The 72,089-nt window shown below is 37.7% G+C and overlaps 1 long non-coding RNA gene across 1 annotated transcript; it reads right to left on the bottom strand.

Moving 5' to 3' along the window:
- Positions 1-28,266: 28,266 nt before the first annotated feature.
- Positions 28,267-53,307, bottom strand: LOC114047478. Its single transcript, XR_003569615.1, has 4 exons — positions 53,044-53,307; positions 52,457-52,605; positions 31,895-32,012; positions 28,267-28,380 (listed from the first exon to the last, which is right to left on the bottom strand). It is a non-coding gene; the product is annotated as an uncharacterized LOC114047478 (long non-coding RNA).
- Between the last annotated feature and the right edge of the window lie 18,782 nt (positions 53,308-72,089).

The raw sequence follows: 72,089 nt of genomic DNA on the forward strand, positions 1-72,089 counted from the left end.
TTTGCCATCTCCCACCACATGGGATGTGATAGCATTATGGATTCTGAACGCAAGTTGTTGGTGGTCACTTGCTTCAGTTGTATCTGACTCTCCATGACCCCGTTTGGGGTTTTCTTGGCAAAGACTCTGGAGTGGTTTGCCATTTCCTTCTCCAGATCCTTTTACAGATGAAGAAGCTGGGTTAAGTGATTTGTCCAGGATCACGAAGCTATTAAGCATCTGAGGCTAGACTTGAACTCAGAAAGGTGAGTCTTCCTGACTGTAGGCCTGGCACTTTATCCATTGTACCACCTAGCTGCCCTGGAGCTCAGGAGCAACTAGCATTCCTTCTCTAAACTAAGAGAAGGGGTTATAGGAGTCCAGATTTAAAGCTGATTAAAGCCATCTAGTCTGACTCCCTCTAATTTTGCAGAGAATGAAATTGAAGCTCAGTGAGGTTGTGATTTGTTCTAGGACAGGTAGTTGTAAGTAACAGGGCTGGGATTCAAACCCATGTCCCCTGACTCTAACTCCAATGGTCTTTTTACTCTACCAAGCTGCAGTCAGGAGAATGATTGCTTTGTGACTATTGAAGAACTTGAGCTATTTTCCAAAATGGCTACAATCTGCCCACAAGTTCACTCTCTGCAGGAATGCCCTAAGGTGGACACAGAATAGGATGAATCAGCAGTTTTCAAGGGGGTGGGAACTGAGGACTCCTGTAGATGTCCAACTGCCCAAGATGGCTATTACAATCAGGCACTGCTGTGTCTGAAATGCCATCAATAGTTAACTCAGTTTAAGTCAACAAACTTGTATTGAACACTTTCTATGTTCTAGTTACTATTGTTAAGGATACAAACAGAAACAAAAACAAGGATAACCCCTGTCCTCAAGGAGTTTACATTCTAATGAGGGAAGATACTCCATAAAAGAAAGCTGAAAAGCAAGGGAGGAGGGAAGTACTTATAAAAATGAGGGGAGGAAAGAAGTCTAGAGTCAGGAGTATGACCCACAGAAGAACGAAAGACTAGCTATCTGTGCAAGGCTGGCCTGGGGGCCCTTCCTCAAAATGGAGGTTCCAGGAGGAAATAGTGTTGATTTCATCATTGACTTGATATGGAACCAGAAGAAATCAATCCCCTTATTCTGCAGAGTGCTTTTTTCTATTATATCAAGCTGATGTGGCTAAATTTCTAGAGGATAATGATTCAGAATTTAGGAGACAGATTTTCCATAGAATGTAGCTGTGACTTGGAGGTCTTATATAGAAAAAAAATTAAGAAGGACATTGTTGTCCTTAAGTATTGGGGGATGAGGAAGAACATCTGTCACTAATTCATTGTGGAGATGACCCTCCAAGCAGATGCTTGGGCAGTTAATGGCTGGTGTACATTGATGGAAGCCATACTCCTTAGGCAATGGTATGTCCAGAAGGGAGCTGTCCAAATATAACCAGTGAGAGAAATCATGAATGGCAAAAAGGAAGATGTGGGCAAAGAAGTAGCAGGAGTCACATATGCTTTGTATTTACTCATCTGTGTACATGTTACATGGCTACAGTGTTTGACCAGGAGTTGGGAAGACCTACTTCAAATCTTACCTCTGACATTACTTATGTAACCAGAGTCAAGTTGCACAATTTCTAAGCCTCAGTTTTCTCATCTGTAAAATGAGAAAATTGGATCCACCAGTCTCTGAGGTCCCTTCTTGTTCTAAGATATTAGGATCTCTAACAGATGGTTCTCTAGCAATGGGTTCTATTTTGTCCTTGTTTTTCTCTCCCAAGAGTACAGTGTTTTACACACAATAGGCATTTAATAAATATTTGTTGGATTAATTGTAGTTGAAAAAGGTTATTATTCATTATCTCCCCTTCTAATCAGGACCTTTTCTCATGCCATATAAGTTGTCTTTGAGAAACAATGGACTGGATAACATGAGTAGTTGCAGGATCATATAAACCGAGCTCCTCCTCTTCCTCACCTTGGGGATTTGTAGTGCTTTCTCTGTCAATAGATCATCAGAGTTTAGTGAGTTAGAATCTGAATGTCTGGATCTGGGTAACAGTATGCCAATTTTGTTCTCCAGGAGAGCAAGGATACTGTTTCTCTTGGGTCCATAGTAAAAGAGATCTTTAACTTGAGGCAGACCTCAGACAGTCAAATTAGGAGGGGAAGTTTTAGCTAATGAAAATCTTACCTAAATAAGAGTGGTTTGCTTCTCCTCAAAGAATGAATGGGGGAAGGGGAGAGAAGTAATTTCTCATTCTATAAGTACAACACCTGGGGATGAAGTAAGCATTTTTGTGTATCAGCATTGGCCTGAGGGTAAAGCAGGTTAGAAATGAGAACTTAAGGGGAAGCTAGGTGGTGCAGTGGATAGAGCACCGGCCCTGGAATCAGGAAGACCTGAGTTCAAATCCAGCCTCAGACACATAACACTGACCCTGGGCAAGTCACTTAACCCCATTGCCTAGCCAAAAAAAAAAAAAAAGAAATGAGAATTTAGACAAAGTTGGAATCTTCAATCATACTGTATTTTAAATTTTCTTTGTTTATTTTGTAGAATCACAGACTATCAAAGTTGAAAGCAACTTCAGGCCATTGAATCCAGTCAATATCTAGACAAAGGATCATCTTGATAACACAAATCTTTGCTTGAAGATCTTCAAGAAAAGGATTGAATCCACAACTTCTCAAAACAGCCCATTCCACTTTGGTATAGTTCTTGCTTAAAATAAAAAGTTTTCCCTTATATAAAGCCTAAATTCACAACTTTACAGTTCCCATTTATTGTTTCTAGTCCTGAAGTCCATTTCCAATTAGACTAAGCTGGGCAAATGGAATTCTCCCCACTATGGCAACCCTTCAAATACTTGAAGACAAACGTCATGTTCCCTCTTAAGCCTTCTTTTTTCCAAATTAAACATCTTCAGTTATTTCAACTAGTGTTAAGAAGGCCTAAACTGAAGACCCTTCACTATGTTTTCCAGCTTTTCAGTGATCCTTCTCAAAAGTGATATCCAGAATTAAACAAAGTAATGGGGTTTGGCACATGCTCAGACAATCTAAAATGAAGTCACCCACATGGCAAATGATTTGGAGCTGCTCCAGGGAAAGAAGAGAACTAGTGCATAAATGGACATTCTATGTCAGCCTACCAGGGTTGGGAGCAGCCATTTTCCATTGCCTGCATAGGCAGAACTGTCTGCATCTTTAAAACTTTCTGACTGAACAAAGGATCTCTCTCGTGCATTCACATCTAGAGGTCAAAGACCTATTCACTCACAACAGGTGATATGATATGATAAGGGGACAAGGGACAGATGAGGACTGGCAAGGACAGAATGCAGAGGAACCATCACCTCTCTATTCCTGGGAACTCTGCCTCTCACATTGCAGCTTAAGCTCTAATTAGTTTTCTTGGCTGTTATAGCACACTGTTGACTCTCATTCAAATTGCAAAATTCTAAAACCCTTGGGTCTTAATGACCTTGATTCATCAAGAAAATGTTGAAGTACACTCAGTATACTCTTTTTTAAGGCAGCAGGATTACCAGGCTTCAAATTGTGTTATAAAACAATAGTCATCAAAAATATTTAATATTTTTTAAAATCACAAATGTAACAGATTAAATCAGGGGTTCTTAATCTTTTTTTTTTCTTAACTATGAACCTCTTTGGTAGTCTGGTGAAGTTAATGAACTCCTCAGAATAATGTTTTAAAATACTTAAAGGAAATACTAAATTTCAGTTAGAGGTTAGTGAAAATAAAGACGCAATTTTTTCCTTCTCATTCAAGTTCACAGACCTCTTGAAATCTGTCCAAAGACCTCAAGATAAAGAATTGGTGAACTAGATAAACAAACTGACTAAACTAATGGGATAACTAGTTTTTGTTAAACACAAAACATCATTTATGACAAAAGGTCTCCCTTATAGACAAGAACTATTTGGAAAACTGAAAAGCAATTTAACAGAAATTAGATTTAGACAATCATGTTATACCATCATCTATGTTACTAAAACACCATAATAATACTTTATATTGATTATATATATTTATATGTATATATATATAAAGACTATTTCATTTAAAAGAATTGAAGAGATCAAGATCAAGAGAATTATTGGGAAATAATTCCTTCTTACCCAAATATGTAATAAAGGAGATCACAACTGAAAAAATAGGCAGTTTCAAATATACAAAATATAAAAGATATTTTTGGGCAAGTGAAATCACTAAAAATAGAAGAAGAACTATAAAATGAAAAAAATTTGCATCAGATATCTCTGATAAAAGACTAATCTCTAAATATATAAGGAATTGACACAAAGACGTAAGAGAAAGTGGCAATCATCAATAGATAAAAGATCAAAAGATAGAATGAACAATTTTCCAAACAATTGCAAACTACAAATGACCATTTGAAAGCATGCATGCTCCAAATCATTAATAAAAAGGGAAATGCAAGTAAAAACAACTCTGAGGTTTTGCCTCATATCATGAAAAACAGCAAAAATTAGCAAGAACAAGAACAATGAATATCGAATTGGGCTATTAGAAGACAGGCATTCTAATAGATTGTTGTTGGAGCTGTGAATTGGTCTGGATATCAGCTTGCAAAAAAAGTAATTAAATCATCCATAGTTTTTGACCCAGAAATTCCACCATAAGGAATATTCCCCAAAGAAATCAAAGATAGAAACAAAGGTTTCTACACACACCAAAATATGTGTAGCAACATTCAAAGGCAACCAAGACCTAGGAATGAAGTGAGTACTTCACAATTGGGGAATGGCTGACAAAACTATGTTGTAAAAGTGTAATAAAGCACAATTGAGTACAAAATAATAAATATAAGGCTTAAAGAGAAACATGGGAAGATTTGTAAAACTAAAGTAGAGGGTAATAAGAACAAAAAGGATATACAAAATCAATCAACATAAATGAAAGGACCACACAAAGGAAGCTAAAATGAGTTAACACCTCCCTCCACACATGTACATAATGACAGTCTTGGGGAAGATTAAACAAGTAGGGTCTACATGGGCAGAATGCTGTATATATTGTTAGATCAGGCCACTATGTTTGGGTATTTATGCTTATTTATTTTGCTTTGTTACAAAGAGTCTGGGGTGGGGGTGGGGAAGGTGTCCAGAAATGACTGTGGCATAAATTAAAAAGGCAGATAAATAAAATTTATTTAAAAATTAAAAACAAAGTATGTAAGTAGTATGTAAAAACATTTTGAAAGATTTTCATGCAAAATAGTTGTAATTTTTAAAAAGTTGTTGTTGACCAAAGGCAGCATACTTTGGTTATCTGGACAATTCAGCTACGTAAAACTACGTAAAACTTTTTATATTCCCCAGGAATATCTTAGATCCAGAACTGAAAGGGACTTTATAGATTAGTTAGTCCAGTCAGTCAATGAGTCAGTCAATCATGAGTCGATGCATTTATTAAGTGCTTACTATCTCCTCATTTGACAGATGAGAAAACAGGCTTAAAGAGATGAAATGATTAGTACAAGGTCACAGGTCTTAAGTGACATAGCCAAGATTTGTAACAGAACTAAAAATCCAGAGGTTCCACAAGTCCTTCATCGTAGCTCAGAATCATGACAAATATCCAGGAGACTAAATGATGCTCTCCCTAAATATCAGCTACCTTAGTGTGCCACCATCTGAACACTAATTGGACATTTCACATTTTGTCTACTATTTTGATAGGATGTAACTGACCAGCCATCATGACTTCTCTTCAGAAGTAGGTCTAGACATAGAGTCATGGGGTTATCAATGACATCATTAAAGAGCACTGGATTTAGAAATCAGAAGACCATACATTTAGAGCTGGAAGGCACCTTAGGGTTCATCTAATTCTACCACCTAATTTTACAGATGTGGAAACTGAGGCCTAAAAAGGTTTGATGAGTTTCCCCAAATCACACAATGCAAGTGGCAGTCACATTTCAAACCTAGCACTCTGGCTCCAAATCAATCAATTGATTATCTAATCAAACAATCAATAAGCACTATAAGTTAGATAGTTTACTCACAGGTCTTCCCTTCAAGGATCTTGTATTCTATCCCAGGACACAACATGTACATTATATATACTGCTTCTCCTACATTTGAACTCATAGGTTGGGCCCCGAGGGAGGCAATTTCTACCCTTGGATTCTATAGATAAATCTGTGGGTGACTTCTTTCACAATTGTAGCTCACAAACCCCCTCTAGTATGTTTCCCTAAAATAATCAGCCACTAAGATGGTATAGTAAGAAAAGTTGGCAGAAAACACTCCCCCAAAAGCCTGGAGGACACTCTTTCACAAATACACACAATGTCCATGAAAAGAGTAGTCTCAATTTTAGAATACAATGGTAGTGATGGGAGATGAAAGAGGAATTGTTAAATTTTCAGTGTGAGTATTTACACCTCAGAAATCATCAAATTCTACAAATCAGGTTTAATTTTTTTTGTTTTGTTGATTTTTAGATCTAAGAAAGTAATGGATACAATGTTAATAGTGCAGATTAAATTTAAAAGTTGTTCAGTGAACATTATTTTCTGGAGAGCCGGTTGTTAAACATTTATCAGCACACCCCTGGCCCTGATCATGAATGTCCCTTCTAGATTTATATTCTGTGATCCAATAAGACAGAGAGAAAGAAAGGGAAAGAGGGCAAAAGGGAGAGATACTATTAGGGAGCTAGAGAGAGAAGGGACAAAGCAAAGAACAAAAAGGAAAAAAAAACTATTCTGTCTCATGCAGTGTGGTCTTGGTGGTTCCTCAGCAGCTTCTGGCTCTAGACTGCCTGAAGACTCTGGTTTCCGTGAAAGGAGATAGGAAGCTTAAGATATGACTCAGAAGTGTGTGTGGTCAAAAATAGCTGGCCTAGAAACTGAATCACAATCTAGACCCCGTAAATATTGCATTGTAAGCAGAAGCAGAAATTTTTGGAAAAGATGAAAAGTTTTGAAAGCTATCACTTAATTTTCTCAATTTTGTCCTTCTTCACTGGTGTTAGGATCAGGGTTCTACCTTGCCTCAATGGAATAAGAAAGCCCATACTTCTTATTGAATCAATAAATCAATCAAATGTGTAAACTAGGTGTGAACAATTTCTTTACACCTCTACTGATTCAAAGCACTGCATAGATTAGTTCATCAATTTGGGAAGCAGTTCTAGCCAAGAATTTGATGGAGAATTGTTTGAGAAGTTTCTGTCTTCTCTGAAGTGGATAGAGTGGTGGGCCTGAGATCAGAAAGACCTGAGTTGAAATTCTGTCTCAGACATTTAAAAACTATATGACCCTAGGCAAGTCACTTAACCTCTGTCTGCTTCAGTTTCCTCAACTGGTAGGTGCTAATCATAGCACCTAACTGCCAGGGTTGTGAGGATCAAATAACACAATATTTGTATAGAGCTTAGTACCCGTCTTGGCATACAGTATACTTGGCACATAAATACTCGTTCCCTTTCAAGCTTCCTGCTTCCTTACATTATTACTATTTTTGATAAGCATCATTAAAGGGCTAACATCTCTTCTCTACTACATTATTGTTATTTTTCAGTCACTCACAGTTGTGTCCAACTCTTCATGACCCCATTTGGGGTTTTTTTTGGCAAAGATACTGCAGTGGTTTGCCATTTCCTTCTTCACCTCATTTTACAGAAGAGGAAGCTGAGATAAAAAGATTTAAGTGACTTGCCCAGGGTCACACAGCTAGTAAATATCCAAGGCCAGATTTGAACCCAGGTCTTCCTGACTCCAGACCCAGTGCTCTATCCATTGTGGCGCTTGGCTGCCCTCTCTACTACTTTACCCTCAGTCAGATCAAAAGGTCTTGTTGAAGGGTCCCTACCCAGTGGCAGAGATAGGATCTGAATCTAGATTCTCTAACTAGACTTAGTGCTCATTCCAAGATAATGTATTATTACTTGAAATGTTCAATTTCTGGTGATGAAGATGACTAAACAGGACATGGTGGTAGGCTAGCCACTGACTGAAGTAAATGGAAAAGTCAGTCAGTTCTGAGTAATCTCATCCCTCAAACTATTACAACCTTAGCCAGATAGTTTGGGTCAAAGTACATGATTTCCCTAGAGTTTCCAGAAAATCAGGTTTTTTTTTTCCCTCCACAATCATGGATTTAGGCTAAACCCCAGATCCACCCTCCAGCCCAGACTGCCAAATTCTACAAGAATTAAAAGATAGCTTACTCTTTTACCCTCCTCCTCTCCCACTGGTTCCCAGCCAATCCCTCATATATTTCAGTTTTGCTAACTGTAAAATGAAGCTGATGAGCTTTAAATACTGCACCTGAATGTCATGTGAATTAGCTCATTAGTGATCAAGAAGGGCTCTGTAAATGTTAAGCATTTGCAAGACATGATTTTCCATTTTCAAAATTGCAAGTAAAACATGGGAAAATGGTAAATTATGCAAATAATTGACCTGTTTGCATGCAATCCCACCATTTTCTGGCAAGCAGAATCCAATCTGTGGGAGGAAACAGAATGGTGCTCTTTACGAATAAGTTTTTCTGATCACCCAATGTGAAAAAGGAAATAACATTTCATTCCTGGAGAAATTGAGCCATGTGGTCTTCCTTAGGGACCATTGCATGTCTAGAAAAAAACACCTATATATTTTTTTCAGGTTTGGAGAAACAAATTGAATAGCAACAGTAGAATAAATTTAAAATTGGAAGCCTCAAAGGGAAAAATATCTGTGAGGTCTTACCGCTCTTTTTACTTAATGCAAAATAAATAGATCTTTAGTGGTTATTCTTCCTGGCCCTAGACAGCAATGGACAGAAATTTTAGAAGAACATATGGAGGATTAGCTCAAGGAAGAACTTCTAAACAATGAGTGTTCCAAAGTGGAATGATTTGATGGTGGAGATAGTAAGTTTCCCATTATTAGAGATATTCAAGGGAAGACAGAATGATTACATGTCAGGGACCTCATAGAGGTGACTCCCACACAGTTATGTGTTGGATTAGATTGTATCTTCTGTTTCTGAAGTTCTATGATTTTATGAATGTTGGAACCTTGCCATGGCCAACCAATCCAAGGAAAACTAGGGCAATATTTATATTGAAGAATGGAAGATTTTCTCTTCTTTGAATGATGAAGTTCCAAGTATATTATAGTAGTGTTTTGGTCTGGCCCTGCCTGGAGAATATATGGTATCACAGAAAAACCAATGGTTCTAGAGTCGAAACATCTATTGCTTACTACTTATGTGACCTCGAGTAAGTTGCTTAATCTATCTAGACCTCAGTTTCCTCATTTATAAAATAAAGAGGTTGAACTAGATGGGCTTAAAAGTCCCTTCCAGCTCAGATCTATGATCATATGATGTTTTGAATGTGGACGCCCAAAAGAAATAGCTCACCAGAAGTATTTTCATAACATTGTGTTCAACCCATTCCTGGGTTGATCCAGGACCAAGCTAGCAATTCTAAGTATGGCAAGGAAATATAAAGGCATGTCCTTTCCATGTCTAATATTTTACAATACTTGAATTGAGAATTTATGAAACTGCAAATTAATGAATTTATTCAGGAAAGGAGGTAGAAGGTAAGCCAAATAAACAGCTTAACTTGGCTTTGTCAGGCAACCCTATCCTTCCAAGGCAACAAAGTATGTCTGAGAGCATCCTCCTGGATCTGTGATCTGTAGAATAAGTAAATTATTTGCCTTTCAATGCCAATATTGTGCAGCAAGAAATCTGACAACTGTTATTCTGGAATCTAACACTGAGATTTGTTCTTATGCTATCTATAGCATGGAATAGTTTTTCATCCTGTAGGCATTAAGGATGCACGTCACCTATCCCAGTATAGTCATGGATTGGAAACCAGAAAAAAAAAAGAAATGGTCTGGAATTGGCTACAAGAAGACACATCTCAACATGTCTTCAAATGCTTCTTACATTCAAAACATGCATGGTTCTAACCTGCCACCTGATTTCTGAAGCCCTGTTTGCTACTGACATCTCAATTATTCCAATTGTCAAACCTCAGGGTCTTTGAGTTTCTTCAAGAGTTGCATGAGAGACAGAACAAAGTAGTGGACAGGACACTGGGTGTGGAGTCAGGAAGACTTGACTTCAGAGCTGTATAGCTCTGAGCAAATTATTTAACTTCTCTGTGCCTTGAATCCCTCTTCTGTAAAATGAAATGGTTGGATTTAATGGTCTCTAAGATCTCTTCTTGCTATAAATCTATGACCCAATGATATGGGTTGTCTCCACTCCCTCCATAACTTTGATGAGATTATAGAATAGTGAGTCTTTGTTTGAAATGTTGACTGCATCTCCTTATGGAGACTATAGATATGACATTGGCGTCAGTGGACAGAACGATACCTCATGGAGAATTAGTGGTTGAGCCTCAGTGATTGGGGATGAATTGAACTTTTGGGTCCGAGTCACTTCTTTTTGTAGGGGGAGTGGGGCTTTCAAGGGAGATGAAAGACCAACTAAACCCTTTTTATTTATTTGCTTTCCCCCATTTTTGGAAGACAGGCAAGAAAGCAGCAGATATAAGAGCAGATATGAGGCTCCTGGTTCCTCCACTGCCCAGGAATCATGGCTACATTGGAGCAGAAGCACATGGGAATTATAGAAATTCTTTCCTGCAAGATCCAAGAGAAGAGGTGCTGGATCCCAAGCTTATGAAATCAGATTGCTAAGAAGGATGAGGATTTTCATGGGCAGCTTTAATCTCAGGATTGCTGTTCCAGCAGCCTCAAGAGTTCTAAAATCCAGCTTCCTGTCAATAAAAGGGGAGATTATCTGTACATTGACAGTTTCAGAAATGATTCCCTAGCAACTGCAAGTTTAACGGTTCTGGAACTGATCTTTCCTCCTATAAGAAGTAGAGGATTAAATATACAACATTGAAGCTAGAAAAGCAACAAGGGTATAAAGCCATGACATGGAGGAACAAAAGGTCTGGATTTTGCCTTCCACTATCACTATGAGTATTTCAGATGGTATAGTCCAATGGAAAGCAATGTGCCCTTCTACTCTCACGTTCATTTTCCTTCTAGGATAGGAGACTGGACCCTCAGAGGAATATATTAGTCTGGATAAAAGAAAGACTCACCATAATATTGAGGGTTTCTTTCCTCACTATCCCCACTATAACATTCCTTGCAAGGGAGTACAAAACCCAAGATGAGTGGCAAAAGGTCAGAAGATTGAATTGTCCCCAGAGGTAGAGGGAGGGGAGAAGTTAGGTAAGTAGGTAGAGAAAGGGAACCATTTTGACCATTTGTGAGCTGCTGAGATTCCTTTGTGGTGGTGGTGTGTTTTTTCCCCTTCATTTTCTATTCTGTGAAGTAAATGTTGTTCAATACCTAATATACATTATTACCTCAAGTGCTTATTTTGGTATCTGGGGAACCTTTTACTCATGTATGTGGACACCTAGAAATGAGCTATATTTTAGTTATATTATGAGATTTCTTGGAGGGAGCTCTGAAGAAAGAGGATGGAGGGGGTAGGGATGGGACAAAACACAAAACCAAAGAGATTGGACCTGGTCTGTTTATAAACAGTGTTAGGGATATTGGGCTACAAGTTACAATTGGATTAATATCAATGAATTAATTAAGCATGTGGCTGTTTTGTAACGAACCAGAACCAGGTCATATCCAAAAGACTTGGGCTACACTTATGTGATCTTTTAAAAAATGTCACTTAAGTGCAAAGATTAGGCTCAGACTTGGTGTAACCTAACTGTCTAGACAAAGAACTCCTGAATCCTACAAAGCAGGTGACATTAAGACTCTAATCCACTTTATATTAGTAAGGTTTTATGGAAAGCCTACTATATACTGACCATTGAACTAAGCACTGTAGTATAGTAGCAGCAAACTCAAATAGAATCAGGGACCACTGATCTGTACATAAACATCCCTGCAGACTGAATATTGACTTAGTTTTAAAAGATAATATTATCCATGTTGTACTATATTTTATTTTGTTATATTTGTTATTTAATTTTAATATAATAAAATTTGTTTCATTTTGTTAAGTATTTTCCAATTACATTTTAATCTGGTTTGTCCCACACAGAATACTGTGCGCTGCATGCATCCCATGGGCCAGGTTTGATACCTCTACTACAAAAGAAGCAACCAACTCCTGCCATGGAAAAGGCTCACAGGGCAAATGTTTATGAAGTGTGAGGTTCATTGTCTAAAACACTCTGTTCCTTTCCCTTCTTCTTGCTGGCTAATTATTAGCTCTCTCTGCCTCTGTCACATTCTTGCTGATACTCCTCCATTACATACACATTCACTCCATTAAAGGCACTGATATAGTGGAAAGAGCATTGGATTTGAAGCCAGAAGATTCAAGATTCAATCCTTGTCATTCCATAGTCTAACTGTGTCATTTCTAGGTCTCAATTTCATCCATAAAATAAAAGGATGGGGCTAGGTGATCTCTAAGACTCTTTGCCGCTCACAAATTATAGAAACCCACTTCTGTATGAGCAGAAGAGTCTAGGTGGCCTGATCAATTTGCCTTTTGCATGATCAGGCTCCTGAGAAAAAGAGTGAGACAGTCTTGGAAGGTGAACGGCACCTGAAGGAGAAACCTTCCTGACTCTATCTAGTTTCCAACTCCTGACTGTCCCATATGGGGCAATTTTCTTAGCTAGGTCTAATGATCGCTTCACAGCATTTCTTACATCTCCACAATATAAAGCCTTGAACACATGTAAGATGTCAGCGTCTAGTTTTGTACAAGGTGGAATGGAAAGTGAAGTGTTCCCATCTACAGAACAGATGGCATGTTCACCCTTCATTGAAAGGGCTATAAATCCTGGTTATTGGTTATTTGCAGCCTTGAGAACTTTGAACAAAAACAGAGAAACAGAGAACAGTGTGGTCAAGGAAAAGAATACTGGATTTGGAGGTAGAGGACCTGGGTTTAAATCCTTCCTCTGATGCTCATTAAACTTGTGATCCTGACCAAGACACTTCACTTCTAGGAGCCTCAATTCCCTTATTCATAAAATGAGGTGTTGGGGCTAAAGAGCTTCTAAGGTTCCTCCCAACTCTAGAGTTATAATCCTACAGGTGACTTGGGTCCTGTTATTCTTTGGGGGACTATGAAGTGTCCAGATGGGCATTAAAGAAAACCAAGCAAATATTACCTCAATTGATGTACTCGGTTAACAAACAGTGAACTAACCAGAAATGGAAATGAGTGCATCATCACCTTTTTGAAGGGTTAGGGGGAAAGAAAAGAGGAAGAAGGATCCCTATCCTCCCATGCCTTTGCCCAGACAATCCTTCTCAGCCTGAAATGAAACTCCCACACACATACCCCTTTCCCTCTTAGAATTTCAAAACCTTCGAAACTCAGCACATGCCAACTCTCACATATACAAGCCTTTTGTGATCCCATAATTACATAAGTTGTGACACCTAAAAATTGCTTTGAATTTTTGTGATCCCATAATTACATAAATTGTGATCCCCACAGATTACTTGGAATTTACTTCATTCTTGTTAGTCTATCTGTTTATCTATAGATTGATCTGTCTATCTACCTCTCTATTTTATCTATTTATCTGTATACTTATCCATCCATCCATCCATCCATCTATCCATCCATCATCTATCTCTCTATCTCTATTCTATCAATCTATCTTATCGATTTATTATATATATACATACTATCTCTTATCCTCCAAAAGAATATAAATTCTTTGAGGGCAAAGATTGTTTCATTTTTCATTCTGAATCTTTGGCTTACACATGGAAAGTATTTACTGAATGACTGTAGAATAGATGGATGGATGGATGGATGGATGGATGGATGGATGGATGGATGAATGAATTGATTAATAAATTGATTGAAGAGAAGAACAGAGATGGCTCTCACTGTTTCCAATCTCCCAGTTTTCCCAACAGGAGAAAGGCAGCTAAGCAGAAACCAAGCAGATTTCTATTTTCCCAGGATCACTGCTGGCTCTTTTGGCTTCCACCTTACACAAAATAGTTTGCCTGCAATGGACAAATCTTTGAAGAGAGACAAGATGAAAGTTTAGCCCCTCTACCATAAATAGTTGGTATACAGAGACTGCTTTTTTTTCCCGGTCTGTTTAGCAGTAAACACCAATCCATCCTTTCATTACTTGCAACAACAGTGCAGCAGGTCAAACTACTTCATGACAATTTTAAAAGAAGAAAAATCCTGCTTCATTTAAATGGAGCACATCCACAATTTAAAAAAAAATTTCTGGTGTTAATTCCATCCACCTGTTTCCTATATGTCACTTTCAACCTACAGGTTCTATTTGTAAAAGGCTCAGAGTCTTCTTTGCGGGATGAGCAACCCCTTGGGCTGGGACTTTATTAGCATGGTTCCCCACAGAGATCTAGTCTCTCATTTCTGCTTGTAGAGGAGTGATTCTCCTAGATATCTAAATAGAAGACATTTAACCAGACATCACCTTAGTGATATCTCCTTAAAGACAGCATTATAAGAGGCATTGTCATCTATCTAGTGCACAGTTTGAGTCGAGACCTACATTCAAATGCCAGGTTGAAAGGAGAGGGTGGGGTATTTTTGGTGGGTGGAAGAACATGAAATAGGTGGCTTAGTGGAGAGAATCCTGGACTGGGAGAGAATATGGACTGGAATCTAATCTTGGGCACTTGGCATCTAGATGAAACCATGTGTGTTAGTCAAGCCCCGGGTTTTATGTGTAATCTGATTCCTCTTCAAAGCTGTAGCATCAATTCTCCCTTTCATGCAATCACACAGGGTCAATGTTGTCAATAGTACTCTAGGCTGATTTTCTAGGACTCCAGGAGTCCAGGACTCCATCCTTGCTATTTTAAAGTTCTGATAATTGTGTTTGTGGGCAGGTAGGTGGCACAGTGGATAGAGCACTGGATCTGAGTTCAAATCCAGCTCCAGACACTTACTATGGGACCCTGGGCAAGTTACTTAACCAAGTTTGCCTCAGTTTCCTCATTTGTTTGTTTGTTTTTTTAGGCAGTTGGGGTTAAATGACTTGCCCAGGGTCACACAGCTAGTAAGTGTCAAGTGTTTGGTCTGAGGCCGGATTTGAACTCAGGTCCTCCTGACTTCAGAGCTGGTGCTCTATCCACTGTGCCACCTAGCTGCCCCAGTTTCCTCATTTGTGAAATGAGAAGGAAATGGCAAACCATTTCAGTACTTTTGTCAAGGAAAACCCCAAATGGCATCACGGATCATTGGACGTGACTGAAATGACTCAACAATAAAAAATTGTGTTTATGCTGTCTGGTTATAGGTATCAGGCTTGCCCCAAGTGATTTTGCAAAGGACTGCAAAATATTTCAGCCCAGGTGAAGAATGTTACCAGATTCCCAACCAAGCTGGGTAGGAGAGAGGCAGCCTCTTGCTACACGCTACCTACAGAATTTGGTTTCAGATTGGCAGAAAGAATGCTGTTACGACCCTGCATGACTGTATGAAAGGTAGAGTTTGTTCAAGAGCTTTGGAGAAGAGTTGGGTTACATGAAGAACACAGCCACACATTATGCTGCCTTAAGTCTACCGGGACATCATTACTTAAACAACGGGGGGACAAGGGGACGTGTGTTCTGCCTTACTACTACTAGATCTACGTTTCACCTTGTTCAGGTGAGTGGAGTCACATAACTTCACTGCTTCCAGAAAGTCAATGCTGTCCAGACATGGCCCCACCTCCAATTTGCAGGTGTTAAGGCTGTGCAGTTTCTATGCAAATGTACCAGTCTTGAGTAGGTCAGATCAAGGCTAAGGGTTTAGTAGAACTCCTTCACAGTCAAGGGTTGCGTTTATAGACAACATGTGTATGACTGGGCAGCTTTCCCTTCTTCCCTGCTGATAGATGGAACAAATGTTAATGATAGGTCCAGGAGGAGGCAAAATACCAATACTGAAGCAGTTAGCAAACCAAAGGTACTCTGAGTACAGGCATGTTTAAACTTTCTCTGTTGGCACTTAGTTATGCTGTATCAACAGCCAATCCAATGACACCCTCTCTTCTGGTACCCAATGCTTTCATGACATTCCCTAGTTTAGTTAAAAATCTTCTACCTGAGAGCCAGCCTCTACTTGAGGCCTTACCTTCCCTATCCCAGAAAAGGCACTGAACAATATCTGGCACACATTATTTATTTAATCAATATTTGTTGAGTTGAATTCCCTCACAACTCTACTATTTATTAAGTTGACTTCAGCTGAATTGGAGGGAATAAGCATTTTGCAAGTATTCTATTTGATCCTCACAACAATCCTATGAGGTAGGTGCTTTATCACCATTTTGCAGTTGAGGAAACTAAGGCAAGCAGTGGTTAAGTGACTTGCCCAAGGTCACGATGCGCTACCCACTCAGCCACCTAGCTGCCTTGTATTGACTGCATTTTGGCTTCTGAATAACTAGCAGAACTCTTTGATTTTTGAGCTTAATACACTCACTTATTTTAGCTCCTTGGATCTTGGCACCTCACAAAAGCTCGGGTATCTGACCCTGCCAGGCTTTTGGATTATGACTACTCTTCTATAAATGTCACTCTCCTGCCCTAGGTGAGGATTATTTGGCCTCACTAAGCATTCCTAATGATTGGTATTAACTGGTCTTTTTGAGTGTCATAAGTTACTGACACCATTTCCCTCAGTTTCCCCAACTATAAAATGTAAATAATAGCACCTACCTCACTAGGTTGTTCTGAGGATCAAATGAGATAATATTTGTAAAGCACTGTTCCCTCTCCCTCCCCCACCCTCATACATACCATAGGCAGATACACCTCATAGCTATGATGACAGATCTGCTTAGCCATTATGATAAAGGGTTAGGGAGGCTACTACTCAGTTTCCATTGCTGGACTGCCTTGGCCTCATCACCCATGCCAGCATCCACATTTGTTTAACCCTCAAGGGTGAATGAACTGTGGCATGAATGGACTCAGCGTTGGACTACAGAACGTAAACACTCCAGAGATCTTGTGCAGCCTCAGTTGGGGTAAAAAAACATGCTAAGACTCCCACTTTAGTCTGGTCCAGTCACTGGTGCCAAGCCCTTGTAGGTCCCAAGGAGGAAATTTTGCACATTACATAGCCTAAATCTAACCAGCTTCTCCCTCTTCCTTATAATATTAAGGATTGTTTGGCTGACAAAGCAAAATCTAGGTATTATATGGAATTTTCTCAGGTGCATAGCTTAGCACAGCTGTATGCCACTTCCAGGCACAGTCTCCAGTCAGCTCCTACCCCAGAGATCCCACTCCAGTACCAAGAATATCTGAATATATTTAGATGAGTAGAGGCTGAGAATTTGGAACAAATGCCTTCTGAGATTCCTTCCTCTGTGATCCAAAGTTGCTTTCAGAAAGACCTTTCTTTTGTAAAATTAATCTTGATCCTTAAGACCTCATCCTAGATGGCTAGACATATTTGTTGATCAGAAAGAAGACAGATGACAGCCTTGTGAAAGTTCTTGGTGAAAACAAAGAAGACGGGGCAAAGGGAGTATAAAAGATAAAAATTGAAGGACTTCATCAATTAATAGATATTTATCAAATGTCAACTAAGCCAATCAGTGCACTAAGTGCTTGGAACACAAACACAAATCTTTGCCTTTAAAGAATTCCCATAACCCCAGAGGAGAGACACATCTTTACAGAGAAGTAAATATAGGACATATATAAAATTAACACAAGTGATTTCAAGATGACTCACTAACAACTGGGGAAATTAGTAAGAAGCTTCTTGAAGGTAATGGTCAAGTGGAACCAGGGGCTCTAAAAGGTAAAGGTGAAGAGGGAGATCATGAGAGTTTGTGCAAAGGCAAAAATTTGAGAGATGGAATGTTGCATGGGGTGGGGGGAGGTAAGTGGGAATGAAGTGTCATAGGTTCATAGACCTGGAGCCAAAGGGAATCTCACACCAGGTTTCAGATTTAGAACTGGAAAGAACCTTATACACCCTTTCTTTTACAAATGGGGAACAAGAGACCCATGGAGTTTGAGATGCCCATGGGACATCCAGGTGGCCATAATTTGCAACCAGTTCCTTTGGTCCTCTACCTCTCTGGCTAGATCTGGTGGTATATATTTAACAAAATGATCAACCATGATTCCAGAGGACTAATAAAAAATGTTGCCCACTCATGACAGAGAGATGATACATAAATATGCAATATGAGCAAATATTTGGATGTAACTAATGTGGAAATTGGTTTTGCTTGACTATGTTTATAAGAGGGAAGAAGGAAGGAAACAAACTTTATTAAGTACCTACTATGTTCCAGGAAATTTATAAATATTACATGTGATCCTCACAACAGTCCCAGGAAGTAGATGTTATTATTCCTTCTTTACTTCTCTCCTTCCCTCCTTCTTTCTTTCCTTCCATTTTTCTTTCCTTCCTTCATCACAGCTTCATCTCCAACTTGTCTGCCTTGGTATCCTTCCCTCATTGAACTACTGAAACACACCAAGGTTTTACAGAAGATGCCATGTGTGGAAGCCTTTAGTGACCTGAAAATCCACTCCACTTCCAGCCCCAATCCTCATATTACTTTATTTGCTGGAACTTGTCATAAGGACAATGCATTTAATGTATCATTCTCTTACGACCCCTTCTCTATACTTCTACACGGTGGCCTAGCACTGCATTTTTGTTTTTATTTCTTTGCCTGTTTTGCTGATGCCTTTTGCTTTTATCTGATAGTAATTTCCTAATACACTCCCTCCCCTCCATTGAATTTTCCAGCAGAACAGAAAAAAAAAACAATTAAGTTTAAGCATAATCAATCAACATAATGCCATGCACAATATTCTGTAATCCACAAATATCTGTAATCAATCCCTCCTTCCCTTCCTTCTTTCATTCCTTGATTGCTTCCTTACTTCGATCTTTCCTTGTTTCCTTCCTCTTTCCCTTCTTTTTTCTTTCCTTCCTTCATTCCTTCCTTTTTTCCTTCCTTTCTTCTTTCTTTCCATGTTTCCTCCCTCACTCCCTACTTCCTTTCTTTTCTTCCCTCCTTCTTTCCTTCCTCCCTCCCTCCCTCCCTTCCTTCCTTCCTTCCTATATTCCCCAGTCCATTGGGTAGAAAGAACATATGAACAAAACAGTGGAATAATATTTCCATGAGTATATCTCTTATACCTTCCACTGCCATGATAACTAGGCCATCCTATTGCTCTCTAGGATTATATTACAATAACTCAATCCATTTCTCCATTAGGAATTCTCCTTTCTATAACATTTTTAATCCTACTAACGACTTGTCCATGCACTCACCACATTCACAAAAATCTGTATAGTTGAAAATCATTTGGGAGATTTGCATCCTCTGAGGTTGACTTGTAGTGTACTCTTTGAGCAGACAAGTGGCATGGAAGCAAGGCACTGACCACCACTGCATTTCCAGGGAGCCCCTAAGCAGAGAATAGTACGTGTGAATCTCCACTCACAAAATTCATCAACAGACTTTCCCCTTCACTCAGTGAGTGCTATGCCTAAATTCCAAGGACTGCCTGCCTCACTCTGAATCGTTTGTGTTCCATCCACCATGATGTTTTCTAGAAAGGGCTCAACTCAACCCTGAAATACATGCTCCAAGTTCCCCCTCATCATTAGTAATAATATTAGAACTTCCATAAGTAGTGAGAAGATATGGTGATCAGCATAGTATTATCTCTGAAATTTCAAATTTCGTGTGCGTGTGTGTATGTGTGTGTGTGTGTTTGTGTGTGTGTGTATGATGGAGAGGTTTCCGATGTCAAAGAAATCACAAATCTTTTGAAATATTGGGGCATACTTATTTACTATGTTACTCATTAGAGAACTCATATTTACATTTTAACAGAGGCTTATCATGCCTTAACCAAAAAGAGAAACAATATTTAGAATTTCATGTACTTCAACCAACATTGGGAGGATGCTATTTGGGGGTAATTTACAGGCCTTTTCCCTACAAGTTGCTCCCTGTTTTGTTTCCCTGTGTCTTACATAAAAGGCTACTGATTACATTCAGTTCTTCTTAGTCTCGCCCTTACAGAGAGAATGATCTGGAAGCATGCTGACCCTACCTAACCCACCCTATTCCCATGTAATCTGCTCTATCTGACTGGATGGGATCATTGTAAACAGCCCCAAACATACAGGAAAACCTTAAGAGGAACAAGGGCCTCATACATATCATGAAATGGTGGGATAAATCAAGGTAAGACAGCCTTCAGAGCCACCAAGGAAAGCTTCGATATCTTTGCTTTTTACCATCAGTTCAGATATGGCTCAAATAGGTTTAAAAGCTGCTCTCCTGTTCCTCCTTAAATTTTTGGGACACTTTGGGCTCTGAGTAGAAATCACTCTCCTGGAGATTCGCCCAGCCATGCTCTTGGGTTTCTTCCCCTGGATTCTAGCCATGGTACAGACATCAGCTACTGCCAGCATGTATTCATATGAAGAACATGGAAAATGCGACTCATGTCAGAATGCAGCCACATTTTCTCTGGTGGTTCAGCCAGAAAGGGTCCTTGCATTGAACAGTTTTTCAGTAAAGACAATTTGTTGATGATGTTGTTGTCTGTTGTATTTGTTAGACCTAATCCTGTTGGCAGAACTGGAGGAATTTTCAAGGCTATGATGAAGAATGGCTAACTGGAATGAGAGAATTTGGAGCATTATTAAGAGCCCAGCCCCCTCCTTTCTGTCGCGGCAGTTCCCAATCTGGGGAGAAGGGGGCAGGGGTAGGAGTTTTCAAGCTTTTGGTGAGTTACTGTTCCCAATTAAAGGTGAAGTCTTTTACCCTTCTGGAGCCTTCCAGTTCCCTTGAGACCAAGAGGCAGCTTTTTGCCACATAGGCCCTGAAATGAGCTCAGGGAGCAACAAGGTATGGTACTACTACTGGAGAATGCCCCTTTTGGTCCTAATAAGGGAACTCAAATAGCAAGTGCTTTTCACCCCATCAGACAGATGCAAATAGTAGGCCCAAGTGTGACAGAAGCAACAGGATAATGAGAAGGTTGTTGACATTGATAAGGAAGCTGGCACACTGATAACATTCAAGTATAGTACTTCAGTATAGATTGACAGGACTCAAGACATCAGCACAACTGACGCTGGCTTAGCACTGCTGACATATGTCACAGAACTGCTGAGGGAATCCCTGGTAGTTCTCCCGAACTTGAAGCCAGAAGCAAATTTTCAGATCAAATCAGAGTCCTCTGAAAAGGCTGGGTAGACTCTTCTGACCAACTTTACAACAAGATGTGAATGAGTAAATGAATGGGAAAGCATTTACTAAGCACCTACTCTGTGCCAGGCGTTGTGATAGGCACTGAAGATAACAATACAGAAATTAGATAATCCCTGCCCTCAAGGAGCTTATGTTGGCAACGCAGGAAGGGGAATGGTCGCTAGGGAAGGGAATTTGGGTCTGGGGAGTCATAGGGATGGTAAGTGTAGTCATTAGGTAGTTAATTATTATACCTTCTACAATACAGTCGGCAGCGTTGATTTGATTTCTGTTCCCAGAGCAAGAAGTGGAAAGTATGTTGGACTGGGGCTTGGGGTATGTGGCCTGTGGCAGGGCAGATGGTGCAGAAGAATGCCTATGCCTACGTTGGCTCAGGTTTCCTGGTACATGGCTGGATAGTGATGAAGCACAGTCTGGGACCAGCTAGATATAGTGGGTTAGGTAAACTTTTACCTACTCACCTACAGGTCAATGACTTTGTAATTTAATTAAGATAATTTTTGTTTTGAAATTGTCCAGCCATTCTTCTTTGAATTCTTTTTGATTTCATTACATTCAACAAATAACTATTAAGGACCCATTATGTGTTGGGCACTGTGTTAGGTAGTAGGGATACAAAGACGGACATGGCCTCAAGGAGTTTACATGCTAATTTCTGTGTGTCAGTTTCCTCATCTGTAAAATGAAAGAAAAAGATGACACCTACCATTGCTGTTGTGAGGGTCAAATTAGTTAATATGTGTAAAGTGCTTTGCAAACTTTAAGATAATTTATAACTATTACTATGATTAGTATTATCTATGTAGCATTATATATCATTATATACTTATTATGTTATATCAAGTCATGCCATGTATTATTTATATTGTTACATTGTATTGTATCTTATCATATCGCATTGTATTATATTGTATTGTATTATAGTGTATTATGTTGTGTTGTATTATATATTATATTATATTGTCATGTTGTTTTGTTACTTTATGTTATGTTACATTATATATCATATATCATGTGGTGTGGTGTGGTGTCATGTCATGCTGTTACATTTGTTATATCAAGTAACATTGTATCATATGTCATACCATGCCATGTCACATCATATGTCATATTATATCATATCATATCATGTTATATTATTGTTGTTGTTGACAATAGGGGCTACTGTATGTACACAGATGAATGAATGCAACCACATACAATTTTGTAAAACTAGTAAAGGTAACTGGTATGACAAAGAAAGTTATTCCATTTTTTTTTTAAATGAGGGACTTTTGCGTTTGAATTTGCGTTCCCATGTTGTAATTCTAAGAAAGCCACATGAATAAGAAGGAACTAGGCTTGAACCTCAGGGACTTTCATAAACTCTTTCCCACTGGGGAAACACAAGTGATGTCCTAGAAAGGTAGTTTTGAAAAAGAATAAATGGTGAGTGTTTTAAAAAGTTGTTAAACTCCCTATTTCTCAGTGCTCTGGGCTTCTTGAAATTTCTCCATATTTTTGTATACCCTTTCTATTTATTTGTGTGAGTGCTTGCTATATTAAATCTTCCTTCCCTCTCTCCTAAGATATTGTGAACTCCTTAAGTGGAAGGTCTAGGAGTTTTAGCCTGTTTGTTTTTAATTCCCTACTCCCAGAGCATTGCCTTGCTTAGGAAATATTTATTGAATGAAATGTAAGGATCTGTGAGAAAAGCAGAAAAACAGAATGAGCTGTGTTCTCAGAATATTTTGGTTTAAAAACAAGATATCATTTAGCACTCATGTACAGTTGAAACTGCACTTGTCACTCAGTTGTTTCCAAAAATCTTCAGCTGCTCCACAACATCCTTGGAGTCTGCAGCGAAGAGGTGGGGCTACATTACAGGCTGCCAGCAAGGCTTGAAACAATAAAAACTTCAAAACTTTTAGAGCAATTCTTATTAGAGTGCAAACCTTCATTTCAAAGACATATAAGACATTCAGTGCCAAGGCTGGGGCTGCTATGCCACCTGGCCGACGTAGGTCTTAAATGAACAATAACCCCACCAAAAAAGATAAACAAAATATAAGTGAACAGCTCAGGGCGTTTGTGGTTTTCACTGTTATTTTATAGGTTTGGATTTTGTAAGGCCGGTGAATAAGAGGCTGTTTATTTCCTCTGAGATCAATAAAATGTTTTTGTTTTTGTTTTTTTCACAGCATGGAATATAAAGCCTGGCCTATGAAATCTGGAAGAAGTCAGAGTTAGAATCAGGCCCTTGGGGAAGTTCTTTATTGTGTAGCATGTGGCAGATTCTATCTACTTGTTAGAAAGAGCAGAGTGCTTTAGCCTAGAGCAAGGATGGGGAACCTGCAGCTTTGAGGTCACATGTGGCCCTCTAGGTCCTCAAATGCAACCCTTTAACTGAGTCCAAACCCAGTCAAAGGGCTGCACTTGAGGACCTAGTGGGCCACATGTGGCCTTGAGGCCACAGGCTCCCCATCCCTGGCCTAGAGTTTCTGCTATGATAATCATCAACCTGTGATCTCTGATTTCTTACTCCCCAAGTCTCACCTACACAAGATTATTTAGAGCTCTGGGCTGCAGGGAAATGGTTTGATTTGTTGTTTGATTGAGTTGATTGAGTTGATTGAGACTTGATTTGTTGTTTGGTTGAGTTCTCAACTTAAGAAAGTGGTGGAAAAAATGTTAATAATGGGGATTGAATTTTAAAATATGACATTCATTCCATTTTCCCCAGAGAACTGCTTATTAAACATTTACCAGCCTATCCCTACCTATATTCTATGTGTATGTATTATTTCTTTCCGCAATAGAATATAAGTTCTTGGAGGGCAGAAACTGTCACTTTTTTTGAATTCATATTTTCAGTGTCTAGTACAGTGTCTGGTACATAGTAGGTATTTAGTAAAAAAAAATTTTCTTTCACTTATTTATTCCTTTTGTGTTGTATTACTGGTTGAGAAATATTCTATGCAGTTTCCCCCCCGCCCAGAGGAATAGAATTTGATTGAAATTTTATTTCTTATTTCAAATTCATGAGGGCTCTCAGGGATTCCCCTCAGTAGTGATATGACATCTGTCAACATTAAAAAATTTATCTGTCTCCATCTCCATTCCCATCCCCATTCCCATCCCCCATCCACATCTGTCTATACCTATATCTATGTTATTATTGTTGTTATTCAGTTGTGCCTGACTCTCCATGACCCCAAAGCCCATGGGTTTTCTTGGCAAAGAAGCTTGAGTGGTTTGCCATTTCCTTCTCCAGTGTGTCCCCATTTTACAGATGAAGAACTAAGGCAAATAGGGGTTAAGTGACTTGCTCAGAGTCACATAGCTACTAAGTATCTAAAGCCAAATTTGAACTCAGATTTCCTGACTCCAGGCCCACTGCTCTATCTACTGAGCCACCTAAGTCACTTTATATCTATATCTGTATCTGTATCTAAATCCATACCTGTATCTGTACGTGCTCATATGGTCCTTCTGGGGTTACTTTCCTAAGTCCCATTTCCATTCATAGGTGGGGATTCCCTAGATTGCAGCTAGTAGTGTCAGGTTTCTAGGGATAACCCTAAGGGCCTGGAGTTTCTAACATTGTTATTCAAGGGCCCCACCTGGTGTGCTTACCATTGATTATCAGTCAAATTTAATTATCTTTTTTCATAGAGTATTTACTAAGCAAGGATTACAAAGACGATTGTTACAAAAATGGCTCCCACAAACCAGATATGTGTTGTCCTCTTACATGGCCCCATGTAAAGGGCCTGTTGACGTCCTCATAAACATGGCTTCTGAAGAGAGTGGACTCAAACTTAAAAGATAAAAGTAATGAGGTACATGGGTAGAGAACACATACAGCAAGGGGGGAACATGGCTCCTAACTACTAGGAATCCTTTTCTCCCTTCAGAGAGTCTTTGTGAGGTCGCCCTTAGGAGCGGTTTTCTGCTGAGCTCTGAGGATAAATACCTTTCTAGATCCCTACACTTCTTTCCACCCTGACCAACCATGCTCCCTGAATCTGTCTGTCTTCATCTTTGTTCATCTAATTCATCCTCTAGTTCTTCATCTAGTTCATCTTTGATGTGTTCCTCAGCTCCCAATTCAAACCCTCCTATGACCCATTGCTCTACTGACCATCCTCCCACTAACATTGAAGGGAACGCTGGAGCTTCTGAACTTCTGAAATTCACAAGGTCATCACCTGGTGGTTGTGGTGGTGGAGATATTTTCTGTGTGATGCCACTTACCTCTAATCATGTATCTTTCTATCTCCATTATTACATGTAGAACCAAAAATGGCAAAGCTAATCATTTTGGGGAAGTGATCATGTCCTTTCTTTGCACTGCTCACCTGTCCCTATGGAGCAGGTAGGGCAAAACAATTGGGGAAACAGATATTACTCCTAAAGCAAAATGTCCCTGACAGAGGAAGCCATTAGGGCAGCATCTAGTTAGGCAGAGTATATGAGATCAGGTATGAAAAACACAAAGAGAAAGGAGAATGGGAAACAAAAATCTTTGTATAGGGAAAGAAGAACAAGAATGGAAAAGGGGTACAACCAATAAATCAATAAACATTTACTAAACATCTACTATGTGCAATACACTGGGCAAAATGCTGGGTCACTAAAGCATTTTTAAAAATGCAAAGTAAATATCAGAAGGGAATTCAGAAAGAAACATAGATAAGAAGGCCAGCCATGAAGGCACAATGTTAAGTTTATTATATGCTTTAAAAACATTAAGTTATACCTAATAGAATTTGCATTATTTGAAGTTATTATTGCGCAAAATATGGTGATTGATTCTAGTCCACTGGAAATACATGCCATGTGAATTTGAATAATGTGATCACTTCAAAAGATTCGTTATTTGAACTAATTGGAACCTAGCTATAATTCTTTTTCTAGTCTGTGTACATAGAAGTTGTTTCTCTCTCTTTCTTTCTCTCTCACTCTCTCTTTCATTCTTTCTTCCTTCCTTCCTCCTCCATCCTTTTTTCTTTCTTTTGCATTTGTGTGTTTGTTATATTCAAAATTAATTTTCAATTAAAAGAAAAAAAGAAAATAGCCCCTGAGCTCAAGAAGGTTACAATTTATTAGGGAGACAAGATACAACACAGTACAATATATACAAAATATATACAGAGTAGATGGGAGACTAGTTCAGAGAGGAAAGCACCAGTAACTGGAGGGACTAGGAAAGACCCCCCTGAAGAAGATGGTATCAGAAGTAAACTCAAAGGACATCAGTGAAATTAAGAGATGGCTGTAAGGAGCATTCCGGGCATGAGGGTCAGCCAGGGCAAAGGAATGGTGGAGGATGGATTATTGTGTAGAAGAATAGCAAATAGACCAAAAGAACTGGATTGTAAAGTACACAAAAGAAAGGAAAATACAAGAAAATCAAAAAGGTATGGAGGGCCCAGGTAGTGAAAAGTTTAAAATGCCAAACAGAAGATTTTTTATTTGACTAACACACAAATGGAACCATCACCTCTTTACTCCTATAAATTGGGCCTCTTCTAAAGCAGTACAAAATTATGTTACTTTTACTGGTTACCATGACACACTGATGACTCCTAATTGAGCTCCACTAAGACCCTGAGATCTTTTTCAGATAAAGTGCTATCTAGCCACGCCTCCTGAATATAATGCTTCTGAAGTTGAATTTTTGAACCAAAGCACAAAATAATTCCTTAATCCCTACTAAATTTCATTTTTATTAACTTCAATCTAATTCTTTTAGCTTGCCATGGTCTTTTGAGGTCTTGCTTCTGTCAATCAATGTGTGGGTTTTATTTCATCGCAAAATGTGATATACACGCTGTCTATGCCTTTATCCAACTCCGTGATAAAAGGTGAAATGTTACAGGGCCAAGGGCGGATTCATTCCCAAGGGCACGTCACTGGATACTTCTTGTTAAGCAGTCACTGAGCCCTTAGTGACTACTTTTTAAGTTTAGCCATTTAACCCACTCTGACTCCATCTTTTTGGACTATCACATAACTTGCTTCTTTCCATCTTTTCCATAAGAGAAGCACTACTTTATCTGTGAAGGCAAGTATGGTACCAACAAAATCATAGGTCTGAAAAAAATAACCACTACTCCATATAATCCCACAGCACTTTACACAGTGTTTTACATGCATTATCAACAACAACCCCATGAGATGCTTAGTGCAAGTAGAATCATCTCCATTTTACAGGTGAGAGAATGAAGAACCTGAGACTTGGAGAAAGGAAATGACTTGCCCAACAAAATGCAGGCAGTAAGTGGTAACAACTGTGCATCATGCAGCTGGGTAGCCCAATGGATAGAGCACTGTGTCTGGAGTCAGATCTAGCCTCTGACAATTATCTATATGACTCTGGGCAAGTCACTCAACCTCTGTTTGCCTCAGTTTCTTTATGTGTAAAACGGGGATTGATAATACCAGTTTACTCCCTGGGATATTGTGAGGATTAAATGAGGTAATATTTGTACTTTGCAAACCTTAAAGAATTACATAAATTTTAGCTTCTTGTCCTCCCCTGCCCCCTCCTCCTATTATTATTATTATTATAACCTGGAACCACATAACTTAAAATTCAGCAAACTTTCCACTACCCCACAACCTTCCTAAGTCTACAAATATTTCAAGTTAAAATTTGTGTCATTGGTTAAACATTCCTGACTAGACTTTTCTGTATCTTTGTGTTATCATTGACCCAGATCACTCATCCTAGAAGTATAAAAGATAATGTGTAGAGAGTTTTTCACAGGCAAAAAGAATTAAGAATGATATAGAGGGCCCCCAGAAACTTATACTGAGCCACAGATGGCCACAGGGTCACAGTTTGAAGAATTCTGGTATAACATATAATAGGTAGGGAGCTATAGAGGATCTCTACACTAAAGGAATCCCAAATCTGGACCAGATGATGCTAATGACATTCATTTTCCACAATGCTTTAATATTTCAAAATACTTTATTGATATTCTTACATATCAAACAAAAGCAAGTATAATCAACCCAATTTTATAGATGAGGAAATGGCCTCAGAAAGGTTTAGAGTCTACTGATTCATGCTTGGGCATCACTGTACACCCGGTGGTACCTCCCACAATCATAGGCATCCTATAGAGAGAGAGAGAGAGAGAGGAAAATATGAAGCATTTGCTGTAATGTTGGCCTAGAATATCTCACTGATGAAGTGGCAAAAAAGTCACAAGTAATTTGGTAGTGGAAGGTAAAGCTAAAATCTAAGGAAGACCGTAAAGATGAACTAATAATAAATAAATCATCCATTTCTGTTCTAAACCACTAAATTCTCATATAAGGGAGGAAGGGTAGAAGACCAAATGATGAAGACAATGTGTAAATTCTTTGATGTCAGGGTCTGTTTCATTTTGTCTTCGTTTTCAGCACCTTGCCAAGAGTAAGTGTTTATTGAATTTAATTGAATTGTACATTTGTTGACTACAATTAGGAAAATATCCACTTTTCTTTTCTTTACTTTTTTTGTTACAGGTATCTTCTGGGTTAGGGCTTGCCTTCTTAAGTCTCTCTTAGCCTCTCCCTAAGTAAAAATGAATATAATCCACATATTTGCAAATACCTAATTAAGCTCTTGAAAAGCAAAAAGTTGAAAGTTTAAGACTTTCCAAATAAGGAAATTGGCTACTGGGAGTCCCGGACTCTTTTGCTTTGTCAAAATGTTGGGAAGGGGACAACAGTAACATGTTGGGAGCTACCCCCTCTAGCTGTAGCAAGTATATTTGTCCAGTGTGTTTAGTGGAAGCCAACGATCCCTGGGATATATGCCTTAACAAGTGGTGACAGTCATTTCCCCAAGAGGGAGATTCCAGATATGGTACATATAGCTTTTAAGGGGCATTAACCTCATCAGAACTGCCAGGGGGCTAGTCCCATGAGTCAGTCTTTCCCTTCTCCTGCTCTCTACCATGAGAACAAATGTTACAACACTCATTCTGAGTCAAGTATTTGGACAAGATAAAAAATAACACTGAATTGCTTTGCACCTGCTTGCAGTTAATAACAGGGTTGCTGGTTGCTCGTAGGATATCTCCGTGAACAGTCTATTTATCTGATCTTTCTTTGGTACTGTTTTGTTGGTCCCAACCTGCTCATTCTGCTCATCTGAAGCTATGCTCTTAGGGGAAAAAGATCCTGTCAGTTGATGCGTTCTGAGAATATCTTTAGCATCTGATGCTACAGGATGCAAGGAGGTGGGAGAAGTTCTAGGAAATATTGGTAAATGCCAGCAGTTGGAATCTTCAGATCACAAATTAGCAAATATCAAAAACATTAAAATTACCTCACATTAGCCATATGTTAGGACTGTTGTTTTCATTATAAGATTCTCAACTCCCAGAATTTGGAAGCACTAAGTGGATTAAAGAATATCGCTCCATTTTCTTCAGAACTTTACTCACCTATTATAAGAGCCCTGTTGCCTCCTGTGATGGCTAATTTATAAGCTACAGAATTTCATGGTTAAATATCAGAGTCTCTGTAATTTGTTTGTTGCTCTCTCTCACTCCTACAATTACATTTCTTTAGCTTGCATTGCTAATTGTCAGAAAAAAAGGAAAAAAGCTTTCACCTTTGTCATAGTCATCTTTTAGTCAAGAGCTTGACTCTGTAATGTTGGGCCATGCTTGCCCCTAGACAAAAATAAATGGGATCCTGGTACTTATAAACACCTTAATAGGCATTTGAAAATTAATTTATAATTATAGTTTGGGAAGCCCCTAAGCAGCTAGGTGTTATCATGGATAGAGTACTGGACCTGGAGTCAAAGAGATCTGAGTTCATATTCAACGACAAACACTAGCTGTGTGTCCCTGGGCAAGTCACTTAACCTCTGTTTGCCTCAGGTTTCTCATCTATAAAATGGAAATAATAATAGCACCTTCTTCCTGGGAACCTTGTGAGGACAAAATGAAGTAATGTTTGTAAAGTGTTTTACAAATCTTAATATGCTACAGAAATGCTAGCTATTATTATTATTAAAATTATAGTACTCAAATAGACTATATTATATAATAAATATAATTTATAATTATAAATTGTTATTATAGTGTTAGGGGAGACAATAAATCTAAACTTCTCTTAATATTTCTTCCATTCAGCAAAAACTATCCATAAAGTGAAAATCTACTGACAAAACCCTACATTCTTCCATGTATGTTTCCTTTAAAGGGAAATTTGTCTTTAATAGAGAAAAATAGTTTACATAGTGAAGATTAGATACAAATTACTATTATTTGTTAACATTAAAATTCACAAAGTAAGTGTGTATATAGTGAAAGAAAGAAATTAAAAAAACTATCTTGACAAAGTTGATCAATCAATCTGATAAAGAAGATAACAGGACTAACTACTCTTAAATCTGATTATTTTGGTCTACAATTCAATGAGATTAATGTTGTGGCGATTTGACCCTGTGTTTATTGATGCAACAGACACTGTTGTTAGTCAGTCACAAAGACCTTGACTATATGAGTGAGTGTGAAAGAATCAGGATTTAAATACAATCTTATTGCCTCTTGTTTTCCATTGTTACATGACTGAAGGCAATATCCACTATATTTCATCCCACCAAGGCACTGGTAATTTAGTGGGAGAGCTAGATGACCTGCATATCATTGTAAGACTACTTTAAAATGACTAGGGGCTAGACACATGGGATCTGCTAGACTTAATCGAGAAAACTAAATGTAAATAAATCACCAGGACCAGATGGCATCTACCCAAGAGTTTTGAGGAATTCAAGGGTGAAATGGTAAAGCTTCTGGCCAAAACATTTAACCTCTTATTATAAACACAGGAGAAATGGCTAATGGCCAAAGTGACTCCCATCCTTTATGAAAGGCTTGAGAGAGAAAGCTATGAAGTGGTGAAGTCTTACTTCTCTTCTGGGTGAGGTAGAGCCAACTATAAAAAGAGAGGAAGATCATTGAACACTTGTACAAACATAACTAGCATTTGTAGAGAACTGTAGTTTTCGAATTGTTATGCATCTTGTTTCACTTGATGCTCACATTAGTGTGAGGTAGGTTTTCTTATTTTCTCCATTTTACAGATGAGGAACCTGAGGCAGAAAGAGATGAAGTGACTTGCTTAGGGTCTCATAACTAGTAAGTGCTTGAGGTGATGTTTTAATTCAAATCTTGACTCCAGGCATCACGCTTCCATCCACTGTGTCACCTAACTGCCTCTGTAAGATTTATTTCATATGTACTGATTTATATCTCTTGTTCCTCCTCACCCCCAATTAAATTGGGAACTCCTTCAGAGAAGAAACTATTTTTGCTCTTTCTTTGTAGCATAACACCTGCAAAGTAGTAAGCACTTAATAAATGCTTGTTAACTGATAATTAATTGATGATACACTGTTCCCTTCAACTAAAAGGTGCTCCCTCCCAGGGATGTCCTAGTAAAATTTTAACAACCAACTCTGGAGGAAAAAAAGTAAATACAATAAACTTTTAAATTTAATGAGCTTCATCAGCACCTCCCGCTTTTCTCCCATCCCGGTTATATTCCTTCAAGACTGTTCATGTGCCTTACTTCTTCTAAGAAACCTTCCCTGATTACCTCAGCCCAAGATACATTCCATACTTACGTCCTACAAAAACGCACTTCAATGCAAATATTGTACCAGGAAGAGTAAGCGGGAACACTTCATAAGCAGAATTCTTGAATGTTTCAGCATTTTTCTAAATCATAGAGTGACTCTTCTACTGGAATAATAAGGAGAGTTATTTGTAGGTCTAATTGGAAATACTAACAAAGGCTCAGTAAAAATGGAATATCTAAGAGTCAAAAACGGAAATATAAATGAATGGTTTCTCAAATTCTCTGTTTCTAAAAGTGTACTCTTTGTCTCTCGTAACTTGTGCATCATATATGTCACCAGGAGCAATTGAGGAGGAAGAAGAGATAGCTACTGACAACACTGTATTGGGGGGGGGGATGCATTTACATATGGAGCCTTAATGAGCAGGGTTTTCCTAGATCTGTAGATCACTAAGAGGGAAAAAGGAGACCTGATTTGGAGCATCAGAGTATTTCACTGCTGTGGTCCTGATCTAATTAAAGAGCCAGCCACAGGACCTACAGCTCTCTTTATTTCATATCACTGAGTTGAATCTTCCTAAAACATAGTTTTCATTATGTCACCTCTCTGCTTATGAATCTTCATTGGTTCTCCATTAACTACTGGATCCAATGCATCCTTTTCATCCTGCTTGTTATTCCAAGCCTTCTATGCTTTTACTCTATTATATCTAATCCAACTTACTTTCTATGATTCCTCTACACATATCCTCAATTCAATTCATTTCAAACCAATGTGATTCAGCATATATTATGCATCAGTGTTCAAGTGCTATATTTCAAACAACCTTTTAAAAAATAGTCACTGTTCTCAAGGAAGAACAAACAAAATATATTCAAAAAAGTATAATACAAGATAGGATGAGCAATATGGTATACATGGATAGTGAGGTTACTTTGGTGCCAGGAATACCTGAATTCAAGTCCCTGAGCAAGGCATTGACTTCTCAGAACCCTAGGCAACTTTTGAAGATGAAAAACTGTAGAGAAGGAGCCAGCCTTCATTGGTAGAAGGGGGTATCTTCATTTGGGAATTCCCTACTAGTGAAATCATAGGTCCAGTGCCTTATCCCTGTGATAAAAGATAGAATGTGGGGACAGTGTTCTAATAAAATTTTAGGAGGGAAAGTTTAATGTTGTGTAGAGTAAAGAGTACTCAGTTTCCCATTTCTTTCAAGGAAAGGAAGGAGGTCGATATCCTCAACTCTTCTCTGGCCCCAAGATTGCTCTTTATCATGTCGTAGCACTTAACTTTGTTTTGTTGTTCTTTTTTTGTTTTCACTATTGCAGTTACTATGAATGTTGTTTTCCTTTTTCTATGTATTTTACTCTGAGTCAGTTTATACACATCTTCCTATATTTCCCTATTCCTTGGGGTTGTTGTTTCTTAAGACACAATAGAGTTCCATTACATATTTATGCCACAGTTTCTTTAGCTATGTTCCAATCAATAGCAAAATACTTTCATTTTTGTTTGGTTCTATTTTACTTCGGTTTTGACAACTACAAAAAATGAGGATATGAGTGTTTTGCTACACGTGGTAATAGCACCTTTTTCTCTGTGATTGAGATATATGTCCAACAGTACGATCTATGGATCAAAAGGTATAAATAGGTTAGTTTTTCTCAAATGATTACAAATTATTTTCCAGTATGGTTGGACCAGTACACAACTCTACTAACTCTCTTGGTATGATTGTCTTCTCATTGCCCCTACAACATCAACTATTTCCATCTTGCATTATTTTCCCAATATGTTAGATGTTTGATGAAACCTCAGAATTGCTTGAATGTACATTTCACTTATTAGTGATTTAGAGCAATCTTGCATATGTTTGTTGATAATTTAGAGGTCATCTTCGAAAATTACCAACTCTTATGTCTTGACTATATATCTATTGAGGAACTGCTCTTGGTCTTATAAATTTCTGTCAATTCCTCACATATCTTAGGCATCAGGTTTTTGTCAGAGATATTTGATGCAAAGATTTTTTTAACCAATTGAACACTTTGTTTCTAATCCTTAATCTTACATTAATTTTATTTGTGCAAAAAAATGTTTAGCTTTACGCAGACAAAATTATCTGTTTTATCAACTTCTTCCAAAGAAGAGTTTGAGATCCAGATCCAGACTTCTAAAGAGATCTGATCCAGATAAGAGTCAGGAAGAATTAGGTTTAAATTTTATGTGTCATCTATAATATGGATGTGACCCAACCACAAGTGATGAATCATCTCATTATTTAAAACTTCCTTTATTACTATAAAACTATTTTGTCATCATATTTATGTGTATTCTGTATCTTGACAGATTACCATCTTAACAGTTTTATAGTTATATTGAATGGGACTTCTTTTTCTATTATTTTTTCTTGGCTTTTCCCATTTTGTTTTTAGAGATGATGATGTTGGAAATTTATTTTCTATCTTGCTCCTTGAATGAAGCTATTACTTGCTTCAATTAAAGATTTTTTTTCTCATTACACATGGGGTTTTCTAAGAATTCATCATGCACTTAAGGATAATATTGTCTCTTCTTTGATAATGTTTATTCCTTTCATTTCTTTCTCTTCTCTTATTGCTATCACTAGTATTTCAAATAATAATGGGGAGTGGGTGCATTCTTGCTTTACCTTTGTACTTATTGGGAAAGTTTTAGAGGTGCTAGCAGTTGGACTGTTCTTTCCTGGAATAAATTTCTATTCTTTCTATTCTTAGTATTGATCTATGTTCTTTTTGTCTTCATTATCCCTCCTTGTTTCAGGTATTAGAGTTATATTTATATTATAGTAGGAGCATTGTAGGGTGCTTTGATTCTCTATTGAGAATAATTTGAGTAGGATAATTATTAGTTATTCTTTTTTGAAATATATTTCATTTAATGATTTCTATATTTATAGCTAGAATTCTGGGACTTCAAAATTGCATCTTTGCATGTTAGATTCTTATAAATGATAGAAAATGTTTCTTTTTTGTAGTCTATATTATTCTATATTACTCTCCTTTGCTTTATTCAAATGTACCCTAACAAGTCTGCTGTCATTTAGTTTCATGTGGATTCTCTTGCCAACAATTTCACTTGAAAAAACAAAGACTTCAAAGATTGAATCATGTATAATGGTGTGAGTATAGTTTCTGAGATTTTTTTTTGCATATATTTATATAGTTTTTGCTTGTTGACTTAAGATGAATTCTCTGAGAAACATGCTTGCCACATGCTTGCCACTGGATCTTCCGCACTCCAATTCATGAACTAGTTATTCTTAGATCTGAATAGATTTCAGTTAAGAAGTTGAAAGCTGTTGGTAGCTCTTCTGCCACCATCAACTTCAATTTCTTAAGCTACTGTGATACATAGTGCTTTTAATTGAGCCTTTAAATAAGAGTATATCTCCAACTCCAGGAGAGCCTGCAAAATACCAGGCTTGAATTCATCTGGCTTCCTGCCACTGGGCTTTACAATCTTGATTATGAAATAGAACTTGGCACTGCCTTCACTGGGTGCCAGCATAGGAAGAGCTTAATTACTCTTTAAATGTCTGATTCTTCATTTCAGAAGATACCATAAGCCTTTAAAATGTAATTTTTCAAATAATCTATTCAAATCTTTATTTTGTTTTCTGTTTATCTTTCTGTTAGATTTCTACTACCCTGAGAGAAGATTAAAACCACCTACAATTCTGGTGTTTCCATTTATGTCTTTTTTTTCAATTCAGTTAATTTTTCCTTTAAGAATTTTAATACTATGCCATTCTTAACATATATTTTGTAACTCTACCTACAGGTTTCCAGGATTCAATTCAATAACTCCCTGAGGGAAGAGATTGTTTTTCTCTTGGTGCAAAGTTTATGTTGAGAAGGTGTGTGATCTGGCAACTGAACAAAGTTTGGAGCACCAGAAAAGCAGTAGTAGGGTGCATAAGGGAGGCAGTGTGACTGATCACAAACACTGAGACTATGAAGAAAGTCAGAGACTTTATAAAGGAAGAGAAACTAACTGGATTCCTCCTAAGGACAGCTAAGCTCATATTTCACAGAAGGAAGATGGGACTACAGTAGCCTTATTGGAGCTTTCCCAACACCCACACTTCATCTCTCCCTCAGGTGGTGGCTAAGGGGCATCTTCTTTTTCCTTTCCTCTTCCCTCCCTCTATCCATTTAGGTAGAATTGGTGGGGGAGGAAACAAAACTATGTCCTACTTTGTTATCTCACACAGCCAATGATATTTTTGAAACTTTGAATCACTTGTATAAATTAGTTCATTCCCATTGTCAGTAGTCATGTCATTGGTTGATCCAAGGGTACATATATGGATGGCCTGGAGGGTTTTATATTTCCCTAATTATGTACACTAGAACCCTAAAATTCTGGTTTGAAAGGTTAAGACCACTTAGGGATCTATATAGCAATAGTTTAGTTTTATAAATAATCTTATAATTTTCCTAAGAAGAGCTTCAAAACTTGAACGCAGGGCTCACTTAGACTTCCCAGAAGAATGAACCATTGGAGTCTGGCATCACTGAAGGTGTGGACACTGAACTTGGGGACTAAACTAGTTCCACAGGAAAAAGGAGGAAAAATAAAGACATCACAGACACTTGGGCTCTAACACAACCACAAGTGTTAGATTTTTTTAAAATCACATTGTTTCATTGTGGTTCCTTTTAGAATAATGTAGTTTCACTGTCTCTCCTGACACATATGTGTACTTTTCCTTTGTCTTATAGCATAATAACAAACTCTTACTTCCTGAAGGAATGATCTGAGACATTTTAAATTTTGTTCTAGCCTCTAGCCAGTTTCAATCTATGTGTGCCTTATTGCTCAGATTTTTTTTTCTTTTATGTGACAGAATGTTGTGGTTTTGGTCCTTTTCCTTTCTGCCTCTTCTTTTCTTTTATTTCCTTTTATTTATTTTATTTTATTTTATTTCCTTCTTATATTATTCATTCATTTTTGTTTTAAAAATATTATTTTTAACATTCTTTTTTAAAAAATTTTGAGTTCCAGAGTCTCTCTTTTCCTCTCTCTTCTCCCCCACCCATTTAGAAGGCAAATAACTGATATCAATTATTCGTGTGAAATCATGCAAAACATATTTCCATATTAGCCATATTGTAAAAAAGAAAGAAAAAGAATATATATATATATATAATACATATTTCAATTTGCATTCAGAGTTCATCAATTCTCTCTCTTGAGATGGATAGCATTTTTTCATTATGGAATTGTCTTGGATCATTTGTATTGCTTTGAGTAGCTAAATATTTCAATTGATCATCATTACAGCATTGCTGTTATTGTGCACAATGATGTCCCAGATCTTCTCACTTCACTTTGCATCAGTTCATATAGGTCTTGCCATGTTTTTTTTTTTTTCTGAAACCACTCTTCTCATCTTTTCTTACAGTATAATAGTACTCCATCACAATCATATGCCACAACTTGTTCAGCCATTCCTCAATTTATGAGCATCCCCTCAATTTCCAATTTTTTGCCACCAACAAAAGGGCTGATATAAATATTTTTGTACATAGAAGTCTTTTTCTTTTTCCTTTGGTCTCTTTGGAGTACAGACCTAGCAGTGGCATCAAAGGATCAGGGGTTATGCAAAGTTTTATAATCATTTAGGCATAGTCCTAAATTGTTCTCCAGAATGATTTGACTGGTTCACAACTCCACCAACAGTTCATTAGTGTACATATTTTCCCTCATCCTTTCCAGTATTCTTCATTTCTGATAGGTATAGGTGGTACCTCAGAGTTGTTTCAATGTATCTGTCTGAACAATAGTGATTTAGAGCAGTTTTTCATATGACTATAGATAGTTTTGATTTCTTCTTCTCAAAACTACTTATTCATATCCTTTGACTATCAATTGGCTTTTATTTTTATAAATTTAACCTAGTTCCCTATATATTTGAGAAATGAGGCCTTTATCAGTGAAACTTGCTCTAAATTTTTTTATATTACTTCATTACCTATAGTATCTTTTAGCAAAATGTAGTTTCTCTGATTATCTCTTTTAATTAGGTCTATTTTTGTTATTGCTTTGTCTGAGTTCATGATTGCTACCCTTACCTTTTTGACTTTAGTTGAAGCATAGTAGATTTTGCTCCAGGCCTTTATTTTAACTCTGTGTGTCCTTCCGTTTGAAGTATTTCTCTTATATACAACATATTGTTGTTCTGGCCTCTAATCTATTTTGCTATCCATTTCTGTTTTATGGGTTAGCTAATCCCATTCACAATTATGATTACTAACTGTATACTTCCTCCATCGTATTTCTCTCTCTCTCTCTCTCCTATCCCTCCTCAAAAAGTGTTTTGTTTCTTACCACTGTGTCCCTTAATCTGTCCTCCCTCTTATCAGCATTCCCCCCCCATTTCTTATCTCCTTTCCCTCCTACTTTCCTATTAAATAAAATAAATTTCTATACTCATCTGATTGCATATGTGTATACTTTCCTGTCTTTGAACCAATTCTGATAAGTGTGAGGTTCAAGTATTTCCCACCTCACCTATTTTCCCCTCTACTTTAAAAGCTTTTCCTAGTATGCCTCTGCTTTTCCTAGTATGCCTCTTTCATGTGGAAAAATTTTCCCTATTCCTCCTCTCCTTTCCTCCTTCTCCCAGTGTATTCCTCTTTCTCAGTCCATTCATTTTTTGGGGGGGGGAATAGCATCCCAATAATTAACTCACACCCATCCCCTCTGTCTAGACTCCTTCTAACTGCTCTAATAATGATAAAGTTCTTAGGAGCTACATGTATTATCTTCCCATATAAGGATATAAACAGTTTAGCTTTATTGAGTCCCTTTATGATTTCTCTGTCATGTTTACCTTTTTAGGCTTCTCTTGAGTCATGTTTAAATGTCAAATTTTCTATTCAATGCTGGTCTTTTAATCAGGAATGCCTGGAAAGTCCCCTATTTCATTAAATATTCATTTTTCCTCTAAAAGATTATGCTCTGTTTTGCTGGGAAGGTTTTATATTCTTGGTTGTAATCTTAACTTCTTTGCCTTCTGGAATATCACATTCCAAGCCCTCAGATCCTCTAATACAGAAACTGCTAAATCTTGTGGTATCCTGATTGTGGTTCCCTAACATTTGAATGGTTTCTTTTTGGCTGCTTGCAATATTTTCTCCTTGACTTGGAAGATCTGAAATTTGACTATAACACTTCTGGGAGTTTTCATTTTGAAATCTCTTTCAGAAGGTGATCAGTGGATTATTTCAATTTCTGTTTTACCCTCTGGATCTAAAATATTTTCCTTGATAATTTCTTGAAATAGGATGTCTATGCTCTTTCTTTGATCACGGCTTTCAAGGAGTCTAATAATTCTTAAATTATCGTTCCTCCATCTATTTTCCAGGTCAATTTTTTTCCAATGAGATATTTCATATTTTCTTCTATTTTTTCATTCTTTTGATTTTGTTTTATTGTTTCCAGATGTCTCATGGATTTATTATCTTCCACTTGCCTAATTCTAATTTTGAAGGAATTATTTTCTTCAGTGAGCTTTTATACCTCTTTTTCCATTTGGATAGTTCTGCTTTGAAGTTCTTTTCTTCAGTGAATTTTTGTGCCTCTTTTACTATTACTATTTTACTATTATTTACTATTTACTATAGTAAATAGTAATTTACTATTACTATTTACTATTTGTGCCTCTATTACTATTATTATCTTTTACTACTACTTATTACTATATAAAATATTACTATTTTGGAACTCAAAATTTTTTAAAGAGAATGTTAAAAATAATATTTTTAAAACAAAAAATGAATGAATAATATAGGAAGGAAATAAATAAAATAAAACAAATTACTTATTTACTATTATTAAAATACATTTTTAATGTATTTTCTTCAAGATTTTTTGCCTCTTTTACCAAACTGTTAATTCTCTTTTCATAATATTCTTGCATCACTCTCACTTCTGTCCCCAATTTTTCCTCTACCATCTCTACCATCTCTTTCTTTAACTCTTCCAGGAATTCTTTCTAGCCTTGGGTCCAATTAGCACTTTTTCTTTGAGGCTTTGCTTGTAGCAATTTTAACATTTTTGTCTTTTTCTAAGTTTATGTCTTGGTCTTCCATGACACATTACTAGGTTATAAAAAGCTTTTTTGTTGTTGTTTTCTCATTTTCCCAGCCTATAACCTTATGTTAAAGTTGGGTTCTGATCACCTCAGAGTAGGGAGGCACTGTACCATTACTTTGGCAAGCACATTTCCTCCTGTGGCCTTGGCCCCCTAATGTTAAGGGTACCTCTGGCTCATTGCCATTTGTATACTCCACAAGGAAAAGACTGAACTCTATTTCTAGGCCCCTTTCCTTTGGGCACTGAAATCCCTTCTCTAGTTAACTGCATTCTTCTGCTCCTTCTCCCTCTTGCCTTTATAGTCTTAATATTTTTTACAGGGCCAGACCTATAAAATAGGCACTATTTTGTATTGTTGATGTTTTGGCTTTGTATCCCCAGTGCCTTGCATATTAGTTAGTTAATCAATGTTGATGAATTAAAATTCATTGAACTGAAGGTGACTCTTTCCATTATTCTTCAGCTACCTGCCTTTCCTTCAATATTTTGCACTTAAAAAGTAAAAAACAAAAAACAAAAACCAAAAAACTAAATTGGTTGTTGAATACACCCAATTTCATTAAATAGAATCCTCTTTTCTTCCTCAATGGGAATATTCCTGTATCTACTTCACTGCCTCTTACAGGGATAAGGACATCACAATTACTGAATACTCATTAACTGCCACATATTGAGCAAAGAAAATATTGGAGCTTATACTTTGAAGCAGTCTTTGAAATTAGAGACCTGTAGAGATTGTATTAAACTTGAAGTCCCAAGACCTGTGTTCTAGTAGCAGTCTTATAATTAACTAAACTGAAGTGACCTTGGGTTGTTGTTTGTCCTTCTTTCTTGAAGAGGACCATGATATCATGGAAGGTTACTGAAACCAAATTTCCTTATCAGTAAAGTTTTCAAAAACTCAAAATAAAAATGAAGATTCTTGGACATTGTAGAACCACGACATTATTTTCTCTATAATCAATGCTACGTGGAAAAATTAAGGGCAGAAGCAACAGATAGTCATCAGAGAAGATCTTCTAATGACAGTGACCTTCATTTTCATGTATAAATTTCACTTTCCAGTGGGGTAGAACAAATAGCAAAGAATCACACAATTATAAAATATTAGACTTGCAAGAAACCTCTGATATGATGTTCAACCACCGTAATTTCTTTTTAAAATGTTTGTTGATGACTTTTGCTTCTTGCCTCAAAATCATTTACCAATGTACTACCCTCCCCATAGATTCCTCCCTTTTATTGTAGAAAGTTTCATCAAAACCAAAACTGACATAACCCCCAAGTTTGACAGCATGAATAACCTTGTGCACCCATAGACCACCAACTGTTTATCAAGAGGAGGGAAACATGCTTCACTATTGTAGAATCTCAGGATTAAAAGCTGGAAGGGGCTTCAGCAGCCATATTGTTCAACCCTCACATGAAAGGAATGACTACAATAACATATCCAACAAATGGTCATTCAGTCTTTCTTTGAAAGACTCCCTGTGTGGTTAGTGCCAGGATACAAAGAAAAGTCAAAAATAAAGAACAAAAACGAAATCTAAAGCAAGCAAACAAATGAACAGCAACAAGAAAAGCATATCCTGCTTTCTAGGGATTTTCATTGTAATGAAGTGATTTGCCCTAGGTCATACAACTAGTCATAGAATCCAGGTCTCCTTAACTCTCATTCTACCACACTGAGAAGTAATAATTATTTCTATTAACTGAATTAGGCTATCTCCAGCCTCTTCCCAACATGACAGATGAGTTGAAATCTGTTCATTGACCCCTTTCATGCTCCAAACACTACAGGAGTCCTAAGGGTATAGTTTCATTCTCATTTAGGAGTTAAGGGCAGAAGCAAAAGTTAACCATCAGAGGGGATCTTTTAATGACATTGACCTTAATGCTCACATATAGATTTTATTTTCTTGTGAGATAGGACAAGTAGCATTCATACAGTCATAGAATATTAGAGTGGCAAGAAACTTATGACATATTCAAGCCTTTCATTTTTTTTAAATTTCATTGATGCCTTTTGCTTTTTATCTCACAATATTTTACCAATGTACCACCCTCATTATAGATCCCTTCCTTTTATCAAAAAAATTTAAATCAAAACCAACTGACATAGTCCCTAAATTTGATCTAAATATCTAACCTTGTATACCCATAGTCCACTATTTGTCTATATCCTGAGGCTGTATGTGAAGGATCATGGTCGATTTAATTCAATGAGCATTCATTAAGTTCCTAATATGTGTAAAGCACTGAGGATACAGATGTAAGAATAAAATAGACTATGCCTTCAAGGAGCTTTTATAATACCATTTGTTCTTATCATATACTGGGCTTATTCCATATCTCACTTATCTCTCTGTCTTGTTGTTGATTGATTGGCTTTCTTGCTCTACTAGGTTCAAAGACCTCCTCTGTGCATTTTCATAGAAGCTACAAGGGTAATATGTAGACATTCAGCAACCTTAATACAAATGCCACCAGGAAATGCATGGCTAGTAATTTAGGTTTTCCTCTTTGTTTTTTATACCTCTCCTCTCTAGGATCAGCCTAACATGAAGTCAGAAAATTTGACATTTTGATTCTTCTTTAGTTGCTAGAGCTGCATATCTGCCTCATAATGTTGCCTTGTGATTTCCTCTGCATGTGTGTGTGTGTGTGTGTGTGTGTGTGAGAGAGAGAGAGAGAGAGAGAGAGAGAGAGAAAGAGAGAGAATGTATTCTAAACAGTCTATATAAAAGTTCTGAGCCCCTCCCACCAATATGGAGATTTCAATGTTCTTATGCAGATTGAGATAAATAGTTATAGAACAGTTCAAAAAGTAATGGAGTATGAGTCTGAAAACCTGGTTTCCATAACTAATGGTATGACCCTAAGGCAGAGGTTTTTAAGCAGAGATCTGTGTACTTATGTGTGTGGGTATGTTTTAACATTTGATAACTGTATTTAAACATAATTATTTTCCTTGATAAGTCTATGTATTTTATTTCATGCATTTAAAACATCTTTCTGAGAAGGGGTCCATAGGCTTTGCTAGACTTCACTGAAGAGGTCCATGATACAAAGAAGATGAAGCCCCTCCCCCATTCTAAGTTTTAAGTTCTCTATTTCCTTTTTTTTTTTAATTAATGAGGTTAGAATAAATTATCTCCAAGGTCCCTTCTAGTTCTAACACTCAAGGACCTTGGATCTTTAACTGCCAGTAAGTAAAGCAGGAACTGATGACAATGTCTATCAAGTATAAAAACAGAATTTCCTAGCATCATCCTTCTGGATTCTGCTAAGTCAATCCAACTACAAAGATCTTGCTCCCCCACCCCTGGTCAAACTATATTTGCTGTTCTCAATTACAACAATCTGACAACTCTGATTTAAGATCCTTGGCAGAATGATGGAACGGTATCTCATCTCATTCTCCTTCAGTTTGCTCTCTTCTGCCTCAAGCCTTTCCTGTAGGGCCCTTGTGGAATGATGACAGATATGATCAATCAACAATAATTGCACATCTGTCATGGGCTGTTGTACTTTGGTCTAATTAAGGCTTGCTGTTTGCTAAATTCCTATAATTTCATTCAATTGATTGTGTGGGGTTCTCACTCGGGAGCCTTTAAACATAGGGCACTAATCAGGGAAAATGTTTCTTCCTCTTTCTTTCCTGTTTTTTTCTGAGCATAAAGGAGGTAAAAATTTGGATTCCTGTTCTCCCCCACCCCCCGTCTGTCTTTATGATATAGTCATGTCCTCAAAGGGAGAAATGATGTAACTCAAAGACCAAAAATTAATTTACAACTCAAAAATAAATCAGTCACCAAATATTGAGACCCTATTATGTCAAAAACTCTGTGTTAAGAATGTATGAGGATATAAAAGCAGACTCAGTCCCTGCCCTTCAAAGCCAGTGTGGAAACAGAGGTGGGCCAGTCACAAAATCAGATCAAAGATAACATGATATCATAATATTCTCTCTTTCCCAAGGAAACACTACCAACTAAAACAACTTAGCTTGACCATAATCATTTTTACCTCTATTGCCTGATCACTTTGGAAAAGGTGACAATCTTCATCCTTATACCCTCTAGTTAAACCAATTCAATTCTATAATGCTTACTATTCTTCAAAGCCATCCCTGTAGTCCGATCAATGCTCTTGCCTGCCCAGATTCCAACCCAAGCTTTCTGCCACCATTTGCCTCCTCTGTTCTTGTTCACATGCTGCTTGGATTTGAAGGAAATCATGCAACTAAGTCAAATGGGGTCTATCTGCTGCCCATTCATGTTATCTAATCTCAACTGGGCCCTTACAGAAGTAAGGGCCTTTACTTCTTTACTCCTCCCTAATGGATTTCATATTTTCTCTCCACCCACATAGAGTTTATTAAACACTTCTTTTTACTTCTCAAGCTTTCTGCACCATCCTTTTCTTCCAATCATCTAGATTGAAGATTTCATCTCAAAGATTATTAAGAAAACAGAGACCACTCATTGTGAGCTCCCTTTTCTTCCTTCCTATTCATTGAAAACCCCTTAGTCTCATCTCCCATTCTCTTCTCTTTTGCTATAGTCTCTGCTGAAGATATGACCCCATTCCTTCATCTTCTCCAGAAGATTGTCCCCACAATTACCCCTTACTCTCAAAACTTCAGTCTTTCCTTGTGTATTTATTTCCTTCTTAAATTCATAAAAACATGCCCAAACCTCCCAATCCTAAAAAATCCATCTTAAATCTCCTCTTTTTCATAGCCAAATTCCTAGAAAAAAGTCTCTCTGCTGAGAGACTCCAATTCCTCTCCTCTCACTTGCTTCTCAACCCTTTGAAATATTGCTTCTGTCCACATTACTCATGGAAATTGATTTCACAAAGCTAACAATTCTCTCCTGATAACCAAATCTGACAAGACATCAGGACTTTTCTCAAGTTTATTTCTTTTGGACAACTCCGAAATCTTTGACACTTGATCACTATTTCTTCTTGACTATTTCATAGTATTGAGGTCCTCAAGATGCTACTGTTTGTGGGTGATATCACTTTTACTTTTAGTAACTACTAAATTTAGTAATTACTTTTAGTATTCCTCCACTATAAAATCTTGCAGGTGGGAGCCATAGTCTCCCCAAAAGAGTTTGGTCTAACTGTCCACATAGGAAGAGATATAGAATGCCTAATTTTCCAGACTGTGATAGATGGACAACTTATTGAGTTCAAGCATCAGTGTGTGCATACCTATATCTATCTTTATGTAAAAAAATATAGTAGATAGAGAGTTGAACTCAAAGTTAAGGAAGATCTGAGTTTAAGTTCCATCTCTGACATAAATTCTAAATTACTCTAAGAAAATCCCTTTTCTTTTCAGGGCTCTAAGCAACTCTCCAAGATGATAAATTGCAGAGAACATGACAACCTGCATTGGCAGGGGGGAGTTTCTTCACTTGGGAGTTCCCTATACCAAAGAAATCACAATTGTAGTCACTTCCTTCTCTCCCGTCTCCCCCAACAAGGGTTCTAAGATATTTTCCAGCATTGTTTGACTGAGGTAGAATGAAAACCTTCCCTTATCTGGAGCTCAAATGAGAGGTCAGGACTAGAGATATAGGACCATAGAATGAGATCTGGAAGGTACCTTAGATGTTATCTAGTCCAACAGCCCTGATTTACAGATGAAGAAACTGAGATCCATGGAGGTTAAGTGGTTTGTTGGAGGTCACATCCAAGTCTACTGGATTGAAATCCACAATTTGCTAGTCTTCTACATATCACTGGTATAATAGTAAAAACCATGAGAGTGAAAAGGATTGTGAAAAGAAAAAGTGTGGAGAGAGAATAGAAGAAGGTTATGAGCAAATCTTTGGGAAAACAGCTATTACTTTTTTCTTCTAGAATCTGTGCTGTTAAAACACAAAAGCCAAAGAAATAACAAAATTGATAGGATTAGATTCGTTGGCAATATGGGACAAAAATCTCCCTGTGGATGGAGAACAGACTGCATATTTAGCACCAGCAACAGCTGGCAAGCAGGACCATGGACAAGAGGAATGAAATTCCAAATTGGAGATGAAGTAATAACATCTGATGGGCAAAGAAATAGAGAATTATGTGTTTGATTGGACATTGAAGATTAAATTTGGAAAGGAAGAGGGATGCTTTCTCCCTGAGAATCATTCAATTCCCGCTCGAAATTGCTTCATGTTTCTCATACATAATAGGGTCTCAGCATTTTAGAGTTAAAAGGAGTCATAGAAATAACTTATTCAGCCTTCCTCCCTCCATCCCATGCAGGGATCCTTCTAAAATATTCCAGATAGGCAGTTATATAGTCTTCTACAACATTTTTAGTAATGGAATTGTCACTTCTCAGAACTTGTTTCCTCACTTATAAAATGATAGGATTGGACTGGAAGATGAAATCCAAGGGCTTTCTCATCTCTTAATCCTGTGATCCTATGACCAATGACATAGTTCATAATATTGTTCTAATTGTTGGAAAGACCTTATATTGAAATGAAATCTAACTTTTTGTAGTTTTCAATCATTAGTCCTAATTCTATTTTCTGAAACTACAGAGAATAAGGGCAATCCATCTTCCAAATGACATCAGGTGCTTAGCAAACATTTGTTGATCAACTGAATGATGTGTCATCCATTAAAATGGTGCACTGACCTATCTAGAAAAGAACTCGACCTTAAAAAATGTTAAAGTCATGGAATGGCAGCAAAAAGTAGAAAGAACATGTCAAGTCTTAGAAGTCAACATTAACAAAAGCATCGATATGGAAGCAGGCATGGTGTGTACGTGAATGGTAAGGAAGTTGGCCTGACTAGAGAGTTCATGTTGTATAGCATCAAAAGATATGGATGGAGCAATAAGATTGATTGGATTCACAGAATGACAAAACTTCAGAATTGGAAATGACTTCAGCATCTATTTAATCTCATTTTACTCTATGAACAAAGAAGAATTTCAGTAGCTCAAAAGAAATGTGAGATGTGCAAATTTAGAGACATGTGCACTCCAGATCTTTATATGGACTATTTGTGCCCAAGCTGTGGTAGAGCCTTCCAAGCTCACATTGGTCTGCTCAGTCACAGTCAGACACATTGTACCTTGACCCCGACATAGGGATGTCATTTTGGTTCTCTTCAAGCACCAAGGACAGCAACCCAACCAGTCTAATTCATATTTAAACAAGCACCCTTTCTACAACACAACTCTGACAAGTGTCCCTAGCACAGTTACTGGCACATAGTAAGCATTTAATAAATGTTTGTGATTGACTGGCTGGCTGCTCCAACCTTTGCTTGAAGACCCTCCATGAAACTGGCTCTCCTATAATCTAAGCAGGACCAGTCTGCTTCTGGATGGTTCAGTTGTTAGGAATTTTCATTCCCATTAAGCCTAACCTTATGAAGAAGCCTCCTTGAAACTTTTACCCATTGCTTCTAGTCTAGCTTTCTGGGGCCAGGCAGAGTGAGTTTAATCTGTCTTCTCCATGACAGACCTTGAAATGTTTAAAGACAGTGACCATTCCCCCAGCCCAAGTTTCCTCTTCTCCAGGTGAAACATCCTCAATTCCTTTGACAAATCCTCATGTGGCATATGTTTGATGTGTCTATCATTTTTGTTGCTTTCCTGGAGAAGCTCTCCAGCTCATCAATATCCTTTGTAAAGGATACCCTTATGGAAATCCATGAATGAAAAATTGATAAGTCTCTTTTTATATTATGTTATATTTATATATAATATTATATTAATATATTTTATTATTTTACTTTTTCTTTATTTTAGTTATGATAAACAACAGGAAAGCATTATGGCTTTTTATTGAAAAAAAGAGATATGGGGGGCAGCTAGGTGGCACAGTGGATAGAGCATGGGCCCTGGAGTCAGGAGGACCTGAGTTCAAAGCCAGCCTCAGACAAATAACATGTGCCAGCTGTGTGACCCTGGGCAAGTCACTTAACCCCATTGCCTAGCCAAATAAACAAATTAAATTAAATTATAAAAAAGAAAAAAGAGATATAATGGAAGAGCAGTTTTAGGACCATTAACCTATCAACTATCAACTATTGTACTGTGATTGGTGGAGGGAAAACTATGGTAAGGGTGAGCAGTAAGAGCCTCCACCAGTGATGTGCTTGTGAGGTGATAAGAGCCTCATTTAAGATGGGGGTAGGACAATATGGAGGAAGGTCTGGATAGGGGAGTCATTATAAACCAGGATTTGGCAAGGGGGAGAAAAAAAAATAAACATTTTCTACAAGTACATTAAAGAAGATGCTTAATTGGTTCTACATTCACAGAAGACTGAACAAGAGGAAAATCAGCTTAAATTGTAGCTGGAGAGATATGGGTTCTACATAAGAACTTCTTGATGAGTGGTATAATTAAATGCTACACAAAGAACTTAAATAAAGAAGGTGACTGTCACTAAACATGTTCCAGAATAGAATCAATCAGTGGACCAACATTAATTAAGTGCCTGCATTGTGCCAGATACTGTGTTAATCATTAGTGATAGAAAGACAACAGTGAAATAGCCCTGCCCTCAAGGAGCTTATATTCTAATGATGGAGGTAAGCATAAAGGGTGTCCCAAAATTCTAAGTGCAATTTTAAGCAATTAAAATATTAAGCTAGTAAGGCTTAAAACCACACTAAAACTTATACAAAGTCTGTATAAATACAAAGTGGTTTGGATGGAGGCAGTTAATGTTTTAAGCCTGGAATCAGGAAGACACTTACTAGCTGGATGACCCTGGGCAAATAAATCACTTAAATTTCTGTTTGCCTCAGTTTCCTCAACTATAAAATGAAGATAATATTAGAACCTACCTCTCAGAATTATTTTTGAGGATGAAATGAGGTAATATTTGTAAAGCACTTAGCATAGTGCCTGACACTATATCAATTAATGCTTATTTCCACCTCCCCTGACCCTTCACTACCCACTAGCCTGGGGGGGGGGATGGGTGGTCATGAAAGGCTTCATGGAAAAGATGGAGCTTAAACTGAGTTTTGAAGGAAATCAGGCACAAGAGAGGAGGAAGTATATAGCAGGCATGGAGGACAGACAATACAAAAGCATGAATATGAGAGATGGAGTGCCATTTGTCTAGGAGGGTGACTAGCTTAGTCTGATTGGAGGGCAGAGTTGAAGGAAAGCACTACTGTGTAAGAAGATCAGAAAAGTAGGAAGGGCCCAGGTTGTGTCCTGGCTGAGATATTTCTTTAGCTTAAGACAAGAATAATAAAAAAAAAAAAAGATGATTTCTTGTATTCCCTTCCAGTTCTGGGACTACACGAACTTTTGAAGCCAAATGAAGGATGGCAATGTTGGTACTAACTTGGGTGGCTGTGGTGACGACAAATTGATATTTCTACAACCTTGTTGATGACAAAATACTTCCTTTATGTCATGTCATTTGATCTTTCTCCAAATTCTATAAGATGGGTAGAAAATAGAAAGCTATTTGCAAGGCTACCATGTTAGCTTAAAGGCTTTACATAATGATGCTGCAAATGAAATAATCAATGCAGCTTAATAGGGAAAAGATATCTCAATAAGAAATCAATGTAAACCTGTGGAAAAAGAAAGGGACAAGAAGTTCACTTTAAGTGGTGTTGAAATCCATATACAGTGTGTATCAGTATGTGTGTATGCATGTGGGTATGTGTACATGCGTGTGTGTGTGTATTAGAATGACTACACATATTATTCAGTAGGTCTCTAAGCAACTGAAAGAACAGAGAACCTCACAATCCCGGATCTGGAGATCTGGAAAGGGTTCCAAGACAAGATCTATTCCAAAATGCTTTCCCTTTGCTCAGAAATTCGACCATGAGACGTGAGCGTGTGTAAATTGCCAGTGTCAGTAAGATGTATTATTCGTAGCAAGACTCATTGTACAGTAACTAAAAATCAATATAAAATATCACCAGAGAGAATCATTCACTTTTGTCTTTTTGCATAATTAGTATTTGTACTTGTTTTTGCCCCCAGAAAGGCAGTGTCTTATAGTGAAGAGAGCTGACTTTGAAGATAAGAAGACCTGACTTTAAGCCCTCACTCTCACTGGCCGTGTAACCCTAGTCAAGTTACTTAATGTCTCAATGCTCTAAGCAATTCTCTAAGATTACAAATTGCATAGAAAGTATCAATGTGCATCAGTGGAAGGAATCTCCTTACCTGGCAGTTTCCTATATCAATGAAATCTCAAGCCTATTTCCTATTCCTCCCAGAAACGGTAAGGTTATGATGTTGGCTTGACCAGCAATTCACATATCCAAGAATTGTAACTCGTAACTATGGCGAGGATTATGTTTTATTCACAGTGACTAACACGATGTCTTGCACATAGTAGACCCTTAAGTAAATGCTTGCCGAGTTAGTTGAGGGAGAGAAATGTATTTGTCCTCCTTGATCTGTAGTAGCATTGTCATTGACAGATATAGAAGTCTGACCCCTTGTGGTTGTGCCAGGCATGAAATGCAAGCCCACAGTGAGGGATACCTCCTCAAAGTCAAGAGTAAGGAGGAAATTGACAAGAACGTGTTATGACTTGGGCACTTACTTCAATTTCATATGACTAGGCCACGTGGATTTCCTATAGTTTCTTGGCTGGATAATCTGATTTTTCTTTATCTCACTCCCAGATAAAACTAGCATGTAATCCATCCATTCTCAGTCATGATTCCAGGTACGGATATAGCTGACTAAGATCATTGTAGGAGCAGCTAGGTGGAGTAATGGATAGAGTGTTGGGCCTGGAGTCAGGAAGACCTGAGTTCAAATTTGGCCTCAGACACTAACTGTGTAATGCTAGGCAAGTCGCTTATTCCTGTTTGCCTCAGTTTCCTCATCTGCAAAATAAACTGGAGAAAGAAATGGCAAAACACTCCAGTACCTTTGCCAAGAAAACCCCAATTGGGGTCACAAAGAGTCAGGCATACCTGAAATGACTCAACAATAACAACTGAAAAGATCATTGTGGTCCTATGGTCCATAGGGCCATCAAACCTTGATCTCTTTATCTTTGTCATTATTTTGCTCTAACCCACTAAGCTAATCAGTAACAGATAAAAGTAGAATATTTAAAATTGTACCAAATAGAGGGATGCTAATTCTGAGCTTAGGGATAATCAGCAAAGATCGTTCCACCACTTTCCTCTGTAGTCTACTCTGGAGTCAACTTATTATGCTAACAATTCCAAAATTTCCTTTTGTATGACACCTCAATGTCATCAGTAGCCCAAGAACATTTCTTCTCCTTTCCTCAGGAGAGATAGAGAAAAGCTGCTTACCATCCTCTAAATGACAAAATATGTTCAATTAGAGGAACAGTTAACTCAGGCTCCAGTCCTCTTATATCTGAATCATTCAAATTAATTTACCATTTCTTCCATCTTCCAAGGGAGTGGGTGCCAATTCCACACTATAACCTTCATCTATCTTGTCTCTTACAACAGATGTAGCCCAATTGCGTATGTATAATCAAACATCTCAGACATATAACATTAACATTATAGATTTCAATGCACTCAAGGCCCTCACAGTAAACACAGGGTATAAGGAAGTATTACATATGCTAAACCAGCTCTCCAAAACAGCTCACATGTCCCAAGATGGTGACTCAGTTTTCCCAGTAGAATTTCAATATTTTTCATCTTTGGTGAATTTTATATAAAAAATGTGTTTCTTCAATTTTGCCTATAGGTTGTGACCATATCTGTATGGGGCTGAAAAGTAGCTAAGGGCTTGGGAAGGGAAAAACAATCCATCAACTTAAGTATTAGAGGCATATTTACACTTCTCTCAAGGCTAATAATTTTTCATTCAAATTGAGACAGCTTTATAGAAGTCATTGGCAGACATGTCTGCCAATATCTGACATATCTGAACTGCATCGACGCTTAAACAAACAAATGGTCACCCTTTCCAGTAGTGATAGAAATAAGTCCCTGATTCACAAACGTGTTAACTATTCTTCCCTGCTGAGGACATCAGCCACTAGTCTATTCTCAGTTTAGAAGCTTCATGGGGTTATCAAATCATCCATGACAGTCACACTTCAAGACCTTTGTTACTGGGACATACACACACATATACACAAATAGAAGGTATATATGCGTGTGTATACATATACATATAATGTACATACGTACATATTATATATATATATATACACAGATAGTTAATTAGCTCTTATCTAAGAAAATAATTATCAGGATGACAGGAAGAACTAGGAAAATCTACACTGTATACCATTAATTAGAGCTGGATGAGAATGAAGATCATTTGACCTTTGGGAGAAAAATAATTATCTACTTCTTTTACAACCACTCTGGAGAATTCAGTCCCCAAAGTATATTTTTGGTGGGCCTCAATGAGCCACTTTGACAATCTGTCTAAATTGACCAGATAATCTTGTTCTTCATTTTTCACTCCAGCATAGGTCAACTCACCCTTGGTCAGCTGGCATATGTAGTTTGAAAGTGAGGCATACACTCTCTTCATGGAAGCCCAGGACTCCTTATGCATAGAACATTAAAGGAAGACAGGAATCGGTTTAAAGGGTGCTGGAATGGGTAGGTATCAGCAGCTAAAAATCTTGCTGAGGAAAAAAGGAGAAATGTCAGTTCAGTAGGCACACTGCCTTGTGTAAACAGAAAGAGCAGTGTCTTTGAGAGGGCCCTTTTTTATTGCCATTGGCAGAGGCTGAGACTGGATGCAAATGGAAGTTACTGAGGGCCCACAGAGGCTTGGCATACTTGGCGGGAGCCTGCTAGGACAGTGACATTTACGTCCCTTGGACTCATTAAACTGGCACAGTTCCGCACTGGGTCTAATCTCACCCTGCCAGCTTTAGGAGGTCACATTCAGCCCAGCTAACTGGAATAGGCTTGAAGTTAAGCATTGAGGAGGAGGAAAAGAAGGAGGAGGAGGAGGAGTTAAGAAGAAGGAGGAAGAAGGACAGGAGAGAGGGAGAGGAGAGGAGCCAGAGAGAATGATGAGGTGAGGCAGGGTGAGGGAGGGGCCTAAGCAAGCTTACCTTCAGCTGAAATGTTCCATGAGCTATTTGCTCTGTTATATTTTTGGTTTCACTTATTATTTCTGAGGTGCAGTTCTTCTCAGAGGAATATCTCCAGATTCTAGAGACCTGAATTTCTGCTACATTTTCCCATCTTTCCTTAATATCCTCTTGAAATGCATTGCTTTTAATTTGACCAAAAATGCTGCCTGTGTATACCAAGATATTTTCTGTTCTGCAGCTATTATTATTATAAAACCTAGACTTTCTTTCTTTTCTTTTTATTTTTAATAGAAAAGTTGTAGAGGAAGATTAAGTATCTCTATCATTTCCAGTCTGTTTATGTGACAAGAGGAACTGGGAAGGGGAAGTTGAGAGCAATCGAATATTGCCAGATGCAGTGTTTTCTGGGCTATTTAATGTTTTGTTTTATCTGTGTGCATGGAAAACTTCAAAACAAAAACGTAATCTGAATTAAAACTGATATTAGGAAGTATAGTGGAAGACCTCAGAGAGAAGTGCTGTTTAAAAAATCTCCATTATTAGCTGCAATCATAGGTTAAAAGAAGGGACAAGAAGATAGGTCATGAATGTCTGTTTGAAAATTATTAGGATAGAATGGTACTGCAAACAGAATCAGTAGTGTTTTAGCTTAACTTTTATGTTTAAAATGGTTTGGTTTCTCCAAACTGATACTAATTCAGCTACTCAGTTGCTAGATGTTACTGGAGGGAGTTGGAGGTGTTAGTATCTATGTTCTAATGAGTTTCTATGTATAAACATATAGGTTCAATAATGTATGTAGACCTTTGCAAACCTTGGAGCATTATATAAATGTCAGCTCTTATTATAGCATTATATTGTGATTTATTTGGTTACCAAATATACCTTTAGGGGAACATAGAAATCCTTCACAAATCATCCCTAAAACACCTGCCATTAATGTCAGGTTAATACTTACAATGGGAGGTTGGCTACAGCCAAAGGAAGAAATTCCTTCCGGAAACCACTTCCAGATATACATTATAGATCAGCAGGTATAGTGTACTTTAATCAATCATGATTGTTGATTACATTCTTCAGGAAATATCCAGTATCCTTTCGAGACTAAAGTTGGAAAAATAATCCCTTGTACCTTCTGCTCATTGAATCTTATCTAAGAAGCCATTCCAGACCCTGGCCAGTTTTCACAGTTTAGGTGACCACCTTGTATCTACAGTTATCCCTTCTACATTGTGACTTTCCCCATCAAGGTTTCAATATATTGTAGGCAGGCATAAGAAACTAAATGGGAATTTTTGGGAACTTTTATAGAAGCTGCAGATGACACACAAAGGTCAACAGACAACACAGAAAAGTTTAGAAACTCAGAAATGCATCAAACATACGTATAGGATTGTATAATGTCAACATATTTTATCTTTTAAAACCATAATAGTTCAGACTTCTCTGGTATGAAGGAAGGGCCAAAACACTTTATGTGAATTTTCCAGATTGCGGGGGCATTATATCCCTAACCCTGTTGACGTGGAAGGGTTAACTGTAGTTAAAAAGGAGGCAAGCTGATACATTGGTTAAAGTCAGAAATGAGGGAGCAGATGACTTGGATGGTTGTCGACTTATGGCAGCCTATGACAATGGCTGCTCTGAAGACTCTTGAAGATCCTAGTAATCAACAACAGAATTTCATTTCAAAATTCTCTCAGTAGCCTTCATTTCTATTATAAATGATTGTTATTCCTTATCTTCTTGCTTCTGAACTACACAATTCTAAATCTTTTAACCTTTCCTCATCACCTCCACCCTCTTTCCCCCATCCTTTTAATTACATCTTGTAGTGTAAAAACAAATTTACTAACTCAAAATCTAACCTAATGATAGGGGTTTCACACCTATAATTGTACATTAGTGACTAGCCTTGTTTAGGGGGGAAAACCTGCTAATTGGCCTCTCAACAGTTGTGCAATTAAAGAGATGATCTTCCAGACAAGCTAAGGCATTTAATATTTGTAAAATTCTCTAGTATGGAACCTATGTGAATCACCATGATGATTTTTTAAAAATTTATTTTATTTGAATTCACAGAACAAAGTAAGTCTTTCCATAAGATAGTACAATAAAAAAGACAACTGCACATGAAACTGCAAATCTGACGTGTACAACTTTCTATTCGCTCCAGTTGTCATGTAAATTTTTTTCTTCCCTTCCCCCCACCCTAGAGATGACTACCATTAGACACAGATATATATGTAAAATTATTCTATACACATAGAATAATTTTACATATATACATATATATGTGTGTGTGTGTGTGTGTGTGTGTGTGTGTGTATAGACTTGCCTCTTCAGGTATGGATTGTACTAGATCACTATTGAGGTTCTTCCTAACTCTGAAATTTTGTCATTATTTAAGCTCTGCGTTACGAAGCCATGGTTTTTCCCTGGCTCATGATATTTCCTCCTGCCGACCTGGAGTTGTGAACTTTAAGTTGAGATGTTAAGATATTGTATTAAAGATAGGGACCCTGTCATAGTCATAGAACTTAGAGCTGAAAGGCCCTTAAGTCGACTAGGACAATCCCTTTATTTGGTATATGAAGAAATTAAGACCCGGAGAGGTGAAATGATTTGCCCAGAATCACATAGGTAGCAACTGCAAGAAGCAGTTCTTCTGATGCCATGTTCTTTCCATGTTCAGCAGGCTAATAAGTAACAGATGTGGGATTCTGAAGGAAAGTCTGTTAATTTCAAATCCAGTGTTCTTTTTACAATACAACACTAACTTTTCATTTCATTGCAACTCTACAATCCGACCATCTTTCACATATTGTAGAAGTGCAATAAATATTTCTTAATTAAGACAAGAATTTGAGAGAAGGGAATTAACCTTAGTTGGCACACTGTTAGAACATGTAAAGTTGAATGGTTAAAAAAAAGTACTTTTATATTTGTTAGGTTCCCTATGATCCAGCCCCAAGAGTCAGGTTACCCAATCTCAATGGATGACTATAGTGATGAAAAGGCTGAGGATCTGGGTGCCAGGCTCCTTGGTTACTCAAATCCTCTTATACTTTTTGGATAAGGATGATAGTCACCAGAACGATAATAATTTACAGGTATGTAGTTTAATTATTGGAAAGTGCATTGTATACATTTTCTCATTTGATCATCACAACCACCCTGTGACATCAGTACTATGGGTATTATTATCTTAATTTCATAAATAAGATGGTCAAATAACTTTCTCATGCTCATTGACAGAGATCCGGGGATGTTAAGTGACCTGCTTTGTAAAGTCCATACAAATGGCAAGTAGCAGAGGTCTTACAATGAAATTCTTATGCTAAATTTCCAAGGTCACCAAGGTAAGTAGGGCCCTTTGAATTCATAATAACTGGCCCATTGGGACAGCCTGGAGAAAGTTGACTGAATTGCAATATTTTAATAGGCAGTAGAGGCAGCTGTCAGAGCAATCATTGCCAGCAGCCACTCCCGACTACCAAGACCCAAAGCTCCAGAGAGTTCTCTTCTAACCATGAGACATTGCCCTGTTGACTTTCAGATTCTATTTCAGAGTTTATGGCCCTGGCCACCAACCTTTATGCTCTGTTTTTATCTAGTTTCATAAGGTTATTATTTTGAACTTTCCATAGTGCTTTTCTCCTTGCAGTCCAGTGACCTGGAGCCTATAAAACCCCTAGCCAACACCACTGATTGTCCAACCTATGTACTACAACCAGAATTGCTCATATTGACATTACCCATGATCCCTATTGCGTCTTAGAACCAAGAGAGTTCTATAAAAATAAGACTCCTCTTCACTCTCACCACTCCTATGTATTCTCTTCGCAAACTCAAATAAAAATAAAATGAAGAGTGTTGTAATCCTCTTGGTCACAGGTAAAGCTATACCCTCATTTAGTCTCATTCACACATACATAAGTGGACCTGGGCATATTAGCAAGTGTGAGGGCCTGGCCTGTAAATATAAGTGAGAAGAAAAACCAATACCCTTTCTATATTCTCTCAGTGCTGCTGCCTGAGCTATTTGTTCCCACTTATTAAACTAAATGGGTATGGGTTGGGGGATTTTGGAGTTTGGGCAGAGAAGGGCTGTGGCTAAAACACCCATAGAATATTAGTTTATTCAGTCAGAAGCTGAGGAAAACATGTGGCTGTGGGGTGTTCCTACCCTTTGACATTGTCTGGCTTATTTTCCTGCAGCAGGCCCACACCTGTGCCTGTTCTTGGACCCAGATTTATTTAACTGTAGCCCTTTTTAGCCCTTTTTTAGCTGCCTGTGAGCTATTTATCTAGTGGTCTAGTGGACAAATGTTTTCTTAGAACAAGGGTTCTTATATTTTATTATATTCTTATATTGTCCCCCTGGCTATAATTGGCTGATTCCTGTAACTGTAAAGATCTTCTTTACATCCTGATTCTGCCATCAAAAGTGTTAACAATTCCACCCAGCTTTGTGCCATCTGAAAATGTGATACACAAGTCATTGATAAAAATTACAAGGATAGGGGCAGCTAGGTGGTGCAGTGGATAGAGCTTTGGCTTTGGAGTCAGGGGGACATGAGTTCAAATCTAGCTTCAGACACTTGACACTTACTAGCTGTGTGACCCTGGTCAAGTCACTTAACCCCAATTGCCTAAGCAAAAAAAATAATAATAATAATAATTACAAGAATAGATTTAATTGAGGGGGAAAGTGTGTGTGTGTGTAATATAATTAGTAACTTTGTTGAAAAAATTGTTTCCAATAATAGAGAAGGAAGGCACTCTACTAAACTTTGTGACCCAAATATAGTCCTGATACCCAAATCAGGGATGGATGAAACAGGGAAACATTGACTAACATACTAATTAATGTTGTAAAAATTGTCAATTAAATTTTATCAACTGGTCTAGTAGATGTCTTTTCTAAGAACAAGGATTGTACCTTTGGTGGTTTGAGAATATTGGCTTTTCATATCAACAAGTATCCTGCTCCTACTTGTATCTATCTGTCTGTCTATCTATCTATTTATCTAGACGTAGTAAAAGCAGATATATGTACATGTGTATATATGCCCCAGAACATCACAGAAACTGACTGCAGAACCATGTACAACCACTAGGCTACCACGGCCTTACCATACTTCTTGCTATTTCTCATAGAAGTTTAGTAATCAGAGTCACAAAGAAGAAACTCTGAGAGAAATGGGAAGCTATACCAGACAGTGATATCCAAGAGAGTGCTACCTCACCATTCCCACTGGACCCAGATGGCTCTGGAGGAGAAAGTGAGGCTGGTGACTTTGCACAGCCCTCCCTCACTAACTCCAATTCATTTGCATGTCATGGCATCACCTCCTTGATGTCATGGTCCTCTTTGAGAACAAATGACAAACAACAACCTCACTATTCATTCCCATGTGGTATTGTAAGCCTCCCGAAGACTGGGATGCCTTGACAATCATATGTCAGCATTTATTATTGCAAAGAGTAAAAATAGGGCATACCTGGCCTCAAGCAGAAACTAATAATTTCAGCACCTAATTAATCTCCATCCTCCTTTTTTCCCTTTATTGACAGATAATGATGAAATTAGCATCTTTGCAAATTGGCTCATCTCTAAGGGAGATTAGAATTATGCTCAAGGGTCACTTTTTTGCCAAAGCAGACTAATACTTGGTCCCCAGACCTGATGTGTCATTTCCTGGAAGTCTGTCCCTGGAACTCTTCTTTTCAACAAAGAAAAAGAGTTGAGCAAAGCCAGCCCACATAGTGACTATGTCTGTCAGCATCTGCAAAATTTCTGCATTCGTGCCTCAACTGCTCCTCTCTTACCAAGATGTTTCATCATTGCTCCCCTAAAAGCAAGACTGGTGATTGGATTCCATCTGAATTTGGATAACATCTGATGTTGTATTCACTGTTAGAGTTTTGTCAGCATGGTGTATGTTGTACTCCTGGTTCTATCTGCTTTGATCTGCATTCGTTCTGGCAGGTCTTCTCCTGTTTCTCTCAATTCTTCATATTCGTCATTTTCTTGTAGCTATTATTGCTTTGACTGAACTTGTGATTTCATTGTGTAGAGAACTCCCCAAAAGGCAACTGCTAACTACTAATACAGATCAGCCTCTGCTCTGTCTTCAATTTATCTCTTCTTCAGTGTTGCCCTGGAGCATTGTGAGATTAAGTAAGTTTTCCAGGGTTGCAGGACCATTTTATGTCAGAGATAGGACTTGAAATGTTTTCTAGACCCAGACTGACTCAATCTACAAAACCATGTTGCCTCTCCATCATGTTATGATGTGCTAATATTCCTTTTCATATATTTACATTTATGTAGCTGAGGGGCAACTAGGTGGCACCATAGTTCATAGAGGACTGGACCTAGAGTCAGGAAGACCTAAGTTCAAGTCTTTCCTCAAACACTTACTATAGCTGTGTGATCCCGGTCAAGTCACTTAACTCTGTTTGCCTCAGTTCCTTCACCTGTAAAATGGTGTCAATAATAGCACCTATCTCCTAGGATTGTTGTAAGAATCAAATGAGATAATAATTGCACAGTGCCTGGCACATAATAAGCACTATATAAATGTTAGCTGTTGCTGTTGTTATCATTCATATACACAATTTCCCTAACTTTGTTTCTTTTTTCTTTTACTTTTATTTTTGGTACCACAAAAAAATGGTGTTCTGAATATTTTGACACATATGAGACATTTCTCTGTTGTTAACCTCCTTGAAGTATATTGCCAAGAGCTGGATCACTAGGTCAAAGGGTATGAATGATTTAGCAATCTGTCTTGCATAATTTCAAATCATTTTCCAGAATGGGTGGACCAATTTGTAGATTTGTAATAGCGCATTTCATGTGCTTGTCTTCTCACACTCTTTTCAGCATCAACTACTTAATTATCATTCTTAAAAATATAGCAGATGGGTTCGAGGTTTGGGGCAGCTAGGTGGTGCAGTGAATAGAGCACCAGTCCGGAGTCAGGAAGACCTGAGTTCAAATCTGGCCTCAGACACATAACACTTACTAGCTGTGTGACTCTGGGCAAGTCACTTAACCCTAATTGCCTAGCCTCCCTCAATATATATATATACATATATATCAGATGTGAAACTAAAACTTGTAGTGGTTTTAATTTGTATTTTTCCTTTTATTATTTATTTACTTCATGTTATCGATTTTTTTCATTTTAACCTTTTTGTTCATATTATTTTAGTATGTGCTTGTTTTAATTTTTATATCTTTTATTTTTATTTTATGTTTGTTTTATTCCAATTTAGTCTCTTAATCATAGGCATTGGTGGTCAACTCCTTAAGTTCTACATTTTGAAGGCTTGTCTCAGAAATGTTTGATCCAAAGATATTTTTCCCACTTCACACCTTCTCTTATTATCTTAGAAGCTTTTATTTTGTTCCTACAAAATATTTTAAACATCCAAAATAATCCATTTTGTCTTTTGTGACCTCTTCCATCTCTTGTTTGGTTGTGCAGCACTCCCTCCCCAACCCTCCAAAAAGCATCAAAAAGATCTCAAGATTCCAATTACATACAGGATAAGATATAACTCTATGGCGTTGAAAGCTCTTCCAAACCTGGTCCTTCTTTGTGTTCTAGTCTTCTTACATGTTAATCTCTTTCTTATCCTCTGTAATCCAACTCCACTGTTCTCATACATGACACCCCATCTCTCCACTCAATGCCTTTGCACTAGCTTCCCCCAATGCCTGGAATGTTCTCCATCCTCACTTCACCAGTTTTCCTGGCTTTCTTCAAGACTCAAGTCAAACCTCATCTTCTTTAGGAAGTCTTTCCTGGTCCCTCTAGCAGCTCTGAGGTTATTTGCCGCATATTCAGTGGATATATCTTGTAGGAACCCAATTATTTATAACTTGCCCCCTTTAGAATATGAACCCCTCAAGGGTAAGGATTCCATTTTTTTTTTTACTTTCTTTGTATCCTCATTACCTAGCACAGTGCCTGAAGGGAAAGGAAGAGAAGAGTATAAGCATGTATTAAGCACCTTCTATGTGCTAAGCACAGTGCCTAGTACTTTAGAAATGTTATCTCATTTGACTCTCCCATCAATCCTGGGAGGCAGGTGCTATCATTATCCCCATTTTACCATTGAGGAAACTGAGACAAACAAAGATTAAGCAACTTGTCCAGAGTTACACAACTAGAAAATGTTTTTTGTGCAGTACCAAACAATATTAATTTAGTACTACTTTATAATCTACCTTTACATTACAGCTATGGTAATTCTAGGCTTCCTTCATTCCAACTTTTGAAAATTACTTCCTTAGAAATTCTTGACTTTTTGTTCCTCCAAATTAAATTTGCTATCATTTTGTCTAGTTCTGTAAATCAATCAATAAGCATTTGTTAAGCACTCATTATGTGCCAGACCCCGTGCTAAGTTTTGGGGATACAAACAAAAGGAGGCAAAAGATGATCCCTCCCCTCAAGGAGTTTACAATCTAACAGAGACAACATGCAAACACAATATGCACAAATAAGCTATCTGCCACATATATGTGTGTGTGTGTTACATTTTATTTGAGGATTTTTCTTGATCAATTGAGATAATCAGACTATCATTGTCTAGTTTTGTATTGATATGTCCTGATGTGATTTTCTTGGTCTACGAAAGTCCCAGTGAGGAAACTTCTACCACTGAAAATTGTCACTTGCTCTAAATTTCTCCTCAAAGAGTTACATGGAGGCAATGACAGATTAACTGAATTGACAAAGATGGAACTTGAGTTCAGGCCTTGCTGACTGAAAGGCCAGAGTCTATCCATTTATTCCATATTGGCTCATTTTGTTACTTATATGAACAATTGCGGTAATTATGCTTCTAACGATGAACTACCTTTGCATCTCTGCTAAAAATATGACTTGGAACTAATGAATCATTTTTGAATATGTCACTTTAGTCTCTTTACTAAAATTAAATTACAATTTTTGCAACATTAATTAGGTACATTAATCAATGGTTCCCAGTGCCATCCACCCCTGGTTTGGGTATCAGAACTTTATTTGGCTCATGAAGAAGTTTAGTAGAGTGCCTTCTTCTCTATTCTTCAGAATGATTTTTGTAGCAAAACTATATATAGGATATAAATTACATATAAATCTCTCCTGACCAGTTATGTTTCATTGTGCTTCAATTCTTTGGTTTTCTTTAGTCATTTATTTATATTTTACTCAATTTCTCTAAGACTATTTTTTATCTCTATATCACCCTTTGTTGATTGGTTTTATATATATATATATATATATACACACACACACACACACATATATATATTTAATAAATATACACACATAAATATATATTTAATAAATATACACACATAAATATATATTTAAAAATTACCATTTGTTTCCATTAAATTTTTTATTTTCTTGGTATATAATTGTATATAGAAGTCTTCTCAGGGCAGCTAAGTGGCACAGTGGATAGAGCACCAGGCCTGGATTCAGGAGGACCTGAGTTCAAATACGGCCTCTGACACATAACACTTATTAGCTGTGTGACCCTGGGCAAGTCACTTAACCCCATTGCCTAGCCAAAAAAAAAAAGTCTTCTCTTTCTTCAAGGGTCAGTTCAGGGTCTTCAAGGGTCACTTCCACTATGAAGTCTCCCCTAATACCCATGAAAGCTTTCTCTTTAATTGTCTTGGAGCAACATGTTTTGATCTTATCTTTGCCCTCATTATATCCTACCTTGTTTCATGTGTATCTGTGGTGCAGGGGATAGAATGTTGGACTTGGAGTCAGGAAGACCTGAATTTCAAATTTACCACAAAGGCTTACTATCTCTGTGACCTCTCTGACCCTCAGTTTCCTCATCTGTAAAATGAGGATAATAATAGTGCCTACCTCACAGGGTTGTTATGAAGATCAAGGAAGGTAAATTACGTAAAGTACTTTGCATACCTTAATGCACTGCACAAATGTGGCTCTTACTATCGTTGTCATTATCATTATTTGGTATTCTTCTAGTATGATGTATTCTTTAAGGACAGAGATAGTCTTTTTCTAAAATTTGTATCTTCAGTGCCTAGCATGGTGCCTTTCACATAGAAATTGCTTAATAAAGGTATAATTTACTTACATTCACAGGTGGATGTTTGTATAGTAAATTTTAGGGATGCCCAGGAAGATTTTGCTATCATGATATTCTCTATCTCTGTGCCTGAAGTTTCCAACACATTTATTATGGGTACTGAAAAGAGGTATTAAAATACAAATGTTCTGTCTGTAGATAAGAAAGAAATGGAATACAGGGTAACACTTAAAGCCACTATTACCCATTAACAATGAAAGCATAAGTTAATATATCAGATGAAGCGTTCCTCTATCTATTAAGGCTCAGAGGGAATGGGGTATGAGAGGTGGGTTTTGATTAAGTGAGGGTGAACGGACGACTATGGAAGAATAGAGTATGGGGCTCTGGCTGGGCACCTGATTCCTAAGGGAAGGCGCCTTGAGCAAAGAGGGAAAAATTCCCTCCCTTTCACTCCCCAAACCTTTTATCCTCTTCATAAATTTTCCTATGACTATCCCTCATGTTTAAAGCAGATATTTGCATTCTACAGATTTGTTTTACATAGTTTTGCATATTTGAGTATGTCTTGTTCCACCAAAGTCTAAGTAGAATCCAACTGAACTCAATAAACATTTACATATAATGTGACAGGTACTGTGCTGGGTCTTAAAGATGCAAAAAATTAGAAATTCTATTTCTGTTTTCCTTTATAAGTGATTCTGGATCAACTTGGCTCAGTTTGGTGTTCTTGCTTTTCTGCTAATCTCTCCCAAGACCCAAACTGGTCAGGATCCCAATGAGTGTTTTCTGGAATATTTCTCCATAGTGACCATGGAGAGGATTTCTCTATAGTGTCCATTCACACAGTCTAGCTGCTATGGCAACCTGTTGCTACAGATATTTGTAGACCTTTCCTGCCCTTCCATCCTTTCTCCTTAGGTCAAAAACTTCAAAATGAATTTTTCTCATGGTACCTTTTAAAATCTGCCTTTGGTAATGGTTTCTGTAGATACATCCCATGATGTCAAGAAATATATTCTCTCAGTATGAACTGAATGCCCTGTTGCTAAAGGACATTGCTAATAACATTCTTCATCTGTGATCCTGCTAATGCCCTACCCAGCCCTGCTGGTAGAACTCTTGTCTCTGGGGCTGCATCCATACAGGGGCAAAGAGAGCTTATCCACACACCCCACCTCTCTCCCAACCTCATTGCTCAGGTGCCTGGAAACAAATAGGTGCAGAACCTGTCATGTCAATGGAATGGTGCAATATACATTCTGAAGCCTCAGACATCTGAAGACCCACAGAAATAACAGCAGTGAATCAAACAATCAGACGATGTAGGTGCATGTGTGCGAGCTATCACTAACAGAAAGGAAGAGAAGCATATTTCCTGGCCTAAGCTGCCGCATCCGGTCCAGGCCTTGCAGCCATGTAGTGAATCACCCTTTGTGTAGATGTGACCTGGCAACCGCTTCTGCCCTGGTTGTGCAGCTCCTGCCTCAACAGCTACAGCTACTGAGGACTCCAAAAAGAACATTTTCAGCCCTAAAGTCCATGGCCCTATCAAATGGTCCATCATGAGAAAGACAGTTGGCCCGATGGATAGAGCTCTGAGCCTAAAGTCAGGAAGACCTGAGTTCAAATATGACCTCAGACTGTATGACCCTGGCCAAGTCACTTAACCTATATCTCAGTTTCCTCATCTGTAAAATGGAGATAAAAATAGCACCGACTTCTCAGGGTAGTTTTGAACATCAAATGAGGTAATATTTGCATTTAGCACAGTGGGCAGCACATGGTAAGCGCTAAATAAATGTTTGCTATTATGTGGTTTTATCAATGTAAATGATACTAAAGAAGATGCATTATTATCAGCTTTGTCACTATACTCTAAGGATCATGGGACTGCAGCTGACTTATAGTTGAAGTCTTCCATTGGTGTGGTTTCCTCTTATTAGAATATGAGCTCTTTGAGAACAGGGATTGTTTTGCTTCTCTGTTTAAAGCTCCACTGCTTTGAACATAGGAAGCACTTGTATTTTTAAAACTCATTCATTCATCTGTTGTTTTATTCTTTGTATTGTGTAATATATTTATTGATGATTTGATTCATTAATGTAAAACATTTTTTAAAATGAAGTCAGGCTAAATTTATTACATAGTGATTAGAGAGCCCGGACACTCCAGATACTCATCTGGGAAAGGATCACTAGACAGATTAATTCTTTATGCCTCCCCAGGCAGCACTGCAACAAAAAAATTAACTCTTCTTAGCCTCAGTATTCTCAGCTGTAAAATGGAAATAATAATACCTACCTCCCAGGGTTCTTCTGAGAAGGCAACAAAAACACCATGTGAACCTCAAAGTGTTATAGGAATGGGAATGATTTTTGCTTTCAATAACAATGATGATGCCTATGGTACTGATGATGATATGATGGTGGTGGTGGTGGTGGTGGTGGTGGTGGTGATAATGGTGGGGGTGGGGGTGGGGATAATAACATTGCGCTCTAGCACATGACGCAGAACTGCATGTTGATGGCCCTCACAGGAAATGTTTTCTCTCTGTGGATTCTCACTGCTTGGTAAATTTCCATGGGGTGTTGTGCTGTGCAGATTCCTCTCAAGAGGCTTCTCACATTACTCTCTTTATTTTTTTTCTTCTAGCAGACATCGTGAGAGCAATCAGGCTACTGTTCCAGAGCCTAGCTGTTTCTCCTGCTTTTGGTTAAAGAAAGCTTTGGGCTTTGTTCCTTCTCTATTCCCTTGATTTTCTTAGGCTGTGTCCTCCCACTAATGTTTATGCAAATAGCAGAAGTGACCAAGGCGCTTACTAGCTGTGTGACCTTGGGTGAAAAAGACTTTCTGAGTCTCAATTTCCTCATCTGTAAATGGAGATAAGACTGGCATTTCTTCATCTACCTCACAGACCTGGGGTAAATATACAATATATTTTATAATAAAGATCAAATGACATCACGCCTGTAAAATGTTTTGACACCTTAAAGCCCAACTTTCTACCTCTCTCAATAGGCCTAGATGTTGTAGGATCAAGTATGAGTAAACACACAGAATCTCAGTTTGGAGACACCCTCCACTAAGCTATAGGACCTTTTCCATTATCCAGATTGTAAAGCATAAAACAAGTTTCAATGCTTCAATGCTATCTTCACCGTTGATATTCTGTCCAATAGCACAGATCAAAGTTCATTCAGATCTAGAAGAAATATTTTATCAGATGATAAGAGAGGTGATGGAACAGTCTCCAAGAAGCTGTCATTGGGAATTCTACTGAAAGTACATCAAAGTAACTTGATTTTATAGCCTAGCACAAGAGTGGGGAACCTGTGGCCAAAAGGCCACATGTGGCTAGAAGGCCACACATGGCCCTTTAGGTCCTCAAGTATGACCCTTTGACTGAATCCAAACTTCACAGGATAAATCCCCTTAATAAAGGATTTGTTCTGGAAAACTTGGACTCAGTCAAAAGGCTGCACCTAAGGACCTAGAAGGCCACATGTGGCCTTTTGGCCACAGGTTCCCCACCCTTGGCCTAGCGGAAAGGTCAGGCTATTTTCTGAGCAAAGCCCTTACAGGGTAGGATGAGACTTTGGAGGTTTCTTGGGTACATTCTAAGAGGCTTTTAATAATCCAGTTAACACCAAATCTGCAAATCAATAGATCCACTAACTTTAGAAGGGAAAGTGGTTTCATTGCAGAGGATGCCAAGGTATTTGTGTATTTGGTCTAGGATCTCTAATGAAATCATTTAGACCTTGATAGATCCACACATGAAGTTCCAGGAAGTTGAATCTGGACTCAGAAATGAATTGATAAAGGTAGATGCAGTAGAAACTTTACTAGAACTCATCAAGTAGAATACTCAAATAAAAGCACAGCTCTACTCATTGACTCCAATCTCCTTGTGGACAGCATTCTCCACCCAACTCCACAACCCCAAAAACCTCATGCAGAAGGGCCATGAAACACAAGATGAGATCAACCGAACATAATGACTACTGAAAGTGGTTAGTGCATTACATAGGTACCATTGTTGTATTTTAGATTATTGGAGCATTATTCAATAAGATTCCTAACTAAGAGCCAGAAGGAGTAGAAATTAGTAGATGTTAGAATTGTAATCCAACCATTTCTTTATCTTCCCCTAATCCAGAATGCTATCCCATCAACTCTTGCCAGGATTGCCAAGAGACCCAAATTGCCAAGAGGCAATCATCTAGAATTCCAGTTCTGATTCTCTCTTTGGAAACACACTATTCTTTCATCCATTCTGGTCCAGTAAGCCAATGAATCTATAAACTCACCAATGTGGATATCCCCTCCAACAATGTAGATTGAAGCCTGCTAATGCTTACCTGACATCCTTCCCAATGTGGGACTTGACAGGGCATCCACTGAACATGCTAGGAGCCTTCTTCACAGACTTTGGAAATTGAGCAGGAAATAATGAAGGATGTGGGCTCGCCAATGGTTGTGATTTGCTCTTAATATCTGATCAATGCATTTTTCCAGTTATATATTTCTTCATCTAAATAATGCCTTGTTTGTAATGTGCTGTAGTCCATCCACTACCAGGATATGCCTCTCTAGTGCCCTTGGGTGATCCTCAATAGGCTATTCACCATAAACTCTCTCTCCTTCCCAGCTTTATACCTCAAAAGCCTTTGACATCTTCCTTTATTCTACCCTAGTTGTCTTCACTTCTTCTCACTCGTTGTTTAGTCCCTTGCCATTGGGCTTCTGACCTCATTACTTAACTTAAATAAATTACCAAATCCAATCTTTTTTTTTTCCAATCTTTGTCCTTCTTGACATTTCTGTAGTAAACTGTTGACTACTCTCAGCTCTTGGATATTCTCTCCTCCCTGAGGTTTTGTGACACTGCTAACACTTGGTTCTTCTCCCTGTATGACTGCTCAGAAGGAGAATGAGGGGGAGGGGGAAGAGTAAGAAGAAGAGGAGGAGGAGGAAGAGGAAGAGAGAGGAGAGAGATAGAGACAGAGACAGAGAGAAACAGAGAGACAGAGAGAAATAGAGGGATACAGAGAGAGAGAGAGAGACAGACAGACAGACAAGGAAGAAGAGAGTTAAGAGAAAGAGGGAGAGAGGAGAATCTCCTTGTTAGACTGGTGGGTGTACACCAGGGCTCTGTGCTAGATCCTCTCTTTTCTTACTATACACTCTCTTGCTGACATTATCAACTTCTGTGGTTTTATTATTTCTTTACATATGACGCATAGATCTATATATCTAGCCCCAGTCTTTCTCCTTATCTCCAGTCTCACATCACCAACTCTCTATTAGTTATGTCACACTGAACGTCCCACAAGCATTTTAAACTCAGCATATTCAAAAAAGAATGCATTTACTTTTCCCCAAAAGCTCCATCTCTTCTCAAATTTCCCCATATCTTTCAAGGGTACCATTATCCTACTCAGATTTACAGCTTTGTAATCATTCTTGACTTTTCACTAACATTTATCTTACAAATCCAAACCATCTATAAGTCTTGATGATTCTACCTCCATACCATCTCTTTCATCCATCCACTTTTCTCTTTTCACGTGGTCACTACCCCAGTTCATGCCCTCATCACTTTGGACCTGGATTATTGTAACAGACTTCAATTGATCATTCTGACTCAACCCTCTCTCCTCTCCAGTCTGTTCTCCATATAATGCTAAAGTGATATTCCTAAGTGACGAGTGTATCAATATCATTCCTGTAGTCCATAAACTATGATGGTTCCTTATATCTAGGATCAAAAGCAAACTATTATGTTTGTCATTTAAATTCCTTAACAACCTGACTCTCATCTACCTTTCCAGTTTTATTATACATTATTGCCCTTGATGTATGCTCTGGTTCAGTCAGTATAGCCTTCTTGCTAGCCCTCACACATGGCAGTTCTCTCCTGGTTCTTCTCCTACTTAGCTAATATTCTTTTTTCAGGCTCCTTTGCTGGATAATTATTTATATCCCACCTTCTGCATATCCCAGGGCTCTGTCCTGGACCCTTTTCTTTCTCTCTTCTTTTGATGATATCAGTTCAATTATCACTTCTATGAAAATGACTCCAAAATAGCTAATATTTTATAGTAGCTTAAGGTTTGCAAAGTGCTTTATATATCTCACTTGAACTTCGTAACAAACCTGGCAGGTATTATCCCCATTTTACAGATGAGAAAATGGAGCCTGAAAGAAATTAAGTGATTTGTCTGGAGTCACATAGCCAATAAGTATCTGAGGTAGGATTTGAACATAGTATTTCCTGACTACAAGTCATACAATGCCACTTAACTGTCTCCAAAATTTATGTATCCAGCCCTCATCTCTCTTATGATCTCCAGTCCCACAACATCAATTGTTTCCTGGCTGTATCTACCTTTATGTCCCATGGACACCTCAAACTCATCATGCCTAAAACAGAATTTATCTTTTTCTCAAAACTTATCTTTCTTCCTAGCTTCCCTATTTCTTTCAACAGTACCACCATCTAGCAAAGTTTAGAAACTGAGGGGTTGTACATCAGTTGTGGAATGGGTAAATTAGTTGTATATGATTGTGATGGAATACTATCATATTATAAAAAATGATGAGCAGGATGCTCTCAGAAAAACCTGGAAAGACTTATATGAACTGATACAAAGTGAAATGAGCAGAATCCAGAGAACAATGTATATAGTAACAACAATACTGTACAATGATCAATGGTGAAAGACTTAGCTATTCTCAGCAATACCATGATCCAAGACAATTCCAAAGGACTTATAATGGAAAACACTGTCTATCTCCAGAAAAAGAATTGATGGAATCTAAATGCAAATTGAAGCATACTTTTTCTTTATTTTTATTTTTTTTCCTTGATCGGTATTTTATTTCGCAACATGACTAACATGGAAATGTGTTTTGCATGACTACACATGTATAAACTATATCAGATTGCTTGCCTTCTCAATGAGGGGAGAAAGAGAAGGAAGGTGGGAGAAAATTTGGAACAAAGAAAATGCATGTTAAAAATTGTTTTTACATGTAATTGGGGGAAAAGAAAATATTAAATCATTTCTACAAAAAAACAAACAAACAAAAACCATCCTTCCAGTCACTCAAAATCTCAATCCTGGAGTCTTCCTCAACCCTTCACTCTCCCTAGCCCTATAATTCTTATTGATTTCACCTTAACAGCATCTCTGGAATCTATCCTCTTCTCTCCACTAACATGGTTTCTACCTTAGTTCCAGTCCTCTTCATTTCTCTCCTAGAATATGACAAGAGCCTCCTAACCTCTTTCCCCACTTCCAGTCACTTTCATTTCTAATCATACCTTCCATAGTGGCCAAAGTGAATAGCCCATGCCTGAACACATCCCTCCCTGCTAAAGAAGCTTCAGTGGCTCCAGCTCTTCAAATTCCAACTCCATTCTATCTTTCCAGACTGATTATACATCGTTCATCTACTTCCTTCTGCATTCTAGCCAAACTGAACTTTTGGTTGCCCCTGTACAGAAATCACGAATCAACTTAGATTTTTTAAAAACATAGCTTATTGAAGCAAGGCTAGGAAGAGTACAAAACAATGCAATTGACTTAAAAGAATAGTGGTAGGTGTGCTAAAGCTCAGAACAAGCTGAAACTGGTATTGAGTGCTAAGGAGAAAAAAAATGTCTTTTAAAAATATTTTAGCTATTTTAGAAGAAAGAAGAAGATCAAAGAAGGTATAAAGCTGTAGTTTAGGTGGATATGATTTTAGGAAATGACAGAGGAAAAGCATAATTACTTAATTTTTAATTTATGTATGCTTTTTCAATTGAATAGGAAGCAGCTGGTTGGTACAGTAGATAGAATATTAGACCTGGAATCAGGAAGACCTGAATTCAAATCCGGTATTTTTGTGACTCTGAGAAAATCACTTTAATCTCTCCATGCCTCAGTTTCCTTATTTGTAAAATGGGGATGATATTAATAGCACCTTCCTTTCAGGGTTGTTGTGAATTTGAAATGAGATAATATTTGTAAAGAACTTTACAAACCTTAAGGCACTATATAAAGAACAATCCCAGACTGAAAAAATAGCACCAAATAGTCTGAGATTTCACCAGTTTTCATAATGAGAAAACATTTACAATTGTGTTGGTTGGCTTTAATTGGAGATATACACCTAAATTCCATCAAAGCTAATCATGTTTAAAATATTCTTCCTGTAATATTTCCCTGATCTCTGCCATTACTTGTTTCTCTTTTTTTCTTGTTCCTTTTTGCATTACTGGAGTAGCAGGAAACAAGCTTACTTAAAACTACAAAGACATTGCTTTTATGGAAGCTATAATCTCCCTGAAAGGGGAAAGTAATAGAGTAACAGAGAGTGAAAAGAAGAAAAGAGGAAAGGAAGAAGGGAGAGAGAATAAGGGAAGACAAAGATATAGAGGTAGGAAGAGAAGAGAAAAAAGGAGGGGGAAGAAAGATACAGAGGGAAAGGGAGGAAGAAAAAGGAAAAGGAGAGAGAAGAAGGGGGAGGGAAATAATAGGGAGAGTAATGGAGGGGGGGAGGAAGAAAAAAGGGGAGAGGAGAGGGAGGAGAATAAGGGAGACAGGTAGACAGACAGACAGACAGAGAGGAAAATAATGGAAAGAGAGAGAGAGAGAGAGAGAGAGAGAGAGAGAGAGAGAGAGAGAGAGGAGTACATTTAGAGTCAGAGAAGCCGGGTTAAAATTCTGGCATTGTGACATACCTGACCACAAACAAGTCCTCTGGACCTCAACCTATTAAATGATAGGGTTGAGGATTAGATTAAATCATCTCTAAAGATATTCTACATTCCATGACTCTTGCCCTGGGAGATATAATCATCACTATCATCACTATCATCATCATCATCACAACTAGATGGCAGAATGGAGTAAGAAAGTCAGGAAGCTCTGAGTCTCCAGAGTACAGACTCCTGTAGTCAGGCAGATCTGAGTTCAAATCCAGCC

Source organism: Vombatus ursinus, unplaced genomic scaffold, assembly GCF_900497805.2.
Source record: "Vombatus ursinus unplaced genomic scaffold, bare-nosed wombat genome assembly UNPS02014789.1, whole genome shotgun sequence".
In the NCBI taxonomy this organism is placed as follows: Eukaryota; Metazoa; Chordata; class Mammalia; order Diprotodontia; family Vombatidae; genus Vombatus; species Vombatus ursinus.